Consider the following 71,353-nt stretch of genomic DNA (forward strand, 5'->3'; position numbering starts at 1 on the left):
AAACAGTAGTTTCATTCAAACTTGGTTGGGCTTCAACTTGGGTCAGCCCAACACAGCTACCCACCGGAAGTGTGCATGCACACGAAAACTTATCTTTTGACTCGAACCTGGTCGGCCTTAAATCCCGCCCGCGCTCAGCCCCACCCCCAAAGTCTCCAGGGATTTCCCAACCCAGAGCTGGCAACCCCGGCTTCAGGAGCTGAAATGAGTGTATGCACTGCAGACGTCTAGTTAGAACCGGAAGCTTAAGTTGTTACGCGACGTTCTGACACTCTTTGCTCGCTCTGTCGCTCCCTCGGCCCGCCCTCCGAGTTTTCACGCCCTGCCTTTGACGTTGCCAGGCTCCTCCCCTGGCAACGGGCACGTCACGGCACTCGGAATAACGGCCACGGCGTGGCGAGCCGGGGCCAAGGTGCGTTTAGGCTCGCTCCGCTCGTCCCGCCTCTCCAAGCCCCGCCCGCCGTCTTTGGGAGGCGCCCATTGGCTGGACGCCCGCTCTCCGCCCTTGCCATTGGTTGCCCCTTCGTCGGCCCAGCTGTGGACGTGGTGGCGATGGGGAGGTCGAGGCGGCCGGAGCGGCTGCTGTGGGTCGCCTGCCTGGTCCTGTGGGGCAGCGCCTGGATCCGCGGGGCCCAAGCCAAGACCATCCAAGGGGGCTTCTCCAGCGCCGCCGCAAGGACCGGGCAGGTGGTGGCCCAGTTCCAGTTCCATGGTAAGCCCCCCCCCGGCATGTCTACTCGTGTGCAAGAGCCCTCGCGGCCCCGATCCGCCTTCTTGCACCCCCTGCCACGGCTTTCGGTTGTTTTTGCATTATAATTATTGTTGTGCGTTATATTTATTATTATATTTCTTATTGTCGTTATTATTTTATTATATTTATTATATTTATTCACCGCCCTATCTCATAAGACTCAGGGTGGTTTGCATAAAAGGCAAAGCATATAAAATTAGTACAGAATATAGATATAAAATAAATGCATTAAATTATAATATTTAAAAAAAACAGGTGGGATTTTTATATATTGCTTTATTATTTATTGAAAGTCGATTTTGTATGATGGTAGGAATTACACGCTCAGAGGGCAGGAGAATATCACAGCCGTGGCAGCTAAGTTTTTATAGACAGCTTTTTAGTGTGCAACTGTTTTATCTGTTTGGCAGTTGTCTGTTTAGATTTTCCTCTTGCCCTGACCTTCAGCCATCTATATACTTTGTGATATTCTGGTATGTCAATCATCAAGGTTAATAAATGCATGAATATGATTACATGTTGTTGTATACTGCCCTGAGTCCACTCGCTGAGAGAGAGCGGTCAAGTAATCAAGTTGTAAATAAGTAAGTCAGCTGGCTGAGAGGGTGCGGTTAATAAATCTAAATACAACAATAAATAAAATAAAATAATTGTATTCTATCATGTGAGAGAAAGAGGGGCCTCGTAAAGATCTTCAATTGAGTTGGTCAGTGGGTTCAGACAGGGGGCCAAATATAAACACACACATGCATATACAAATAGTAAAGGTAAAGGTATCCCCTGTGCAAGCACCGAGTCATGTCTGACCCTTGGGGTGACGCCCTCCAGCGTTTTCATGGCAGACTCAATACGGGGTGGTTTGCCAGTGCCTTCCCCAGTCATTACCGTTTACCCCCCAGCAAGCTGGGTACTCATTACAAATAGTAACTATACCTAATTATATGTGGCTTTATGTATTAACTTGCATATCATACGCGAGCAGCATTGTTGGTATACAAGGTGTAGATGTCTGCTTGTGTGTTATATGTGCACAGACCTCTCAATAGACCTATTGTTGCTGATCAAAAAGTCACAGTTTCCCTTTAAAAAGAATTCCAAAGGAAGAATCCAGCGGGGAAATTGCCAGATTAGCATTCATCAGGAAAATCAGTGCTGTTTCCTTTCCAGGCTCAATAAGAGCCTCTCTCAATCATTACAAATGCTGACAACTTAATCTATCCCACCTCTTGCACATATGGATTAGTTATGCTGTGACTCTGTGTTTTTTTCTTTTGATCTGTTTGTCCACTTTCCTAGATCTGACTTTACATTGGCCCTGCTTTGCCTAGGTGCTAAACAGCTGAGAGTTGACTAGGCTCTCTTTTGACTGGCTCTAGTTTTGAACTGGCTGTCAGATCTCAAAAGCTAAGCAGAATTGGCCCTCCCTGGGCAGAATTTGAATGGCAGCCAGGGGCCGCAATGCAGTTGCAAACCATCTCTCAGCATCTCTTACCTTGAAAACTCTACAGAGTCACCTTGAATTGGCCACAACTTGAAGACACTTTCCACCACAACATTGCAATGACTCTTCCCGCTCTCCAGCAATATGTAGCTTTCAATATCTGCTTAATTGATGATTGGCTAAAACAGGGATTCCCAACCAGGGGTTCCTGGGAACTCTGAAGAGGCATGATACGGGGGAGGGGTCTGGGCTGTCTTCTCTATTCCTACTCTTCTTTCCGGCCTACAGGAGACAGAACTGCCATAGTAGTAGTAAAGCTGGGGGGAGGGAGGAAAAGGAGGGCTAAGGGTGTGGGTAGTGATGTCACTTCTGGGGGCATGGCAGGGGGCATGGCCAGCTGACATCACTCCCGGGGCTCCTTGAAGTCTGAATAATTATTTCAGGGGCTCCTCAATGGTCCAAAGGTTGAAAAAGGCTTGCCTAATGCATCTGATGAAATGAAATGTGATGTAGGAAAGCTTATGCTGGAATTTGCATGCATGGGGTTGCGATGGGTCGGTCATGACTTTGCGACAAGCAACAACTCCGGTTTTGACTCCGGATGTTCTGCTAGTCTCACTGGACTCCTGTTTTATTTTCCTGCAAACTTGACAGCTGCCCCATGTAAAATTGAAGGTTTATCACTGGACCTCACCCCACATAATAACTTCATGCAGCGAGACTAACAGTTCTAAGGATTGTTCTTCGACGTACATTAGCATTTGTAATGTTAGAGAACATTTTTTAAAGATATTATTCCAGCATAGAGCTGTTGCCTGTTTCTTCAGATCCAAGGCTGGTGGGTCCTCATTAGGCAGAGAAGCTTGTTTTTCTTGTTGTTATTTTTGTAGAAGATATAAAAAATATGAATATGGCAACATGAAGGGGAAATGAAATGCAGGAAGCATAGGATGAAATGCAATTGTGGAAAATCCAGGTCTTATCAGGAAAAAAAATATAGTTTACTAGTTCTAGAGATCCAGTTTTGTGTAGTGGTTAGGAGTGCGGACTTCTAATCTGGCATGACGGGTTCGATTCTGCTCTCCCCCACACGCAGCCAGCTGGGTGACCTTGGGCTCGCCACAGCACTGATAAAGCTGTTCTGACCGAGCAGTGATATCAGGGCTCTCTCAGCCTCACCCACCCCACAGGATGTCTGTTGTGGGGAGAGGAAAGGGAAGGTGACTGTAAGCCTCTTTGAGCCTCCTTCGAGTAGAGAAAAGTGGCATATAAGAATCAATTCTTCTTCTGTTAAGGTAGTTGACGCTGGGCATGGAATGGGTTAGGTTTGATCTGGGATGTGCTGTGGCAGCTCTGTCCAGAGCAACTGCCATCAAACCCCATTAAAATCAAATGTGCCAACGGACTGACGTCAATGTGCATAAGTTGGCATGCTTAGATACAGCCATGGAGGTGCCAGAAAGTGCCGTCAAGCCACAGCTAACTTTATGGCGACCCCGTAGCATTTTCGAGACAAGAGAAGGACAGAGGTAGTTTGCTATTGGCTGCCTCTGTGTAGCAACCCTGGACTTTTCAGTAGTCTCCCATCCAAGTACTGGCCTTGCTTAGTTTCCGGGTTTGGAGGAGGTCAAGACAGTCCAAGCTATAGTGAGATTTTAAAAAACCCTTGTCTTAATCACAGCTGTGATTCTCTGCTTATCACAAGGGTGAGCTAGCTTAGCACAACGAGGGAACAGCCTCTGTGTTTCTTTCTGATAAGCTATACATTTTGCATAATTGTATTTTGCAGTCCCCATCACCCTGCTGTCCCCCCCCTCCTACACACACATCACCATCCAAGTCCTTTGTCTGCATGGAGAGGATCCACTCAAAACATCCAAAGAAATGGGCTGCAGTCCAAAAAAAGAGGAAAAAAGCTAATGCTGACATAAAAACGTGTTAATCTTGAAAGCACTACAAGAGTGACTGCTCTGTTAGGACTGCAGTGGAAGTCTTATAGTATCCTGGTGAAGGAAGAAAATGTCTTTTGGTTACCTTCTCTCCCCCACCCCCCCCCCCCTTGGCTCACTGTGCACTTTTCTTCAGTAAGGCCTTGATTATTCTTCTCTGGCTCTAAGGACTCAGCTGATAAATTTAGGAGCCATGTATGCTTTCTGGACTTCTGGTTTTCATGAGGAATGACCACATTTTCCGATTCTCGGTGACCACAAAGCCTAATTGTAACATCTTCAGAGTTTTTAATGGTGGTGTGAAAACTGTGATAAAACGCGGGGTGTTCAAGCTGTGACAAAAATAGCACAGAGGTACATGCAAGAGTAATCACCAGAACTGAAAGCTAAATCTAGCCTAAAACTGCCCCAATTTCTCCTAATTCCATTACTACTTTCAAAAGCTTTGTTTAAGTGAGCCAGCTTGGTGAAATGGTTTAGAGCAGCAGCCTCTAATCTGGAGAGCCGGGTTTGATGCCCCACTCCTCCACAGGCAGCCAGCTTGGGTTCCTCATAGTTCTGTTAGATCCGTTCTCACAGAGCAGTTCTATCAGAGCTCTCTCGGCCTCACCTCCCTCACCGGGTGCATGTTGTGGGGGAGAGAAAGGGAAGACTTATTTTTGGAGTCAGATCCTTCATGCACGTTAGAGATCCCTTTGACAACTGAATACTTGAAAACCCTTTTCATAAATGTGTCTTTTCTTCACTCCAGAACGCTCTCTGTTTCTGTGAAGGTGTTTATAAAACGATATCAACCAAGCATAGGTATCGCCAGAACACTCGCAATCTGGCAGCAGTTTATATTAAGTGACTGACTTGCCAGCGTGAGTGGACGTGTAGGTAATATGTCTCCTTTATTTCTGCCTTGCCTGTGTAATAGAATTTGGCTTCTTTTTAAATGTCAAGGTGATTGTGCTCTTCTGTATGTCAGAATCCACAACGTAGCCACGGCTATTGGAAAGGAAGCCAGGCTTCACCTGTTTCCAGCTCAAGAATGGCAGAAGCTGCAAGAAAACCTCCCGAGTTACAGCTGTACAGAAAGACTGTCCAAGGCGCCATTGATAAGTGAGTTTGGGGACATGCGTCTCATTCGGGTGCACAAACGGATCAGTGCTCAAGCTTAAAACCTCAAAGTGCTGCAAGAAGAAAGTGGGCAATCCCAAAAACACAACAAGAGAAAAAAAGAATATGTCCAATGGCTTAATCAAATAATATTCACATTATAAGAGTCTTTGTTATCTCCTTATTATAATTTCCACCTGGACTCCGCCAAAACAAAGCTTACAGCCTTGGCTGTCCGTACCATGTGAGCGTCTTTCGCCCTAATTATATTTTTAACAAGAGACCGAGTACCTTGAGAGTGAATACACTGAATAGATTAATACCACTTTGTGGAGGACTCATTATTGCCACTGAGGAAAGAATTGAAAACGGAAAAATCATCTAGACACCGTTTTGGCTGAGTCCAGGTGGAAATTATAATAAAGAGATAACAGAGACTCTTATAATTTGAATATTATTTGATTAAGCCATTGGACAGATTCTTTTTTTTTCTCTTGTCAAGCTTAACACCTCCACTTCTTTCCACCTCAGGACCACCCTCATGTTGCCTTTTGATGCATATGCGGCCCCCACATCTTTTCTGAGCTGATGTTGGACTATGTTCTGTCGTTTGTGATTGTGGTCAGAAGTGATTCTCTTAGCTGCATATTATAGGCAGAAGAAGGAGGATAATTGGTGGATCTGGGATATCTCTTCCACTAGTGGGAGTGATTTCTTCTCGTGAGAGGAGCCTTCACCAATAAATTATTATTATAATAAATAATTATTAAAATTATTATAAATTTTGCACAGTCGCATTCCATGTTGTAGTTTGCATAAAACCCGATGGCTTTGTTTATGGAGAAGAGTCACATTTTCCCAGGACCAGAATGCTGCCCCCAAAGCCCTGATTTGTTTCCCTAGGTCCTTTTCTGGAAGCAAAGTATTGTGTGAGCAGGCCTTGTGCAGGATAGCATTAAGCTTTCTGTGGGGAAATACATACAGAAGCACATGAAGGACAAAGTTTGAATCCAGTGACACTTTCAAGACCGAGGGTGTTTTATTCAAGGAGGCCCCAAGAGCTTCAAAGTGTACAGAGGTTTGGGGATAGATGAATCCACCAAAAGTGGATCCCCTAAATCAGGGGTAGTCTAACTGCTTCCCTCCAGATGTCCATGGACTACAATTCCCAGGAGCCCCCTGCCAGCATTTGCTGGCAGGGGGCTCCTGGGAATTGTAGTCCATGGACATCTGGAGGGCCGCAGTTTGACTACCCCTGCCCTAAATGGAACCCCTAACATGTAGTTATTGCAGCTTTTCGAAGTTTTTTTGTGGGAGGGAAGGTAGTCCAATCTCATCACATCTCTGAAGCTTGGCAGGGTGGAGACTTTGAAGGGAGACCTCCAAGGAAGAAAGAAATGGCAAACCTCCTCTACTTGGCTGTAACTTGGCAGCTCTTTACACACACACATACACACACACAAACAAGATTTGTGTCTCAGCTCTTCTCCAAGATTATATCTCTAAAAGTCATGAATGTGTAATTATGGCAAGGGTAATTATGGCAGGGGTAGTCAACCTGTGGTCCTCCAGATGTTCATGGACTACAATTCCCATGAGCCCCTGCCAGTGTTTTCTGGCAGGGGCTCATGGGAATTGTAGTCCATGAACGTCTGGAGGACCACAGGTTGACTACCATTGCCTTATGGCACACAGATGTTTGCCGCAGATAACGATAAAGATCTACTTACAGTCAGTTCCTGAAACAGTAGAAAATGTGAGCCCAGTAGTACCTTCAGGACCAAGCAAAATTTTGCAAGGTATAAACTTCCCATGAGTCAAAGCTGACTTGGTCAGATATGCCACAATAGGGATCGGATGACTCACAATAGGTTTTGTGTGTGCTTGAAGGGATGTCAAGTCACAGTCACCCTGGCGACCCTGCAGAGGTTTCATTGCAAGAGACAGGCACTTTCAGTTGTGTGCTTTTGTGTAGTGACCCTGGTATTCCTTGGCGGTCTCCCACCCAAATACTAGCCAGGGCTGACCCTGCTTAGCTTCTCATACCTGGTGAGATTGGACTAGCCTGAGCTATCCAGGTAAGGTTGTGAAAGGGCTATCCAGGTAAGGTCATGAATTTTCTCTGGAAAATTTGTTGGTCTCTAAAGAGTTACTGGACTTGAATTAAATATATCATGAAGAGCCCTAATGAATTACATAATGTAATGAAACAGATTCTAGAAATAATCTTTCTAGAAGTCTGTGTTTGATGAAAAGTACAGTTTTATTTCTTAATTCCTTTAAAAAGCAGGGGGCCATAATTTGGTCCATTTAGACAATATCGTGCCCAATTCAAAGACTATAACCAATCCAAAGGACAAGCAATAGTTTGCTTCTTGGCTGTAACAGCAAACTGTGGTTTGATTCAGGTGGGTAGCCATGTTGGTTTGAAGGAATAGGACAAAGTTTGCGTCCAGTGGCACCTTTAAAACCATGCACACAAAAGCTTACTTATACCCAGAGTTCAACTTGGTTGGTCATAAAGGCATCACTGAATGCAAACTGTGGTTTGTCAGAGACCTGGAAACAGTGTTCATATTACCCACAAGAAAAGGCGGGAGCATATTCTTACCCAGCCACCAATTTGCCACCATTTTCAAAACAGAGCCACTTGGTACTTCAATTTAAATGGTGCACTATGGTTCTTCTGTGCACACAATCTTTAAAAATTGTCATAGGTATTGGAGAATGTATGTATGAAGAATGCATGTGTGATATATTTCCTAGGACTGGTTGCAGCTCTCTGCTCTATGTCCTCATGGGAGGAAATACACATACCCCAGCTCAAAAGTTTCCTGCTTACTAGGATCTTTTTCTAACCAATCACTGAACATGTTTATTTAAGCAGCTGTTTCAAATGGCTGATTGTTGCCTCTTTCTCTTGAAGTGAACATGAACAGCACAGAACAAAATCTGACCGTGTCCCAGGTTCCCTATCCAGACACCTGGTACGTGTTTTATGTCGACAAGTTTACCTGCGCGGAGAATTACGACCACTCTCAGTGGGAGGATGTTCAGTTTGAAATGGTCATACTGAATCCAGACACAGAAGGGAATCCGCTCGATCACTTTAGTGCAGGGGAATCCGGTAAGCTGTTTTCCTTGACATTTGTGGGTGCATGAGGGAAGTGTAGAGAACCAATGAAATGTTTGTAAACAGTTTTTCTGGGGGAAAGAAAAATTTGAACGGTATGTGCATGTACTGTTGTTCTTCCTTATAAGTGGAAATAAACCCTGTGGTTCCACCTGCTTGGGAAGTGGTTAGTGATGATTGAGTCACCCACATCAGTCAGGGAAGCTTTTCATCCTTGGCAGCCATGTCCCCCTTAATGTGAAATACCTGTCAAGTTTCATTTCCACAACTGTTTTATTAAAGAGAAAATTCCATTTATATACAATTACTTTCGGTTGTAATATCTCGAAAGATTCATAAACTTGTCTACAATCATTGTTGCTCAGTTTTAACATTACTTTTAACATCCTCGGGCTGAAAGAGGTGCGACTGGCCTTGACCAGGGCCAGGGTTTTTTCAGTTTTGGCCCCAGCCTAGTGAAATGCTCTTCATGAGGACATCAGGGCCCTCAGGAACCATCAATAGTTTCAGAGGGCTTGCAAAGACAGAGTTGTTCTGTCAGACCTATGGTTGAGTCCAGGAATTTAGCATCGAAGGTGGTTGACCTCCCTGCAAAAGAATCCCCTACTTAGAAGAAATACTGATTTGCCACGACAACTTAATCATCTCCAATGACATTTGAAGAGGCGGTTTTTAAATAGTTTATACATATATTTTATATATGCGTGAAGAGATAGATATGTTTGTGTAATATAATAGTGTAATATAATATAATATAATATAATATAATATAATATAATATAATATAATATAATTAAGATTTACTCCGCATCTCTTCAAGTATTGTTGCAGCGACACCTGGTGGTCAGATATCACAGCACACATACCAGAACAAAATTTGAGCCCGGTGGCACCTTTATGACCAACATAATTTGATTGCTATGTAGTATCTTACCCAGAATTTGGGTGCAGAGGACCTTGTGCAAGCTGAAACACAAGTGGAGGGTGCTGTAAATTTCTTAGTACAGCTGGACACTGCGGTCTTTTGCTTGCATTTCTACTTGCACAAGAGATTCGGCACAAGGACTTATTTGGCACTGGATCTGACCCTGTGTTTATCGACTTGCAGCAAACAGATGAAGGCACTTTTGATGCAGGAACATGGTGATCTTTGATTGTAGGTCAACCTGTATTCATATAAATAAAGGTAAAGGTAAAGGTATCCCCTGTGCAAGCACCGAGTCATGTCTGACCCTTGGGGTGACGCCCTCTAGCGTTTTCATGGCAGACTCAATACGGGGTGGTTTGCCAGTGCCTTCCCCAGTCATGACCGTTTACCCCCCAGCAAGCTGGGTACTCATTTTACCGACCTCGGAAGGATGGAAGGCTGAGTCAACCTTGAGCCGGCTGCTGGGATTGAACTCCCAGCCTTATGGGCAAAGCTTTCAGGCATATAAATACAATGGGATAAATGTACTGTTCTCTGTGCAGGTAAAAACAAGCGCTTAGGATGGATGGAACATCAGCATCTCCTCACAGCCATGATTCTGCCATAAGCCAACACACTGGCAGAAGTTGCATTTTTAATTTTTTCTCCAGCAGTGCCAGCAAAATCCAGCTCCCATTTTGCTGACCCAGCCCTTTGTCTCATGTACTCTCTGCGTGATGGGATTTACTGTACGCCTTCTTCCCCCTGCAGGCTTACATGAGTTCTTCTTCCTGCTGGTCCTGGCATACTTTGTCGCCGCTTGCATCTACGCTCAGTCCCTGTGGCAAACCATTAACAAAGGAGGACCAATGCACACGGTGCTGAAGGTCCTCTCCACAGTGTTGCTCTTGCAGGCCGCCTCGGCTTTTGCCAACTACTTGCATTTCTCAAGGTAAGTTTTAAATTCTATGAGTCAGAAAACACTGGCAAATAGATTGATTTATATCATTCATTTATACCCCCACCTTTCTCCCCAATGGGTACCCAAGCCAGTTTAGGTCATTCTCACCTCCGTTTTATCTTCACAACAACCTTGCGAAGTAGGTTAGGCTGAAAATGTGTGACTGGCCAAAGGTCACCCAGCGAGCTTAATGTGGATCAAGTGGGGATTCGAACCTGGGTCTCCCAGATACTAGTCTTGAATGTTATATCATAGTGACTGTGTGGCTTTAAAGTTCAATGCAATCAAGGTTCCAAATGTCTTTAGAGATGTTTTTGTTTTCAGTGCTCATTCTGAATTTGTTTGCAATCTGTATAGTGCTTCAGTTCCTCTCAGCTTCTTATTGTTTGCATATAGGGCCAGAATTCCTGCCTGTGCTGCTCTCCCTTAAATGTGCTGGTGAGAAATAGCACAGAAATAAGTGATGAGTTCTGATAAGGGATTAGCTTAAAAACTGCAGTGTGTTCTCCTATTTTTTCTGTATATTGCTATGGCAGTTGTATATCATGTTGTTATAGCTGTATACTGCCATGGCTATTGTATATCACTGTGTTATAGCTGCATATCGCTGGACCCCTGTATCTATATATTGCTACATAATGGTGGAGGGGAACAGCCTTCATGCAAACTGGGGATGGGAAAGTTGTGGCAGTGTTAGTATGAGTGGGATTGTGAAAATCCAGATATTACTGCTCACACATAAGTCACACTAGCTTTGCTGCTATCTGTCCCAAAATATTGCAGCAAAGCAGGTTGCAGAGATATCGTAGATAAGATGAAGAAAACAAAAGTAACATGATACTGCAAGAAAACAGGGGTGGAGGGGAGTAGGGGGTGGGAATGCTGTGTCATTCCCAGGCCATCCCAAATAATGCACATGTAAGTGACCAGAACGTAAAGGTTGTGTTACCTTTGCCTATTAGACCCTTAACATGGTCCATATAATATCAGCTTCCTTTGACCTGTTTTAGCCTTAAATCTGTTGCAAGCATAATTTACACTGAGTTGTATAGTGTATTAATATTAAGAAATGTCCTTGGTATGTAACTGAATTCTATATTTAACAAAAAGGCTTTACATGATTTTTTTAACTTAACAGTTTAGAGTACAGTCTGCATAAAAGTTTTTTTTGTTTGTTTGTTTTTAGATATGCAAAAAATGGAGTTGGAGCACCTTTTATGGGAAGCCTAGCAGAGTGTAAGTATATTTTATCATTACTGTTACTTTATTTGAAGTTATTGATGTGAAAACATCTACTGGCGTGGTCTCTCAAACGGGCGTCTACATGACATCCGTAGTCCCGCCCCTAGGAACTGCGGCAGTAGATGGAGAGCGTGGGCGGCCTTGAAGAACAAGCGGCAGCGGTGGCTGGCAAGGCTCAGACCCAAGCCCCGTTCACCGCGCTGCTGCCATTTATCCTCCGAGGCCATCCCCACCCTCAGGAGAGTGCAGGCAGCCTCAGAAAGAAGTGGCAGGGGTGGCGGAAGCTGTCCAGGCTCAGAGCTGAGCCCTGTCCACTGCACTGCTACCACCTGTTTCCCGAGGCTGTCCGTGACCTCAGGAGGGTGTGGGCGACCTTGGAGGATAAGTGGTAGTGACGAACGGGTCTCGGCTCCGGGCCTTGCCACCTGCCACTGCCACTTGTCCTCCGAGGCTGCCCCTGCCCTCAGAGCGGGTGGCAGTGGCTTGCAAGCCCCAGAGCCCAGCCCCACTTGCTGCACTGCCGCTGCCTGCCATCCAAGCCCACCCCTGCCCTCATGGGTGGAGGAGGCAGCACAGCGGACGGTGCCAGGCACCCGAGAATCTGGTTGCCGGCATTTTTTATAAATATTCTTAGAGGTGGAGTTTGTGAGTTGCTAATACATATTATCACTGTCCTGACATGGATAGCTTGATCTCATTGGACCTTGGAAGCTAAGGGTCAGCTCTGGTCAGTATTTGGACCACCAAAGAAACCGAGGGATGCTATGCAGAGGCAGGCAATGGCAAACCATCTCAGAACGTCTCTCGCCTTGAAAACCCCATGGGTCACCCTAAGTTGGCTGCGACTTGACAGCAAAAAGAAAAAGGGGGAAATAGTGTTTTGGAAGTTGGCTTCTGGAAGCATCTGGGGCACAGGCATTCTAAAGGGAAGGTAAAGGGGTCTACAAAATAGCTCAGCAGTACTGACTTCTCAGAATTGAAGCCCTCCATTAGCTATTTTGCTTGCAAAAATGATTTAATTGCATTCACTCTCTTCTCTCCCCCCTTAGTGTGTGACATAATCTCTCAGATGCAGATGCTGTACTTACTCCTGAGCTTGTGCATGGGGTGGACCATCAGCAGGATGAAGAAAGCTCAGAGCAAACCCCTCCAGTGGGATTCCACACCGACGTCCACGGCCATTGCAGCAGTGGTGGTCGCTATGCAGGTCAGTCACTTGTTGCGTCCCGCGTCTTCCAATGTGAAAAGGGTGTAAGCGGGAACCAACCCTGCTTAGCTTCTGGGGTCTGACAAGCTCATGCTATGCAGGTCAGGCCTCTGCCTATATTACCCTTAGCAAAAACAAAACCTGTGTGGTAGGGGAGGTTGGGAGGGAGGGAGTGGCTCAAGGTCACCCAGCAAGTTTTGTGGCAGAAGGAGGATTTGAACGCGGGTCTCCCAGGTTGTGGTCCAAAATTAACCATTTCACCTCCCCGTTGTGACAGAACAAAGTTTTTAGTCCAGTGGCACCTTTAAGACCAACAAAGGTTTTATTCTAGGTATAAGATTTTGTGTGGGTTTGCGTGTCTTCAGATCCATTCAGACAGAAGTCACCAGCCATTTCAGTGTCTCAGAAGAAATATGCAAGCACACAAAAGCTCATTCCCAGAATAACACTTTGTTGGTCTTAAAGGGGCCCTTGGATTCAAAACTTTGCTCTGCCGCTTCAGACCAACACGGCAACCCACCTTGAATCTATTGTGACAGGAGCTTGCCAGGAGAGAGAATAAGCACCCAACATCTCTCAGCCAGATATCTTGGGGAGCTTTTTAGATGGGAATATTAATACATCCGGCACAATGCAGCCCAACTGATCAGTTAGTGAAGGCCCCTGAGGAATCCCCAAGGAACAAAATATCTATCTCAAGATGGCTTCCTTATATTTAAGAGAGACAGAGTGGGGGGGGGTTGTGTTTTTTTTTCCACCCCTCCTTTCAAGCCAACAGTAAGGGACCACCATATTTGTCATTCCATATATATGTTGCATACGTGTATATAGGTATATATATAAATATATTGTGTAGAAACACATGTACCCGATGAAGTTCTCTCTGGGTTTCATCATTGAGAGCCAGCTTGGTGCAGCAGTGAAGGGCAGTGGCCTCTGATCTGGAGAACCAGGTTTAATTTCCCACTGCTCCACATGCAGCCAGCTGAGTGACCTTGGGCCATTCACAGTTCTCTCTGAGCTCTCTCAGCCTACCAACCTCACAGTGTGTCTGTTGTGGGCAGAGGAAGAGTAGACGATTGTAAGGCGCTTTAAGACGCCTGGTAGTAGAAAGCGGGGCCCCCCCCCAAAAAACAGCTCATCTTTTTAAACTTTTTTCTTCTCCTTGTGAATGTACGTGTGTCATTCCACAGTGTTTCTTGTTAATCTGGGAGCAGTTTGAAGACACTAATCACCACAGCTACCACTCGCACCGGAGCATAGCAGGTGGACTCCTCATTGGCTTGAGAATCTGCCTAGCTCTGTCACTAGGTGGTGGACTTTACCAGATCATCCGGACAGAGAGAAGCACACTCAAAAGGGAGTTCTACATTACCTTCACAAAGGTATGTGTCTCTCTGTGGGGGATCTTGAGATCCGCTGAGTTTTAGTATGAACTCAGGGGATGAATTCAGCGGGGGGGGGGGGAGCATACACTAATCTCTGTGATTATTGGGTCAAAACTATGCATGTGACAGGCTTCCATGGAGTTCTCTTCATCGGCATTTTGTATCAAGGTAGTTCAGGATGCCTCCCACACATATGCCAGCTCTTGGTCTGTAGAATACCTCTGCTGGCTCACTGTAGGAGGCTTTGTCTAGAGCAGGGGAGGCCAAACTGGGGCTCTCCAGATGTCCATGGGCTACAATTCCCATGAGCCCCTGCCAGCACCTGGAGCTCTGGTTTAGCTACTCCTGCTCTAGATCATTCTCTAGGTTAGAAGTCCTTGAGCTTTTTGAGCCTGTGGGCCGAGCGTCAAAGAATTGAGGCTTTTGAACTCTGGTGCTGGAGAAGACTCTTGCGAGTCCCTTGGACTGCAAGGCGAACAAACCGGTCAGTTCTAGAGGAGATCAGCCCTGACTGCTCCTTAGAAGGCCAGATCCTGAAGGTGAAACTCAAATACTTTGGCCACCTCATGAGAAGGAAGGACTCCCTGGAGAAGAGCCTAATGCTGGGAGCGATTGAGGGCAAAAGAAGAAGGGGACGACAGAGAATGAGGTGGCTGGATGGAGTCACTGAAGCAGTCGGTGCAAACTTAAATGGACTTTGAGGAATGGTGGAGGACAGGAAGGCCTGGGGGATCATTGTCCATGGGGTCGCGATGGGTCGGACACGACTTCACACCTAACAACAACAAGGATGTTGAGGACAGGTAGTGGGTACCAGCACAAATCAGCTGCCATGAGAAGGAGATGTAAGCACAAAATGGCTGCCGTGAGGGAAATTATGAACACTGATAAGTTTCAAGGCAAACTTGCCTCCTGTTTTCCCGGCAGACCTGAAGGTGAGGTCTCCTGGGTTCTCCTGAAGTATCTCCTGATCTAAGGAGGCTGCAGAAAGCCAGAGTTGGGGTTTGCTTTCAGAAACTGCTGTTTTCAGGAAAAAGGAAGCAGGTAACCCGTGGCTGTTTTTTATCAGTGGCCACCACATTGCTCGTCACTGTTTTAGGTTATGAAATGTCAGCTGCTAAAATGCAATTTAAGAGGAGGAAAGGAAAAATCTTTGTTCCATGAGAGCCTTCTTGTTACGCAAAGGCTTCATTTCACTGCAGGCTGGAAAATCATTTCCTAATAGTTTGTGTCTAGATTTGCACTAAGGGAAACTTCGACACTGTTAAGGTTTTCAGATTATGTCCTTCATTATGTGAAGCAGGTGGTATCAGAGCACCCCAAGTAGTGTATTCAATTTGTGGCAAAGGAAAAATGGAAAATGCCTCGTGCTGTTAAATTTTGCTGTTCTTTTTTCTTTGTTTAATGTGCTAATAGAGTGACTAAAGGACTGTCTCAGCTAGGCATATGTGGTGGTCTTGTCCATTTAGATAAAAGGTTTTGGCAGACCAACCAGCCTAATTAGAAGGCATTACAAGATTCCATATATTCTAGGGCAGGGGTGGTCAACCTGTGGTCCTCCAGATGTTCATGGACTACAATTCCCAGGAGCCCCTGCCAGCAAATGCTGGCAGGGGCTCTTGGGAATTGTAGTCCATGAACATCTGGAGGACCACAGCTTGGCTACCCCTGTTCTAGGGCATGCATTTGTGCAAATATTCAAAGTTTTCCGAATTGACAGAATGTGTCTGTCTAAGAGACCGGAGGCAATTAAAGCCCACCCTTCATAAAAGCTGGCAACTGTTCACCAAAAAATAGAGATGATTAAATCATATAACTATTCTGCATCTGACAGTGTAGAAAAGAACATTACTGTGTGTGTGTGTGTGTGTGTGTGTTTTCAAATAAAAGCACTAGAAGTTTTGTAGTGTGACCAGTGGCCAGTGTTTTGCACGGAACCGCCAAGTCCCAGTGTGAGAGGAAGACGCCCCCTAGTGGAAGGCTGCCTCTACAGCACTCCATATAGAAGTGCTCACAAAGCAAAAGTCTAGAATCCAAGGTTGAATCTTCAAAGTTGGTATTTTTAATTTGTAGTTTAAGAAAGCGTGGTAAAAATCTGGATGCTTGGATAGCGGTTTATTATTATTTATCCTCCAGCGTGGGTCATGTAGCCAGGAGATCAGAGGGTCATCTGGCAGCCAGGCAAGGGACGTTTGAAGGCGGTTAGCCATCTCCTGCCTCCGCATCATGACCCCTCATTTTCCTTGGAGGAACCACCCCTCAAATCCTTGGAGGTCTCCCATCCAAGTACTAGCCAGAGTCAGCCCTGCTTAGCTACCAAGATCTGAAGGGACCAGGCTTGTCTGGGCTATCCAGTTCAGGGCTGATTGTATAGCTAATTTGTTGTGAGATGGGAATTAAGTATTTAATGCTATGCTGGACTATGGAATTTTTAACTTTTACTTGGGCCATTTTGCTGTGACAGTTTGCATCATAGAGCCAGCTGAAGCAAATGCATTCTGAACTGAGCTCTGTGGCAACTTAGCCCATTACGTTGGATCTGTTCTCACATGGCCCCTGCTAAACGAGTCAACCCAACTCTGCGAGGTCCGTAAAAGACGGAAAGCCATCGCTCGACTGAAGCCTGTTCTACCCCCTAGGCCTTTGTAGCTTTGTGTGACTGTTGCCAAGTTACAAGGTGGATTTTTAACGCGTGGAACGAAAGCATAAGCCAAGTCCCAGTTAATAGATCACTTTTGGAGCGGTGCCGGATGAAAGTAGCTAATGGATACCAATTCTTCTTTTTCAGGGCTGTGTCCTGTGGTTTTTGTGTCACCCCGGTCTTGTGTCGATATCTCTAATGTTTAGAGACTATCAGAGAGAGAAGGTGGGTATGGACAGCATAGCAAAGGCGCTTTGAAAGCCTGGATCACGATTAATGAAATATTTTCTTGCATGTTCAGTGTTTATGAATGTGCTTCGGTTATCCTTTTTTGAGCCAACGCCTCTCTCTGTGTGGCTAAAGTGCTGCGCCTTGTATCGTTCCGAACAAGGGAGAGAGGTTCACTAAGGCAGAATCCCCCCAAACAGTTCTGTTAAGGCGCTTTAAGGGAATCTTTGTAAATGGTCACGCGAAGCCAGGAAGCTGCACCTTAAACTGTCGGATGCCAAGATCTTCCCAGTATTGTCCTTTGTAACTGACGGATCACGGGGGAGGGTTTATGTAGCTTTCTTGCTCCTTTACCCAGTTGGGGGCTAGCAGGCTCGTGTGTGGAGCCTGCCGCACTCAGATAAAGCCCATTGCTATTCTCAGGTGAGCAGCCACATCGCTCCACGGTGCTTTTGCGCTCCACGTTCTAGGCGGACTGTGCTCAAGTACTGTTATGCCGAAAATTAGGAAGGACAGTACGCCCCTGCAAACACAAAGAAACCTGTTCTCACTACTTTGCTTCCCAGGGCATCTGGAGAAACTACTTTTATTCCTTATAGCCTTATTAATTAGCAAATTATCGTTCCATTGATGGCTGCATACTCCCCCCCTCCCTGTTCTTTTGGGAAGGAGACTTGGCATGGTGGATAATTCTTCCTCTGTATGCAGTCTGTTAGGAGACAGCAGGGCGGTTTCTCCAGCCAGTTAAGTGCTGTGCCTGAATAATTGCAGGTCCCCAGCTGTGCTGCTCTGAAACAGGGCAATTAAAGCCCCCCTACCCAAGGGGCTGCTGCAGCACAACCAGTAGTGGTGAACTGCAGAAAGTTAAGCATGATCCGAAGAGGGAGCATGATGGTTTTCCCTTGGAGAAGGGCAGGGAGAGATTCCTGTTGGCAGCAGAGGACAGGACCCGCAGTAATGGGTTTAAAAACTATGTGTAGAACAATGGTGGCTAGATTTCAGGGGGGAAATTTTCACGGTCAGTGTAGCTCACCGGTGGAATCGGTTGCCTAAGGAAGTGTTAAGCTCCCCCTCACTGATTGTCTTTGAGCAACAGTTGGACAGATACTTGTCAAGGATACTTTAGGCTGAACCTGCATTGAGCAGGGGGTTGGACTAGTTGGCCTGGATGGGCCCTTCCCACTCTGTGATTCTAAGCCTGCAGTAAGTGGAACAGAGCCATCGAAACACCCCCCCCCCCAGCTCCCTCTACAACTTTTTATTTGCACAGCCAAACCCATAACACCACTGACCAGACTTTGAAGAACAAGGGCTGTTTGTTTGAGCCCCACTTTCTACAACCCGAAGGAGTCTCAAAGCAGCTGTCAGACACGTTTCCCTTCCTCTCCCCACAACACGCACCCTGTGAGGCAGGTGGCACAGAAATTTTTCTGTAACTGTGTTAATTATATTATTGGGGGCTGCGGGTTGGGCCCTGTGGATTTGTTCCACTAACAGGAGCATCCTCCTCCTGGGCAAGGTGCCCGGGCAAGGTGTCGGGGAAGGCACTCGGAACCAGAAGAAGGTGCCACCGTCAGCTGAACAAGGGATGCAAAGTGATGCACTTTGAGTCCACTTTGCAACTGGATCAAGTTTTCTCATCCAGGGTTTCTTGAAACTCTGGGGTTTCTTGACAGCCCTGGAAGGGTTTCCTGAATGGGTAGCAGTTAATTATTATTTTTAAAAAACATCAGGTGATATGACCATATGTAAGAGCCTCTTGTGGCGCAGAGTGGCAAGTGGCAGAAATGCTGTCTGAAGTGCCATCCTTCCGAGGTCGGTAAAATGAGTACCCAGCTTGCTGGGGGGTAAATGGTAATGACTGGGGAAGGCACTGGCAAACCACCCCGTATTGAGTCTGCCATGAAAACGCTAGAGGGCGTCACCCCAAGGGTCAGACATGACCCGGTGCTTGCACAGGGAATACATTTACCTTTTGACCATATATGGTCATGTTGAACTACCCACCACCTCCCAAAATGGCGAATGATGGGCCTGGAGGGGGTGGGAAGGGGAGTAACCCGGGTTGATCGTGTACGCAGCTGTGTTTCCCAACCATATTTTGCACGATTGCACCACTTCTGGGGTTTCTCAAAGCCTGAAGAATATTTCAGGGATTTCTCAACAGTAAAAAAAACTTGAGAATGGTTGAACTGGATTTCACTATGCGAAATGCCACATGAAAACTGTCACTGGACTGAAACACCATGTTCAAAAGCACCCATACTCATAGGACCTAACCTTGTTCTTGTTGAAGCCTTGAGTCATGTCCCTCGTTAATAGTGCATTAATAAGCATGAGACCTAGGCCTAGTCTGCGCACGTAGGATAATGCACTTTCAATGTGCTTTGGCAGCTGGATTTTCCTGTGCAGAACAGGAAAATCTACGAAAGTGCATTGAAAGTGCATTATCTATTGTGTGCAGACTAGACCCTGGTCTGAATACCACAGCCTGACGACTTGCTGCTTGAAAACTTGCAACTGCCCTTGTGCACTTTTCCCATTGTAAAGCATGTTTTGTTCCTAGCTGTGAGTGACTTACTTGTGGGCGAAATGCGGTGGGGAAAAGGTGCGTGCGCATCCGCATGATAATGTAGAACCCACCGTGCCAAAGAAGCCGTGAAAGAAAAGGTATCTCAAAATTTGAAGCGGCCAACAGAAGCTTTTGTGTGCTGTAACACAAAAGGCTTTAGGCATCTGGGGGCATTTCTTTGTCGTGTTGTACATTGGCACCTGAGTGCGACAGCTTGGTTGGGACTTTGAGTCTCCTGCAATGTACATGTGTAACAATCCTTCTGCCTTGCATGTTGTCACACGACAAATGATTGGGAGAGCCTTATGCCATACTGATAAATAAACTACAAATCTTTACTTTTCCCCCTATAGATACACAAAGACTGGCTGTAATAGACTCTTATCTATGCAGGTTTTCCACAGTGATTATTGTAGGGGGGGGGGAGGGAGAAGGTGATGCTGATCTTGAAAACCCCATAGATCAACGTTTCCAGAAAGGCAACTTTTCTGAGACCCCCCCCCCCTTTGACAGTGTTTGACTTGTGGCACCATTCTAAGGGCCTGTTTTCATGGGAAAGCCATTACCGAGGGCTATTTATTGTAGGGCATGTTTGTAATATAGCTAGGAGACCCTAAAATGGTCTAGCAGCCAGGCAGGAGACATTTCTAGGTGCTTTGCCAGTGCCTGCCCCTGCATCATAGAATCATAGAATAATAGAGTTGGAAGAGACCACATGGGTCATCTAGTCCAACCCCCTGCGCTATGCAGGACACTCACAACCCTATCGCTCATCCACTGTCACCTGCCACCCCCTTGAGCCTTCACAGAATCAGCTTCTCCGTCAGATGGCTATCTAGCCTCTGTTTAAAAATTTCCAAAGATGGAGAACCCACCACCTCCCGAGGAAGCCTGTTCCACTGGGAAACCGCTCCAACTGTCAGGAACTTCATCCAGATGTCAGGAACTGTCAGGAACTTCTTACGGATCATGACCTTGAATGTTCCTTGAAGGTCACCCTTCCATGTACTGGCCAGGGCGGAGTCTGTTTAGCTCCAGAGATCTGATGGGATTGGGCTTGCCTGGGCTATCCATTGCAGAAATCGTACATAATTGCCAAGAGGGGGTGTGGATAGACACAGGGCATGAGTGAACTCTGGTGTGAGGGTAAATGCATAGGCGTGTCATAGAGCAGGGAGGGCCAAACTGTGGCTCTCCAGATGTCTGTGGACTATAGTTACCATAAGCCCCTGCCAGCATGTGCTGGCAGTTTGATTAGCCCTGGTATAGAGCAGGGGTAGTCAACCTGTGGTCCTCCAGATGTCCATGGACTCCAATTTCCATGAGCCCCTGCCAGCGTTTGATGGCAGGGGCTCATGGGAATTGTAGTCCATGAACATCTGGAGGACCACACGTTGACTACCCCTGGTATAGAGGCTCCCTTTCATTAGTGGTGGGCCAGGTGAGTAGGCGTGGACAACACCAGCAGCTCCTCAGAGGAGTGATGCCCTAAATAATGGATATAAATCAGTCCTCGAATGATGATCTGGTTAGCTTCTGGATCAGGTTCAAGGTTTTGGTTCTTACCTTTAAGAGCCAGTTTGGTGTAGTGGTTAGGAGTGCGGACTTGTAATCTGGCATGCCAGGTTCGATTCCCCACTCCCCCACATGCAACCAGCTGGGTGACCTTGGGCTCGCCACGGCACTGATAAAACTGTTCTGACCGGGCAGTGATATCAGTGCTCTCTCAGCCTCACCCACCCCACAGGGTGTCTGTTGTGGGGAGAGGAATGGGAAGGCGACTGTAAGCCGCTTTGAGCCTCCTTCGGGTAGGGAAAAGCGGCATATAAGAACCAACTCTTCTTCTTCTTCTTCTTTAAGGCCATCCGTGGCCTGGGCTCTGCTTATCTGATGGACTTCTTATCTCCTTATGCCCCTTGCAGGGCTCTTCGCTGTGCGGGTTTGAATCGGTTGGTGGCCCTTGGTAGGCATGCCTGGTCTCGGCCGGGGCCTTTTTGGTCCTGAGCCCCAACCTGGTGGAATGAGCTCCCAGAAAAGCTGAGAGCCCTGGTGGAGCTGTCAGAGTTCTGCAGGGCCTGTAAAATGGAGCTCTTCCGCCGGACATTTGGTTAAGACCAGGCTAGGAAGATCAGAACCCTCCTGGTACAGGCCCCCATAGGCCAGACACCACCAGAAGATCCTCCCTCCCCCGGGTGTGGATGTAGTGGTGGCTGTTACTATAGGGTGTAGGTGGGAGGGGGAGGTCCGCAAATTGTTTTTTTGCTACCAGTATGGTTTTGTAATATTGCTATGTATTTTATGTGAGTTTTAAATTTTATTGTAAACTGCCACAAGCCGGCAGGGTCCAGGAGTGGTGGTTAATAAATATAAATAAATAACCCCATTCATCAAGCACAGTAGCCAAGAAACACCAATCAGTCCTGGGTTGAAGTTCTATTCTCAGAGTGTTCTTATACGCAAGGCAAAGATCAGAAGAGGAGGAGGGACACAGTCCACTGTTTTTGTTGTTTCTGAGTGAAGATCCGGGAGTGTCTGAGTCCAAAGGAATGTTCAAAACTTAAAAGGTAAGGGAGAAAGGCGGAGCCATGGCACTTGGATAGCTCGAATACTTCGAGCTCCTGTTCCACTGAGGGTCAATCGCTGCTGTGATTGACAGAATCGGGTTTTGGGTACGATAACCCACCCTTAAATCTTCTCAGGAATTCCTTGTGAATCTCTGGGGCCTCTCTGTTCCGCAGGGAAATTAATCTCCCACTGGAACGTAAGCTCAGTGTGCACAGGGTCCAGCAAGCGCCGTCCGCCATCTTAAAATCTTTTTTCCTTTTCTTCCTTTTTCAACTCTGCAATCTACAAAGCTTATTTTAATCTACAAAGCTAATTGGATACCTCCCAGCAAGACCTTCGACTCACCACAACTCCGGAGTGAAAACATCTGGCAGACATCAGATCGAGCCTGCAAACAGTGAGTGGGGTTTCCCTCGGCACCTTCTTCCCTGGAATGAACTCTCGGCGTGGAGAGTTGCTCTCGCTAATCCAAACAAGCCAGACTGACAGGACTGTCTGATAATACTGAGGGGGTGAAGCTGCCAGATTCCAAGATACTGAACCATTAATCAACGCAGAGATGCAAGTGCTTTTCCGCTTCTCCGTCTTTACTTTTCCCCCGTTTCTGGCTCTGCTTGATGCCACCTCATTTTGAGGCAGGCTAATTTTCTTTTCTAATCAGAAGAAGGACTCAAATCAACTCAATCTAATAAGTAACAGCTCTTAATATATCTGTTTTATTATATCTGTTTTTCGTCTTCGAAGATAAGAGAGATTAGAGCCATGGAATCTCGCGAGAACTAAGCCTTAGAGACATTCCTTTAATTAAAAACAGACTGTTGCTTTCGTTAGGACTCTGTAGGACCTCTACTGGCTATTTGCAAAATTGCAAATATTAAGTCTAACAAAATTCCAAACCTGGAACATGTTTTCGTTTAAAAAATTTGCATATCTTCTAGACAAACAAACACAAGACTTGAAAGAATCTTTAAATGGTTCACTTAAAAATATGCTCATGGAGTTTAAAGGCATTAAGGAAGAAGTCTTTAACAGGAATGATGAACCAATAGTAGTGGCTGACGATAGCTCTAAACAAGATGGAAAATTACCAGCAGAAGAGGAATCTGAAATTATGGAGATAGAAAAGGGGATGTCAGAGTCTTGCAGCTCAGATAAGGACACCCTGCCTGAGAAGATATACAGCCACTCCAAAGCAACAATACTCAAGAAAGACATATGGATCTGCGGTGAAAGCAATCGATTGAAAGGAGCATCATGGAAAAACATCTGTACTGATATTGGAGTCCAGGAGGTACAACTGCTTCAAGATTTATCGATGTATACTCCGAGGGAAAGACTACAACTATACTTTCCCAGCCAAAGACCAATGGGACAGAACATCAGTCAACGGGAGTCACAAGACGTAATAAGCCTCGAAATGAGACCTCCCTAAGAAGCTTGGGGAATGGAAATGCAACACAGTGGTCGAAATTCCTTTCCTCCTTTACCTCCTTTATGTAGCCATATAGGCAATATAACTAGTTAAGAAGTTAATCTGGGGTCTAAGATCTTTTAAGTAAGCTGAATTTGTATTATTAAACCTAATTTCGCAGCGGCTACCAGCCCAAAATCAAAGCATAACTAAAAGGAGACACCTAATGGAATGGGCTTACATTATAGTGTGGGGTTTTAGATTTCCTATGATAGCTGAATTTGAATTATCTAGCATATCTATGTAGTGACTTTCAGCCTAAATTTAAAGCATAACTAAAAGAAGGTTTCTAGCTGAGGAGGTGTATATATAACTAACGAAAAATATTTTCTATTAATTAATGAAGACTCCATTTTATTATTTCTGGTATCAACAATGTATACTTATATATATTTGTTTTCCTTCTTTCCGTACAACTAAGTATTTTTTTTCTCTTTTTTCCCTTTTTCTAGTGAAAATGTGGAGGGCTCTAGGACTATGTTAAGTATAAACTGTTTATGATTGTTAAAACTATCAGAAACTATGCAAACAAATGTTGAAATGATGGTAACAAAGTAGACTTCTCTTTTTAAATGTGGTGCAAACGTGAAAAAGTCTATAAAAAGTCTATAAGCTTTGGGTAAAAGTCCATAATATTGTAGCCAGTCTATAATCTTAAATGGAGAGAAGAGGGTTTGTAAGATTGAAACAGGGAACCAAAATGTTTTTCCACAGCGCTTCCTAACCCACACACAGAGCTTCTTCTACTATGCGACGACGGCAACAAAACTAGAATTGGCCAAGAAATGGAAAACGTAAGAACTACCCTCGACAGAAGACTGGGTGAATAAACTAGCTGATCTTACCAAGATAGCCAAACTGACACTAAGAGGCCTTTCAAGAATAATGGGGCCCTTACCTGAACTATTTACAAAAGGGATTAAAAATGGGGAACCAAGTGTATCAAACGAAGAGTATAGCTCTCCTTTTTTGTATTAACAATGTAGATTGCATGTATCTCATTGTTTTCAACTCTGGAAAATAAAATAAAAAACTTTCTAAAAAAAAAAAAACTTAAAAGGTAACAGTTCTGAAGTGGTTTCGTGCGGTAATATAAAATGACATGTTAGAAGAGCTTTGAATGGACATCCTATCACATCCTGTGATAATTCTTCTGGTAACACATGCTGACCTCCTGGGCCTACACTTGGCTGTACCGGAAACCCTCCTGGCTGCATCCAGTTAACTTCATATGTGTTGTATAGTAAATGTTCTGTCCCTTCTGCAAATAGTCCTTTTCGTAACCCCCTGTTCCCCTCTTGTGTCTTTTAGATTATTACCATCGGTGTTATCCTCTGTCAGTTGTTCTCCATGATCCTCCTCTACCGGCTTTTTGTTTCCCACAGTCTGTACTGGGAAGTCTCTTCGCTCTCCTCAGTGACGTTGCCGCTCACTGTGGCATCCGGACATAAAAGTCGACACCACTTCTGAGATGCTTTAGAGAAGGCTCATTGGCAAAGGTGCAATATAAGACTTGGAAACGGTGCCGCTCTTTTCAGCAGTAAATCCTGGAGAAACCAGATGTTCAGACTAAATCGTTTTTTGTTGTCGGATCGGAGCGAGTAGCGATAAGAGATGAGTTTTATGACAACGAGTGACAAGTGAATAGGTTGTCTCTTGGTATCTTGGACAAGGACAATGGCGAATCGAAACGAGTCCTTCGCCGCCATTATTTTTCACTCCAAAACAGCCTCCTTTGTTTAAAGATTTGAGCGAGACCCAAATCTCAGTCCTCCCAAAGCTTAAATGTAGAACAAGTTTTTGTAACGAATGTTGGCACAAAGGTGCCCTAAACTTAGGTTTGCAGCAAAGTGCAGTTTATGTGTCGGTCTGGGAGGTCTTGAAGATGCTCAGCACCCAGGAAACCAATGGGAAATGTTTACAGCAAACAGAAGCTCTCGTTATTTGTGTGCGCGCGCATTGGTATTCGGATGGCCATCAAATATCATCTTGCTGTCCTGCAGCTTCTTTAGCATTCCACATGTTTGGGAAGTGTTAAAAGGGCAACTGGGTGATGGGCTAACGAGGCAGGGGTTTTTTAATTTTAATTTTTTTTAAAAATGGTGGCATTAGGCTTACGAAAACAGCAGGCTCGCCTCTCCCTAAAGTGTGGAAAGCAAATGGAATGTGCAGCGCGGCACTAGAATTTTAATCCCGAGCTAATTCATTACTCTGACGTTGAGGATTCAGTCGTAATTAAGCCATATACACAGATTAAATTAACAGAAGCATTTCAAATAAACGTTGGTTTCAGTCATCAGCTACCCATGAATTCCTGCCCGAGGATACTTAATCAGGATTAAATTTTCTATGAATAATTGAGAAACAAAATACTCACTGGATTTGTTATAATCCATGTTGGCATAGGGTTCTAAGTAGTTGCCACCTACCCCCCGTTGTAACAGAACCACGCTTTCAAAAGATGCCTGGTATTCCGGAGGCTTCCGTTAAATGTATAGCTTGTTGAAGTGCCTATTTATTGACCAAGATGAAAATGCATGGACCCTTTTTTTCCCCCCATATAAAATGAGCATTCCTGTTGACTGTCTTGTATCTCGGTGTTGTTGTTTTCCATTTTTGAAAGCAAAAAAATGTGGTGTTCTGGGGGACACTGACGCTAGTATATTTAAAATATACTCTGTTCACAGTTGATCACCCAGTTGCAGACTCCGGCTTATGCCTACGCTGGTTTTGTGTACCCTCACGGGAAAGAGGCGTGAAAGCTGATTGATTCATGCTTGTGTGCTCTTCCTGGTTGCTCCAAGGCAGTGCTAGCTCATACCGTGTTGATCCAATTGCCAGAAGAAAGGGAGGGAAGGAGGACGTGCAAGAGCCAGTGCTACCTCCTTAGCCTGGGTTCCCACTTTCTGTCTTCACACAGGACCAGTGCCACTTATAAGAAATGTAAACGCAAAGAGCTTGCTGTTAAATAGGCTTTCTCAACCAGGTTTTGTGAAACTATGGGGTTCATTGACAGCCCTGGAAGGTTTTCCTGAATACATGGGCATTCATTATATATATATATTTTTAATGTATTAAATATTTATCAGGTGATATGACGAAATAATATCATGTCGACCTGCCCCCCCCTCCCAAAATGGCCAGTGATGGGCCCGAAGGGGAGGGCACATGCATAGCTATGTTTCCCAACTATATTCTGCATGATTGCGCCACTTCCGGGATTTCTCTAAGTCTGAAGAATGTTTCAGGGGCTTCTCAATGATTAAAAAAAAAAATTGAGAAAGGCTGCTCTAGAACAAACCTGGCAAAAGAGCCAGAGGCAGTAATCCTGAAACTGTACAAGCTTGAACATAATTTTAGGAATGCAGTTTTGACAGTCTGGTCTTCAGAGCATCGCCCTGTTAGAATTTACTGAGCTTCTGGTTACTTACGGAGCACCTTTGAGAATCACCTCCTTGGATTTAATGTCATTGTAGAGATCCCCACAGAAACCTGCTCTAGGCCAGAGCAAATGGCACAACATGACAGATGCGTTCATTGTGTAATCTCGCTGGTTACTCTTTGTAACTGTACTGTGTGCAGTTTTGGAGGCCTCACTTCAAGAAGGACGTGGATAAAATTGAAAGGGTACAGAGGAGAGCGACGAAGATGGTCCCTGGGGCCAAGGGACCAAGCCCTATGAAGATAGGTTCAGCCTGGAGAAAAGGAGGTTGAGAAGGGACATGATAGCCCTCTTTAAGTATTTGAAAGGTTGCCACTTGGAGGAGGGCAGGATGCTGTTTCTGTTGGCTGCAGAGGAGAGGACACGCAGTAATGGGTTTAAACTAAAAGTACAACGATATAGGCTAGATATCAGGGGAAAAATTTCACAGTCAGAGTAGTTCAGCAGTGGAATAGGCTGCCTAAGGAGGTGGTGAGCTCCCCCTCACTGGCAGTCTTCAAGCAAAGGTTGGATACACACTTTTCTTGGATGCTTTAGGATGCTCTGGGCTGATCCTGAGCAGGGGGTTGGACTAGATGGCCTGTATGGCCCCTTCCAATTCTATGATTCTAATTCGGGAGTCTCAAAGAGTGGCACGTTGGAGCTCGAAAGGAGATTGCATTGTTTCACGTAATCAGCAAAAACAATTCGAAATTCATTTCTGCAAGTCTCTATTGGGCTTTGGTAGTGATCTTTGCTCGATTCAGAGCAAAAGCCTCCTTTTGGTACAAATGTTTAAATGTGGGTTTTCTGTGGATTTTTATGAAAAAATACCAACTAGGCCAGGAGTAGTCAAACTGCGGCCCTCCAGATTTCCATTGACTACAATTCCCATGAGCCCCTGCCAGTACACTGAACTAGGCCATTTGGGAGAAGCTCATATTGAATGAGTTGCATGAGTATGCAGCTGATCTGTAATGTTAACTGTGCTTTGAATTTTCTGCAATGAGGATTTTTTCCCTTTCACTTTCTGAGCACTGTTTCCCCAAGTTTTCTGAAAGTGCTTTCATACTTAATTTTCTCCTTGTTTTGCTTCCAAGCTGAAGGGAATTCAAAAGTGTAGATTCCCATAGATTTTCCCCCCCACAGTCACATTTTTGGTGCACCAAGATCTCTCCCTGCCATTTCAATGCCATCTCACCTTGTGCCATTCTCCCCCTTTTATCAGCGTACAAGCTTCATTTTCCCCTCACTTTAAAATTTAAATTCTTTAAAAAGAAAAGAGGCATGAGTCTAGTAATGTGAGACTATTGCTAGTTTCAGATTGGTAACTTAAAAAGTCAAAATGACAAGGGAAGTTTAAATGGAGGTGCGGGAGGTTTAGTTCCCACCTGGTATTGATGTGAAAGAAGAATTGGAGAGGCGGAAAATGGCAGCATCCCCAGGACAAAAATTTCTGTACTGCATGCAAACAACATAAAGGGGGAATCACCAGCGTGAAATGAAGTTAACATGAGATGTAAAGAAACAGGGAAACTGGGAGGGGAAGCCTAAGGCTTTTGTCCAGGAGACCGAAGCTCAGGCCCAGACTTCCCCACCCGGCAGCCAACCCTGCTGTGCCAGAGCACAGCCACTCACCAAGCTCCCGACCCACCTCACAAAGGGGATTGTGACTCAGTGGCAGCCACAGTGGCCAAGCCCCAGCCAGAGGATAAAGACCCTTGCCAGTATGCCTGGCCATTCAGCTGAGTGGGGCAAACACCAGCTAATGAAGAGAGGGCCACGGACTCCATTCGGACCAAACCAAAGGCATCAGTGAGGCTGAAGTGGCAGGAAATGGAGCAACCCCCATTCAGTTGCAGCCTGGTTCCAAAGAAGATGACTGGAGGAGAAGGGCCAGAGAAAGTGCAAACTGCTCATCCAGCCCTCCCTTAGTACGAGGGAAGGGGGCAGCTGTGGTAGGGAGATGCCGGACTGTGGGTGTGGCAGGCACCATGGGGATGTACTTGTGCCCTCGGGTGGAGGTAGGTCATCAATGAATGGGGAGGATGAAAGGGAGGTTTGTTATGCCATGATTCTTGAGTGTAGTGAAAAAAGGCATCAAGACCCATTCACAGTGGTCCTAGGGCAGCCTTTTTCAACATTTTTACCATTGAGAAACCCCTGTGACATTCTTCGGGCTTGGTAAAACTACCAGAAGTGGCACAATCATGAAGAATATGGTTGGGAAGCATAGCTACATACATGCCCACCCAACTCCTCCAGGCCCATCATTGGCCATTTCCATGGGGGGTTGGGGGCAGGTCAACCTGACCGTGTATGGTCATGTCACCCAATAAATGTTTAACAAATTTAAAAAATATATATATTAAAAATTAATCACCTATTCAGGAAATCCTCCCAGGGCCCTCAAGAAACCATAGGGTTCCATGGAACCCTGGTTGAGAAAGCCTGTTCTAGGGTAGAGCCTCATCGAAGGACCTGGCTGTGGGGCAGCCGCAGAATTCAGCCCCGTTGTATGGGTCAGTTTTGCTTTTTGGTGGGGGGTAGGGTGTTTGGAAACAGTAGATGCTTTGCCAGGTTCAGTGACACACGCTTGCCATATGATGCCAAATAATTCTTTGCTAAAATAGCTAAGTCCTTTTGAGTTCTGTTGTAGTTCACAAAAACATTGGAGAAATAAAACTGTGTTAGTGATTAATGGCAGACACTTTCCCAGTGATGAAAAGAAATAGTTAAAAGAGACTAGTTGCTGGCCCCATCCGTCTCCACCCAAGCCAGAAGAGAATGGCTTGATTTGGATATTATGACACAGTTTACTAATTTGCCACAGTTTATTTTGCCTTATGTCTCTACACTTATGATGGTTGTTCACTTAGTCTGAGGAAGAGTGCTTGCACTTGAAAGCTCAAGCCTTGAATAAATCTTTGTTGGTCTTAAAGGTGCTCTTGGACTCTATTTTTGTTGTGCCACTTTGGACCAACATGGCAACAAGGGAAGTTGTAGCACCACTCTCTTCCACATCAGTTAGACCTCATTCGGAATAGTCTCCAGTTCTGGGTGCCACAGTTCAAGAGGGATATGGACACGTTGGAACATGCACAGAGAAGGGCGACTAGGATGGCTGAAGGATTGGAACCCAGACCTTACGAGGTGAGGCTGAAAGAATTGGGCATGTGTTGCTTGGAGAAGAGGAGCGCAAGGGGTGTGCAGAAGGTTGTTGAACTACGTAAAAGGTAGGCGTGCTGAAGAGAGGGCCAGCTTGTTTACTGAGGGAGCAGTTGCATTACTTGCATCCCTACACTGCAGAGCCAGGCCGGGGTCTACTTTAAACCATTTCATTTCATAGAGGTAGAATCAGAATCAGAATACCTTTATTGGCATAAAATCGCAACGTGTAAAATGATTTCGGTTGGGCCGGCCGGTTGGGGTGAATGGAGTTTTTGGGGCCGGTGGGGGGCATGGAGTTTTCGCCACGACTCCCCCCCCCCTCACCCTGAAAAGGGCCACCGAGGCTTGGAGAGGCTGCAGCAGGCCTTCTCAGGGCAGGGGGGACTGCTGGTGGGGGGGGCTGCGAGTTAGGAGGGAGCAATGGGGTTCCCACCAGCACTCCCCCATGCAGACTGTCCAATCCTTGTAGGGCCTTTTCAGGGCAGGGAACTCCCTTCTCCCCCCCTCCTGCCAGCCCAACTGACCTCCTCTCCTGGCGACAGTCAGGAGCAAACTGGTGGCAATTGCACCAAACTGCCCCGCGCCAGGTTCATTGGTGGGAGAGCTGCCCGGGTGGAGGGGAGGAAAGGGGATGCTAGCTCCCGTTGTATTTACAGATGCAACAGGCTTTAAAGCCAGTCGACTTATATTGCCTCATCAAACGCAATATTCAGGGTTGGAACTGCCTGCTCTTGAGTAGGACTCCTGCTCAGAAAAACAGTCTCCATGGGAAAGATGAACGATAAGGAAATAAGCCCTGGAACCAGCCTGCTCCACAAGTTCTTCTCCCCGCCAAGCATCAGAGGGGAGGCTGCACCACCCGCCCAAAGGTGAATGTGCAGAATCCTGTTCCCCAATTGAACACTCTCCAAATGGGCCTTTCGGGCGGAGAAGAGCAGCCGTGGAGGCCTGCGAAAACACACAGCCAATGAACTTAATCAGGGGTAGCCAAACTGCGGCCCTCCAGATGTCTATGGACTACAATTCCCATGAGCCCCTGCCAGCGAATGCCGCAGTTTGACTACCCCTGAACTTAATGATGAGAACGGGGTCGACAGAAAGGCCATAGCCGGACAACCTGCGCACAACCAATCAATCCATACATTCATTGAATTCTTGTCCGTTGTCACATATTCAGATCGAGACGTAGTAAGTCATCTTAGGTGACTAAAGAAGGGCAGGCTTTTTAAAAATCCTTATAGAAGAGTTGCCAGCTCCCCTATGGTCTGTGGTAGGGGATGGGGGGGGGATAGGGTTGCCACATCCAGTTAAGGAAACTCCTGGAGATTTGAGGGATGTAGCCCTGGGAAGTACAAGGACACCTGAGGGCTGTAACAACACAGAGCCTGTCTTTATTTAGAAGAAGAAGAAGAAGAGTTGCTTCTTATATGCCGCTTTTCCCTACCCGAAGGAGACTCAAAGCGGCTTACAGTCGCCTTCCCATTCCTTTCCCCACAACAGACACCCTGTGGGGTGGGTGAGGCTGAGAGAGCCCTGATATCACTGCTTGGTCAGAACAGTTTTATCAGTGCCATGGCGAGCCCAAGGTCACCCAGCTGGCTGCATGTGGGGGAGTGGGGAATCAAACCCAGCTCGCCAGATTAGAAGTCCGCACTCCTAACCACTACACCAAGCTGGCTCTCAATTTATTATATATTGACTGATTACTGTGATTTATTTCCCGCCACTCCCCGAAGGCTCATGGCAAGTTACATTGTCAGATAAAAATCCAGAGAAATCCCCATTAAAACCCCAGACGTAAAACCATAAAATATCAAAACTATACAATAAAGTTTCCATTTTCCCCAAGGGAAATGACTCTGGCTTGGAGATGAGCTGTAATTCCAGGGATCTCCAGGCCCTACCTGGAGGCTGGCATCCGTACTTTATACACAAAACATGATGCTCCCATAAATTTCTTGGGGATGGTGATAAAGGAGAAAGCTTGATCTTTCGACCCCTTCTAGCCATAGCAGCGATAAAAACCTAGCCTTCTTCTAGAAGTAATCCCGGGGTTGCATTTGTCTCCTTTTATTTTTTCCTCTTCTTTTGCATGTCTCTATTTCTGGGCCATGCTTCTCTCGGGGGCAAAAGCAGTCTTTTCCTGAGCCCTCCTTCGTCCTCTTTGCAGTTCTCCCAAAAAACTGTTTTGAAAGCTGAGCCAACAGTGCCCCCTTCTGTGCCTGTAAGTCTCCTCCCCGCTCCGATGCACTCTCAGCCATGCATGCCTCCAATTTTGAGACTCCACTTGCATGCCTTCAGTATTTGCAGAACTGCAGGGCTGGGAAAAGCCAGGGGATCAAAGCCACATATGCGCCAGGTGCAGAATTGTCATATCCCCCCCCCCCTTTTGGAACGTCTTCTATCTCTTGAGACTGCAAAGACAGCTTTGAACCCGTCTGGATGGCTTTTGGGTGCAACCTCCAAATCCAAAGGAAGATGGAGCAGGATTACTAGTGGGGGGGCTTCAGGACTTTGACCCGCTCCAGTGCACCTGACGCCTGCTTGATTAATCACCCGTGGTGCTGAATTCATGACCACCTTAATTTTGTGTATAGGATTCTTGGGTCGATTTGCTGTTGAAATACAGAAGCACGCTCATTCTGGTGACGCGTCCTGGAATTCGTCTTTCACAGAGCAACTGCCTGGGGCAGCGGTAGTCAAACTGCGGCCCTCCAGATGTCCATGGACTACAATTCCCATGAGCCCCTGCCAGCATTCGCTGGCAGGGGCTCATGGGAATTGTAGTCCATGGACATCTGGAGGGCCGCAGTTTGACTACTCCTGCTGGGGCCTTCCCAAATGCCTCCTGGGTAACTGTCTACCCATTTGGTGGCATTGCGTCATTTGTAGTGGCTACTGCTTGCCATTAAAACTTTTTGTATGTTGTTTTCAAAGAGGAGGCATCCAGGTATGCAAAGGCAGATACCCTTAAAAAACATTATTCCTCTCTAGTCCAGTGGTTTTATGACAAAGGAAACAGTGCCATCTGCTGCAGGCTTAGAAAGGGTTGAATAAATTCCTGTCCACTTGACCTCACCACATGCACGCACATGCGCACGTGTTGCCTGGCACATTTGAGGAACAAAAGATACCCTGGATGTGCCCTTGTATGCAAAGCCTGGGGGAGTCAAAGAAGAAGAGTTGGTTTTTATACCCCGCTTTTCACTGCCTGAAGGAGTCTCAAAGCGGCTCACAATCGCCTTCCCTTCCTCTCCCCACCACAGGCACCCTTTGAGGTAGGTGTGGCTGAGAGAGCTCTGTGAGAACTGCTCTGTGAGAAGACAACTGTGACTGCCCAAGGTCACCCAGTTGGCTGCATGTGGAGGAGCAGAGAATCAGACCCAGCTCTCCAGATTAGAAGCCACCGCTCTTAACCAGTACACTATGCTTGGCTCTCTACCACCAACCTCCTATTCCTCCCCACAATAATTTCACATGGAGTTCCCCGAGCCAGAGCATTAGTGTACCAAAGGCAAGATGATCTGATCTGACTAGCTGCAATTCTCCAGGGTCTTTTGTGCCACTTATTCTCCAATCCTTTCAACTGGAGATGCTGGAGCTAGAACCAGGGTACTCCTGATTGCTAAGCAGACAATTCTCCAGTCAACCGAACACCACTGTGCAGAGTAGATACCAGTGGGTGCTTTTGTAAGTCACGCAGCTTCGTCCCTCTTCAGCAGCCACCTGGAAGTGGATTTTGCCGTTTCATACAGCGAAATCAGTTTCAAAGTGTGTTATTTGGGGGGGGGGGTGTAACACACCCAGCGTTCCTTCTTTCTCTCCCCCCCCCACCCTAATTGACCTGCTCATGCCTGGTGGTACGTGTGTGGACAATGTGAGGTTGGGAACTTGGATCAAGAGCCTGGGATCCTGGACTCATTAATGGGATTCATCTTGTCCCCATTCCTAATCGTCCATTGGACTAAATATTGGGCCTATCACGGGCCTCCATTAAGGATCAATTGCATACATAAGTTCCACAATTCTGGTTGCCTTTGTTCCATGTTCTTGCGCTTCGTAAAGAGTTGGTTGCTTGGAGCTGAAGCATCCGTGTCTTTGCTGAACCCATGGACTTAACAGCCGGGGCCAGCTGCACAATATTCAGCAAAAGAACGGCAGGCCCAGGGCCAGGTCATCTGGGCTGAGCTTTTGTTTCCTCCTTTGTTACAGGCATTTAAGCCAGACGAGGCTTTTGGCCCAAATGATCCCTTCCCTTGAACACATGAAGCTGTCTTATACTGAATCTGACCCTTGGTCTATCACAAACAGTATTGCCTGCTCAGTCTGGCAGCTGCACCTTCTACCTGATCCTTTTAACTGGAGATGCCGGGGGATTGAACCTGAGATCTTCTGCACGGCATGTAGATGCTCTGCCAGTGAGCTCTAGCCCCTTACAACCTGGAGTATGTTGAGCCAATGGATCCAGAATCAGCCCAGGGCTGATTCTGCACTTACTTTGTTTATCCTGCTGAATTCAGATCAATTTGAACCCAAATCTTCGTCTATCCCCCTTCCATTGAAAGAGAATAGTGTTCTGCACATGATTAGGGAAGCTCAGAAGGGGGGGAGCCAAGCACAGCAGGAACCTCTTTCTTTATTTTCTTGAAGGGGAGGGAGGATTGGAGACAGCAGAGGAGGGGAAATAAATCCAAGAGGAAAATCTCTGCTGAGAGAAGTTAGGGCTTCTGGAGCTTCTGCTGAGCGAAGTTAGGGCTTCCCCTTTAATGGAAGCCTTGCAACCTGGGAACTGATGCCCTGGCCAATCAGGACTTTTCTACAGCATTGGAGATTTGGCAGCAAGTTAGTTCAGGGAAAGCAGACAACTGCACGCTTACTCATGCCAATTTTTCAAATATCGAGGGTTATATCCACTCCAGGATAGAGCGGGGGGGGGGGGAGGTAGGATTCACTCCGGATCAATCCTGCTTGTTGCAGAGGGAAATTTTAAATCATCCAAAATCAAAATGGAAATCGCATTCAGTGTAAACGGCAGGGACTGAATCGTTCTGGCATTGGAATAAAAGCTCCATGCAGATTCAGCCCAGGATGCTGTACGTTGGTCTGAATTATATTTTTGGCCTTCTCCGTCAGGCACTTTGAGTTCCTGGTGTGTCTATGCGAGGGACAGAGAGAGCCAGGAAGAAACGCTCCAACAAATAAATAAACGGGGGTTCTGAATGAATCTCAATACATACGCCTTGTACAAACGGAGACAGGACAATTATCTTTAAACGCACAGGCGGGACTGATTCGTTTTGAAGTGGTAAGCTAGCCGATCTGACACACAGACAAGTGCTACCAATCAAATAAAAAAAAACCGGTGGGAAGATTAATCTTAACGGGCTCCTTAAGCAGTGTTTTCTCACTTCAGGATAAAGCGTTGAAGAGTGTGCTTAAGGTTGTCTAATGAGTATTTCACGGTACAGTAAGAAAGCTCGCTAGGGGAAACTATGCAAACAGACAGTCTCAGGGGCCCTGTCCAACGGTTTGTTTGATGTGGCGAGTACAGCCGAGAGGGCAATCGGGGGAGTCAGTCATTAGAGAAACACCTCCCGGGCATGTGATCCTCTCGGAGACAATTGAGTTATGAATTTCAATCCATAAACTCTAAACACACCTCAGCGTCGAGGGCGAATCAATATTTACAGAAAAGGGGAAAGGGAAAGATCTCTCTATTCAGTCCCTTTCACGTGAACCTTTGCTTCAGGCCGAAACTTGCAAAACAACATTTCAAGCATACAAGAGGGAATGTTTTTTATTTTTGAGGGGGGGGGATGTTTCCCTCAGATGATGAACACCTTAAACTGTGTTGTAAAAGGTGGTGCGGTGCGAAGGGGAGGGGGTAGGAGGGGGGGCCTGCTTTTGGAAACAGACCAATTTCATTTGCATTTGGCACTGTTCTAAATTAAAATAGATTAGATTCTTTTTTTTTTTCAGAAAGGGAAATTGGCAAGTGATTAGTCAATTATGCCATTTGACGGCTTTGGGTATTTTGAAACGGAGACGAAAATGGAACAGATATCTTTTGCTTTGAAAGGTGCCTGCGGTGTGCACGCTGTAGCCGCTTTTCCACAACGGAGGAGGCCTCAGGCTTAGTCTGGACTCGAAGGTTTCCTTTATGGGCCTGCTCCAGCCGCCTGCAGCAACTGTTTTGCACCCCCCCCCCTATGGCTGAACTCCATAGGTGCCCCCACAGGTTCAGGAAGGTGGGGGGGTCCCTTCTCTAACCACTACGCCTCACTGGGTCAACCAACTTCTCCTCACTAAGTGGGACGCACTTTGTAAATTTGGGGGACATGAAAATATGATCTCTGGTTTGCAATATAAGAAGAGCTGGGCGTTTGCCCCCTGCTTTTCACTACCCAAAGTCTCAAGGCGGCTTACAATTACCTACCCCTCCTTCCTCCCTACCACAACAGGCACCCTGTGAGGAAGGTGGGGCTGAGAGAGCTCTGAGGGAACTGTGATCTGACCAAGGTCACCCAGCTGGCTGCATGGGGAGGAGTGGGGAATCGAAATTGGCTCTCTAGATTAGAAGCCTCTGCTCTTAACCACGACACCCAGCTGGCTCTCAAGGCTGTGGAGTATAGTATTCTATGACCTGCATCTATTACTGGGCAAAGTGCTCAAGAAAGAAAGAAAGAAAGAAAGAAAGAAAGAAAGAAAGAAAGAAAGAAAGAAAGAAAGAAAGAAAGAAAGAAAGAAAGAAAGAAAGAAAGAAAGAAAGAAGAGGTACTTCTTAGATGTGATGCATTTTACCAAGGATCCAAGAAATATCTTTCAGTCTGAAATGTGCTCTCTGTGTCAGTTTCAATGCACAATAGAGAACATGGGAGAACACCACATCCTACTCAGTCCTATAAAGTTTTCATAACAGATTTACAGATAAGGAATTTTTGAATGCCACTCAAGAAAATGCCTTCGGTTTGAGGCTACCTGGTTTTTGGTTTCTGCTCGGTCATAGGCTCACTGCAGCTCTCGCACATATCTTTGTCTGCCTCAGTCCTCCACCTGTGAAGCGAGTAGAGGATCGGTCTACCTTGCAAGGTCGCTGTGAGAATGAACCCACACATTCTGTTCGCCTTTAATCTTATCCTAGAGGGTGCTGATTAGCATTTTGTATACCTGTCCAGGCTCAGGGCTTTCAGGAACCCTCACGAAGTGACAGGATCGCCACAAAGGACAAATGATCTAATGACACCACCCCAAGGAGATCTGTGTTCGTCGTCTAACCCACGACGATGCCCCCCCCCGAACCCCATCCCCAGGCAGTCGATCCGAGAAGCAAGCCGCAGAGCGGTGAATAGGAAGCCCCGCCGCGTCCCCTCTGCCCACACCAACCCCAACACGGAGCGTGCAACGCAAGCCAACAATAATTCACTCCCTCTGTGGCAGCGAGCCGTACTCGTCTAAGATCTGTTCACCCCCTTCTTCCAGGGTCCTCCTGTCAATGCAGCCGGAAACGCGCCTCCTTCTCACAAGGGCGCCAGCAACATCACACCGCTAGGGGCGTCGTTGAGCCGTTTTACCGGAGAGGGAAACGAAACGGGATTTGTGACGAGCGTCTGCAAAGCCCCCGGCCGCCCCTTTCCGTCGAGCATTAGCCAATTCCAAGTTAAGTCAGCGCAACAGCAGGGCCCTCAACCCCAGCCGGTGGAAGCAAAGCTCTCTCGGTCTCTGTCTGTCTGTCTGTCTGTCTGATCCCGGCTTAAGCCCTTTCGCCTTCTCCTGGCCTTTTACTTTCACTTTCACCCCGGTTCTCCCCAGCCCGGAGCAGAACAAGCGTCGCCCTGCCGTGCATCGGCGCAGCTCCACGTCCGACTTTAGGCTCGGGTTTAGCAAAGACCGGACGGGACGGTTGTGCGTGGGGGCGGGCGGCTGTTGGGATTCATGCGGGAGGAAGGCAAACACAGACACACAAATTCACACACACAACCGGCGCAGGGGTGCCTGATCTAGAACCTATGGGGTGGCCGCCCTGTGGCTCTCCCGAGGTCCATGGACTACAATCCCCATGAGCCCCTGCCAGCATCCTGCTGGCAGGGGCTCATGGGGATTGTAGTCCATGGACCTCGGGAGAGCTACAGACTCGGCCACCCCCTAAACGGACCACTCAGGGGCATCCCCGTTTCTAAAGAGAAGAGGACCATACGGGGGAAGGTGGGACCCAATCGGCGAGGCTGTTGGGAAATGAAGCTACCCCGAGCAATCCGCATCGAGAGATGCTTTTTAAATCCGAGGTAAGCCCGGAGTTCTTTCCAGAGTCCGAGGAAATGAGGCGAACGGATAGAGAGGATCTAAGTCGATTTAGGAAGAATTGGGGTGGGGGGGGGAGATTTTTTCTTTTTTTAAAGAACAAGTGAATCTTGTAGATATTCGGGAAAACGTGAGTGTCGCAAAGAAGGATGTCAAATTCTTTTTTCTTTCTTTTTCTTTTTAAGGCAGGGTGAAAGGGAAATTCTTCACAGAATCTTAAAAGAACTTTTTTTTTTTTGACACAACAGCCGCAAAAAAAAAAAATCTATTTTCTAAACAAAGATTTATACATATTTATATGAGCTTAATCCCGATATTTTTTTTTTATATATTAGAGAAAAAAAATAAATCATTCTCAGAACTGCAGAGGTAAACTATATGTAAATACCTCAAGTAATAGGCTTGTAGTGCAAATCACATCATTTTATCTTCAATTTTGCATTCGTTTTTCTGGCTTAAAGGTGCATCAGAGATATGCATTTTAGCATATTCAGAACACGGGGCGTGAAATTAAATGTTTGACAGAGTGAGAAAAATATACAGACTTTGGAGATGCCTTAAAAATAGTAATTTATGCAGATCTAGAGAAGTGAAAATCATTTGCAATGAAGTGACCCTCTCTCCAGGAATTTTTTGCTCACTGTTCTTCTCTAATCTCCTGCTGTATCTTCATTTTTCATTGAACTAGCCAGTTTGCTGCGGAGCAGTCTTGTAGATAAGGGGAGTGCTAAAAGAAGAAGAAAGAAGACGCTCGCTGGGTCCGTTTCCATTGCACTTTTACCCAAGGCAATGGGCAGAATTTAACGGATTCCTTCCAACATATGTTTTTGCCAGATAAGTAAACAGTGTGTGTCGGAAATGAAAAAGCATTTGCAATTTAATGACATTACAGCTCTCGGCTTGGGCTGGCGTGCTGCGAGGCGAAAAGCAGAAAAAGAGAGGAGAGTAGAAAGAGGGAAAGAACAAAGTTCATCTTCCCTTTTGTGCATTTTTTATCAAGGAAAAATATTACTTCTTTTTCTCCCCCCCCCCCCTTGTTCCCTTTTCTTTTCCCTCTTTGCTTTGCTTTTTGTCTCACTCATTTCCATGGGTTTCTTTCCTCTCCCCCCCCCTTCTTTTTTATGCTCACTTTTGCCTCCCCCCCCCCCCCGGAGGCGGCCCCGCACGCCTTGCTTTTCACCCCCACCCCCACTAGGTTCGTCTTTTTTCGGGGGGGGGGAATGTTCATGTTATCCCACCAGGTCTCCTCTGCGCCAAGCCACCCTGCACAACAGGGTGGGAAGGGAAAGTGTGCCGGGTTGCCCAGCCGTCTCCCCTGCCCCCTCTGCAAGGACGACCCCGGAGCCCCCCCACGGCATCTCCTGGCCTGGTCTTCTGCTGCTGTGGGAGGGCATTAATTTGGGGCCACTGTGGATGAGCAGGTAGGTGTGTGTTCCTGCATTGCGCAGAGGGTTGGACTAGATGACCCTGGAGATCCCTTCCAACTCTCTGTTCTATGAGAGGAAGGAGATTGCACCCTGGGACAGCCTTGGGATGCCATGATGGCAGCGCTTTGCTTCCCTCAGCTCTAGTGGATCTCTGTCTCTCTCTCTGCCTGGTGTGGAGGGTCTAAGATCCCTGGTGACTCCTGTGGGGCTCTTTATTGGTGTTGGAACATGATACAAGTTGTAACAAGACCGCACTGAAACCCACACACACCACCAGGGAAAAAACCCAACTTATATACGCCCAAGGAACAAAAGGATCGCTCACGTCAGCTCCTGATTGCTTAGATCCCAACTGATTGATTTAAAACCATTGGATCCCATGGCAGGGATTCTTGCAGCCCATTGGCTCAGTCCTCCATTGGATCCTTAGTGTGGCTGCGTACACAACAGACTGGTTTGTGGAGTGGGTTGTGTATAGATGGCATGCAGGCCTAAGCCTGCTGATAAGGGGTGCCAACCTCCAGGTGGGACCTGGGTAGGCTTCCCAGCTCTGGCTTTGGGAATACCTGGAGACTTTGTTGGCTGAAGTTTTAGCCAAACGAGTTTGATCACTTGGTATCCCCAACACTCCAGCTGAAGAAAACATTTTTGGGGTTGGGATTTGGTTCAAAGAGGGACCACAGTGGAGTATAATGCTAGGAAGCCCATCCTCCAAAGTAGCTGTTTTGTCCAGGGGTCCTGATCTGTTTAGCCTGGAGAGGAGCTATAATTCCAGGGGGTCCCCAGGTCCCACCATCCTTAACACCTGGGGATCTCCTGAAATTACAACTCCTCTCCAGACTAAAGAGATCTGAGTTCCCCTGGAGAAAAGGGATGCTTTGAAGGGTGGACGCTATACCTTTGGACCCACTGAGATCCCTGTCCTCCCTAGGCTCCATCCCCAAATCTCCAACCTGCATCTGACAACCCTACCTCCCCCAACCCCTACTAGTGGCCAGGGGTGTCATGGCTTGACCACAAAAATACAACATGAGGGAACCCCGCAACTGAATGCTGGCTTGTGAGCCCTGGTGTGTGAAGGGAAGAGAGGAGAGTAGGTTAACTGGATGCCCTCTTTTTGGAGAACATCTTGGGCCATTCTGCATGAATTCAAAATAGCAGAAGGCTTACAAATGGTAAACACTACTAATTTGCCATTCCGCATGACGTCGCACACAATCTGCAACAGTCCTGCAACACTAGCGCTGAAATCGCTTCGTTGTAGCAATTTCCGGTGAATCCAGAAAAGTGGATTCACCCTCAGAAAATTGCTACACTCCTGCCAACAACCTGCAACACTTGCGAAAAAGACCTGTGCGTTCTCAATGTAGCGGTTGCAACAAAGTCCCTCCCCCTGGCTCTCTCCTCCGAACTTCCGGCGAAGCGATCACCATTTTTTTCCTCGGAGCGAGTGGGAAAAGTAACGAACCAGCGAGGCTTCATTCACCCAGCGGGGCTTCTCCGGCTACAGACCCTCCACAGAAGGGCTTTAAAGCTCCCCTAAGTCCCCAAGCACAACACAGCCCTCTGTTTGCCAGTTCCCTTTATTTTCGGCTGAAAATCATGTCTGTGCGGGGGGGGGGATTTTTTTTTCACTTGGGAGAGCGTGATAACCATGACTCACCAGCTCACACACCAGCTAGATGGGTCTCTACTAGGAAGAATCAAGGCATATTCGTTGCAACATGTGTGTGTGTGTTTTTAAACCTGTGCTTAAAGAGAATGGGGCTTTTCCGGAGCATGATAACAACCGCCCATTGGCTGTTCGTTTGATTGACGGCCAGGGGCGGGAACAAGCACAGAAAAAATTGCTTCCTTCCTAGCGATTTTTGCGAGACCGGAAACCTGTGGGGAACAAATGAAACGCTACTGGATTCCACTACAAAGGCAGGTATGCAGAACGCCGAGATTCCACTATTTAAAATAGCGTTTCCGCTTTGTGAAACCAATTGGAAACATTGGTCCTTGTGCGGAAAAGCCCCCTTTTTTAGTGGCTGTTATTTTAAAAAACTAGAAGGTTAGGAATATTCCTAGTGAGTAGCAGTTATCAGGGGTCTTTATTTATTTATTTATTTATTTATTTATTTATTTATTTATTTATTTATTTGGATTTATATACCGCCCTCCCCGAAGGCTCAGGGCGGTTTACATTAAAACTAGTCAACGATACATGAAATGAGATTTGCCCTACAGATCACTTGTTTAAAGTAGCCAGTTGGGAAATATGTCCTCTTTCTTGCTTCTCAAAATATGCGAATTCAAGAGGAGAATATTTGTGTGGGAGTGCATCAGATATGTTGTGGGTATGGGTGAGGCGTAGTTGCAACGTAAGGGATTGCTGGCTGAGATTGTTTTGGGACCATCGTAAGCAGGTCAACTCAAAATCCTACTCAAAATCCTACTCACTAGGTCTGTTCAGTATTTGTAAGCCGCCTTGAACCACAAGGAAAAGTGGGGTCTAAATGTTTCAATAAAGGAATATTAAATTCATCTTAGGAGTGCACCACTGGAATGTCGTAGAGATCATGGAGGTATATTTCAGCTGGAGAGTAGATTTGGAGTGCTGCGTTGCCTGGAAGTTAGATTCAGGTGGCTCCACAAACCTATCTGTTGCGTATGCAGCACCACTAACGATCCTATGGAGGACTGAGCCAATGGGTTGCAAGGATCCCTGCCGTGGGAGCCAATGGTTTTAAATCAATCAGTTGGGATCTAACCAATCGGACGATCCTTTTGTTCCTTGTGCTTATATAAGTTGGGTTTCTTTGGGGAGGGGGGCTCAATGAAGTCTTGGTCTGAAGCAACAGGGCTAAATCTGAGGCCAGTGGGCATGCACACTAACAAAGGTTTATGCCCAGAATGAAACTTTGTCGCTCTTAAAGGTGCCACTGGAGTGCAACTTGGTGCTTGGAAGTCATTAACTCAGAGGGTCACCAGAAATCAGAAAAGACTCCAACATTTCTCCGTTGGGTGATATGTTCAGCTTGTGCATGTGTAATTGGCCTTGTGCTCAGAGAAATGCTGGGGGGGGGCTAGATTACCTAACACAGGTAAGGAGTGGACTCCAGTCTGAACATTAGGAATTTTATTATTATTTATTTGATTTATTTATTCATATTTTATACCGCCTTCCCCGAAGGCTCAGAGTGGTTTCCATATAACTGAAACTATACATGAAACCATACATATAATAACATTAATATTATTAATTGATAAACCGGGTGACAGTATAACGTATTATAACATAAACATTGGTAACTCGAATGTGCAGATCTGAAAGGAACAGCAGAAATGGGAGTACTTGAGCAGTAGAAATACATGTGAATGTGAGGTGTTGTGTCTGTGAAAATAGGAAGATGCAGGCGAGCTGGCACACACACCGAGACAATGGTGCTCTGGCAGTCTAGGGTGACATCCTCATCCAGGTGCTCTATCAGTCACAAAGGTGTTGGGCCCAGCAGCAACCAAAAGAGCAGTGGACAAATCAGGGGGAGCCTTCATCGGCAGGGTTCCTCAAAGTACACTGGCTGGAAGAGTGGTATAAAAATCTAAATAAATAAATAATTGAGGGAAGGGGTAATGGGCCCCACCTGGAGGGGGAGCTGGTATCTTTGGGGCTCTCTGGGGACACCCAGGCCATGGGCAGCTAGAAGCGGGCAGCTGAGCAGTGTGGGAGCCTGAATCGGCAGGATCCCCCAGTGTATTTGGGTCTCCGGGAAGGGACTGTGGGCCACGTGGGGGGGGGGAGCAATATCACCTGGGCTCTCAGGGGTACCTGCACCAATGCTATGCTATGGCCCCCTTAATTAAAAAAAATGCCCCCAAGCAAAAAAATAATGCCTAAGGGGCTGCATATTGGGCAGGAAAGGGAAGGCAATTGTAAGCCGCTTTGAGACTCCTTTGGGTAGGGAAAAGTGGCATATAAGAACTGATTCTTATTCTTCATCATCATGCATCCAATATCTGTATATCAGAAATCTAGAGAACAGACTGGGCTACATATAACAACTAAGGAAGCCACTGTGAACTAATTTATTTTTAACAGAATATGGTTCCTGTTGAAGAACTTGCTCTTTTCTGGATATCATGTGGCTTAAAATATCACATTAATCTTTTTTGTTCCTATTTTGTGAGGTGCCCGCCACACCCGGCAATAGAGCATATGTTGCAAGGAGGCATAATAATGTCATGTGTAGACCATACATGCTACAAACCGTGCATAATGGAATCAGTTGAGCCAAAATTAGTAGGCAGGGAAGTATCCTTGCAGGGCCAAGTTTCATAATTTTTTTAAAAAGAGAAACTTTATGGTAATTTGGTGTCAGAGAGTTTTAACCCTAATTATGTTTCAGTACCTGTATACAAAAGTCTCTTCTTTCAGCCTAGGGTCGGCCTGGAGGTTGAGTATAATTGGAAGTCCCCCTAGTCACTTAGAAGTCCTATCTTGTAGGCACAGAGTCAGAAAGATGCTTAAGGAAAATGTACTTGTCTACAGTCTTGTGCATGTTTTTACCATTAAATTACATCTTCCACATCTTCTAGATCCAGTACTTGGGAAGTAGAAAAGGAAATCAGTTTGGACATAAGGAGGTAAAGTAGCTGGAGGTGGTAATTTAATCAACCCAGGATAAATTTCAGTGTTATTTTTTTCCCCTGGCCTCCTAAGCATTAGCACTTTAAATTCATTATGTCTGTTTGACAGATAGATGCAGCCTTAAGGATCTAAAAATGAAATCCAAGACGTATAGCCTGCTAGAGGACATATATCGAAGTGAAGAGATTAAAACCATTGCAAACAGAATGAGAAACATCTCATTCCTTATGAGCATGAGCATTTTGCAAATGTTAAATACAGTCTGCTCTAATTATTTATTTTTTAAAGCAGCTCCTGCTTAGGAGCCAAAGTTTCATAACTGAATGTCAAAGAAGTGGCTATTAGAAAGACTATATCAGCTGTTATGCAGTCTCAGAAAGAGGTAGCATTATATTTGGGGGGGGGGATTTTTTTTTCTATCAATAATTTAATAAGGAGTGTGCAGCTGTAGTAGCTTCTCATGACATGCTTTAAAGATTTGAGAATCGTGCCTGAATTCTCTAAAAGACCAATTTGGGGAGAGGAGGGGAAGCGAGAAAATGAAAAAGTGCGTCTCTGTCTAACTGGGACAATTAAAGACTTCTGTGTCACCACAGCCATTAAGGAATGTTAATGATCTATAATATTAATATATCATCCTTGAAAACGAGGAAGCGTCGTCCTAATTAAAATGTATTAATGCTGCCATTAGAAAGCCATCTAAAGCAGTTGTTAGAGATGCGAGGCCGGATAAGGGCTGTCATTACAGCCTAAATCTGTCTTTCCCTTTAGAATTCCAACAGAAGAAGTTTTTTGGTTGCAGGCAAACTGCTCCTGACACGTAAAAATGCAGCTCTACAGCAAAGGTATGGCATCCCTAGCAAGGACCTTATCAGCTCTTTTCTATCAGTAGCTCTAGTTTAACACTTCCTGTACGGCAAGGCTGTATTAGGCAAGAGTTTAGCATATCTCTTTAAATTCCTTAGTGGGGGGAGAAGAAGAAGGAGAGAAAAGGTTCAATCTTGTGAAACACACATGTGTCCAGATAGACTCTCGTAAGATTAGGGTCATCTTTTCAAATCACATTTCAAACCACATTGAAATGTACCTTTTGATAGTTCCCTTAAACCCGCGATACAGTAATGTTTAAACATAAATCCGAGTTGTCTATCATCTGATGGCTGATAATCTCTTAATTCTTCACAGTGCCAGTGTGAATTCCCTGCTAAAGATGCATAGCCCCAGTAAAATAATGTCAAGCTCAAAGAAGATAACGACAGAGGGGGAATATGTAGTATCAGGCACAGAAAGCAGCTGTAGACACAGTGCCTTTAAAATAATGTTCGGTTACGTTTTGAGCTTAAATGCTTCATCAGGAGGGTCAGACAGACCTTGCAATTAAAAACTCTCAGCTTCTTTGATGTTTCTCTAATTGGTGCTCCACAAAGAACATTTCTTTTCAAGCTGAAGGTAACATTAGAAGGTAGTGGGTAGGTAGCTGTACGACCCTTCGTATGATCAGATATTTTTTTCAAACTACAACCTGTAAATGATCCAAATTCTAAAACAATACATGAACCTCACTCCAATAGCTCACTAATTATTTACAAGACAGATTGATCGCGTAAACCATATTTTCTGAATCCTTGCGATGTAAAATTGGTTTTTGGAATTCACCACGTATCCATCAAATTGATCCATATCATGTTACTCATATTAATAGTGCTCCCAATTAATTAAACCTCTTAGTATTGTTTTGCTTCAGTGTCCCTTATTTAGATAATTTGGGTTCTTCTGGGTTTTACAAAAACTAACTACAAAGATGTGCTTCGGTGTTATGAAACTATGCCCATTCAGCATAGACATTTTCCGAATCTTTGGAAAGGAACACTAAGGGTCAATTAATGTTAATTTTAAGGCTACGATCTGATTAAATGATCATTTGGTGCTTATACTGGTGTGGTGCTTTTATCATCTGAGCTAGGCATTAATGATTTACTGAAATCATAGAGGAATGTCTTGTGTTTCTCCAAGACACATACTTTGTATTCATTTCTGGTATTTATTCAGTATATTTTGGTAGAATAATGGGAGGGGGGGAATCCCTTTTGGACATTTCAATTTTTCCATTAATTTTATTACAACCAAATGAATAAGCAGGTTAGTGATGAATGCAATGTAGGTATAATAGTACCTGTTGTATTCCATTGTTTAAGCTGAATGTTCAAAGGCTGAAAAGGATTTGGGAGACAGCCTGGTGTAGTGGTTAAGAGCTATGGACTCGGATCTGGAGAATTGGGTTTGATTCCCTGCTCCTCCACATGCAGCCGGCTAGGTGACTTTGGGCCAGTCACAGCTCTCTCAGGGCTCTCTCAGCCCCACCTACCTCACAGGGGACAGGACAGGAAAGGTGTTTGTAAACCACATTGGGACACCTTCATGTAGTGAAAAGCAGGGTATAAAAACAGTTCCTATTAATAATAATAATAATAATTATTATTATTATTATTATTATTATTATTATTATTATTATTATTATTATTATTATGCTCCTTCTACCTTCCAGCATGGAAGACAAGGTGACTTACAGAGGGTTCCCAGCAGTCCCCCATCGGTGCATGGACCAGACCAAGTTGTGCTTAACTTCAGCTATCACTAACATCGTATGATGTCCCACCATATTCTGAGACAAACTGCTGGGTTGGAGCCTGCAATTCCCTTCTGCTAACAGCAGTATGTTCCTCCAGCAGAAGGAGCCTTCTGCTGACACAAGAAGAGATGGCTCCAGGGTGTATGCGGTTCTCATTAACAAAAACGCTTTTAAAAGAAAAAATATTTGCCTAACTTTGGGTGGAGATGGCTTGGGCATGGCAGTGAAAAGGGTTGTTCAACCGCGGCTGACTTAGGGTGATCCCGTGGCTGCAGTCTTTGCAATCTTGGGCTTCCTTGGTTGATCTCCCACTCACGTATTAACCAGGGTGGACCCTGTGTTGCCTCTGCTATCTAATGAGATCAGGCTAACATGAGCCATCTAGGTCAGGTTCAGTACAGACTTGTCTTTAAAAAGGTAGCTGGATGATTTGGCCCATAGAGATCCGAGCAAGATCAGAGCCCTGCAAGAGGCACTATTGTATAGAATCCGGTTGGGAAGTACAGCTGTGTACAAACCCCCCCAGGGCCCCTCCCCTTCCCACCCCCTCCAGGCCCATCACTGGCCATTGGGGGGGGGGCATGGGCCGGTATGACCATATATGGTCATATCACTCAATAAATGTTGAACAAATTTTAAACAAATTCCCTCCCACCCATTCAGGAAACCCTTGTTTAAATGTTGAATGTTAATTTATGGTTTTATTGATATGTTGTGAGCCACCCTGAGCCCACGGGGAAAGTTGGCATATAAATAGATAGAAAAATGAATGAATGAATGAATGAATGAATGAATGAATGAATGAATGAATGAATGAATGAATGGAAATAGGGTGCATCCCTTATTTCTCACCATCACCATTTTCTAGTAAGAAGGATCTCTAGAATTTGTGCTTAACCGATCGGTTGTATGACCTTCCGTTCTGCAGGCGGGCTGTGCCTGAAATAATCAGTGATGTGTTTTTAATGAGCTGTTTTATTCAAACACACGCAAAGTTATTTACGTATCTCGTTGACAGGCTGAATAGTTTCTTGCTTTGTTTTGACAGTATTTTTTCTCTGGCCCTATTCCATGTATTTAAACAGTAGCCTGATGTATAGAAATTAAGCCGATAATTTTCTTCCACCACTTTTGTTTCCATGCCAAGAAAAAGCACATCAGATGGATTTCTGCAGGCTCTACCCCTAGCGCTGAGAAGAAATTTACGCGTTTGCAGTCAGTAATGTTTCTGCTTTGTCTTGGGGTGGGGGGACCCAAAGTTGTTAGTTTTTAACTATAGCCCTTATTTATTGAGGAACAAATCACAGGCTCTATTTGATCCTATTTAAGTTAAGAACATCCACACAGTGTTTATTCCTATAACAAGCTTTTGTCTCAGTGATTACAAAGCCAGAAAGTATTCCCCGATTCCTCCTCCCATCCCTTCTGAATTCTAAAATTACACATTCACAATTTTAGAAAAGCCACGGCAAAAAAGAAAGCAGAGCGGGTGAACAAGAGTCAAGCAGCTTGGTCAACAACTGACCAAGAGCCATCTGTTCACATGAGGCAAATACTACTCATGTGTCAAAGAAACCAATTAAGGGACTGTTATGAACCCTCTGACCTGAACTCAGTAGCTTCAGCCTGTAGAGCAGCCATTCTCAATGGGGGGCATCTGGCCCCCTGGGGGCGGGCCTGACACATTTGAAGGGGGCCACAGACTGAAAAACGTGAGAGGGGAAGCCAAAAGGCTTTGAGCGGCCCTAATAACTGAACCAATAAAATATCGTTTATGTCATGCAGGACATCATTAATTGCTATAATGTTCGACCTCCATCAAGGCAAAGTCAAAGAAGAATGTAATCTGTACCTTTGTGTGTGCTTGAATTAGTACATTGGAGAAAAATAAACGAAGGCACATTAGTTTAGAAATCTGTCTCATGTATCTCAAGAATGGTTAGAGGAAGGTACCTTAAGAATGGTTAGATCACTCTTAAATTCAGTTTTTTTAGCCTAGTACAAGCACCAAATTCAAGGATTGCAGCAGGCCTGGTAGATGTTTAAACTTCAATTTCATTATTGTTGTTGTTAGGTGCCAAATCGTGTCCAACCCATCGTGACCCCATGGACAATGATCCTCCAGGCCTTCCTGTCCTCTACCATTCCCCAGAGTCCATTTAAGATCGCACTGACTGCTTCAGTGACTCCATCCAGCCACCTCATTCTCTGCCGTCCCCTTCTTCTTTGGCCCTCAATCGCTCCCACCTTTAGGCTCTTCTCCAGGGAGTCCTTCCTTCTCATGAGGTGGCCAAAGTATTTAACTTAAATAAGGTGGCCAAAGTACTTAAGTATTAACTTAAATACTTTCAATTTCATACAGTCTTTTAAAAAGTTTTTTTTCCAGTATGTCAGAATGTTCACGTTTTCTTAGTGTTCAATAATAAATAATTTTCTGTCTATCTGTTTTGTGTTGTATCCTTGTTTGACTGGGGTGGGGTTGGGCTGGAACCTAAGAAGAGCTCCTTCAAGGGCCCTGGCCAAAAAAAAAAGGGCTGAGAACGGCTGCTCTAGACTTTGAGGAGGAGTTTTCAGTTACATTTTGTAACTCTCGTTTGATGGTTAACTGACAGCTCTGACAGTCTTTCAAGCTTCAGCGGAAACCCTATCTTCTTTGCTAAGATCTACATTGAAATCTGATTGCACTCAGCAAATCAGTTTATTTTGGAGATCACTTGGACAATATCAGATGGTACAGACTTGCTTGTTAAAGGTGTGTTTACAATTGCAGGCGTATTCCTTCTATGCATGCATTTCTTGTTGTTTGTTTCCTCGAATAATCAGTCAGACAGAATTTAGGTTGGGTGTATTTCCCTGAACTACACATAGAATCATAGAATAATAGCGTCGGAAGGGACCTCATGGGTCATCTAGTCCAACCCCCTGCACTATGCAGGACACTCACAACCCTATTGCTCATCCACTGTAACCTCTCCATCAGATGGCTATCCCACCTCTGTTTTAAAATGTCCAAAAATGGAGAACCTACTACCTCCCGAGGAAGCCCACTGAGAAACCGCTCTAACGGTCAGGAACTTCTTTCTGATGTTTAGATGGAATTTCGTTTTAATTAATTTCATTCCATTTCATTCCATTGGTTTTGGTCCGTCCCAAGAGAGAACCACTCTGCTCCATCCTCTATATGGCAGCCTTTTAAATACTTGAAGCCTTTTAAATACTTGAAGCCTTTTAAATACATCATTCAAAGTTTTATTGGGGTGAAGAAGTGTGTGTGTGTGTGTGTGTGTGTGTGTGTGTGTGTTTATGTAAGTATGTACATGACCATTCTGTGTGGCGAAACTACTCCAAGTTGACCTGTTTTTTGTATGGGATCCAGTCACCCACATGCACTATTTATCCAATCAGAGTCTTCTCAGTGTTTCCAATGTTATTGTTTCCAAGTGGTTTCCAAAGCATAATTATCCTCTGCAGCAACCTTCATCAACTTTTGAGAAACATCCTTCAGGGTCCGAGAGACCCCATGAGTGTTGTGATCATGCAGAATATGGTTGGGAAGCATAGCTGTGGACATGCCCACTCAGGGCTCTGCCCCTCCCCATCCTCTCCAGCTCATCATTGGTTATTGGTCACATCACCTGATAAGTGTGTAATACATTTTAAAAATATTTTAAAAATTAATTCACTCCCACCCATTCGGGAAACCCTTCCAGGGCCATCAAGAAACCCCAGGGTTTCATGAACCCCTGGTTGAGAAAGCCTGCTCTACAATCTTCAGTTTTTCAGAAACCTTGGAGCATCCTCAACCTCAGACACCAAACAAAACATGACTATACCCCACTGGAACAAACAGGCTCTTTATTATGAAATTATTTATTTACTGCCTTTGTAGTCCTCCTTTCTCGCAGAGACCTGAGACAGATTACAAAAATTAAAACGCTAACAATGCAAAACAAAATCCCCACCATGAATTCAAGAAAGCACCAATGCGTACAATGAAGACTAAGTAGGAAAGTATTTGAATCAGCCCTGAGTCACACTGGTTGAAGGCACTAAAACATCCAGAAACATGTCTACGTGAACACTGCATTTGCAATTGGAGATTCTTTAATTTTAAGAATGTTTCTCTGCAACCTTTTGTGGCCTTAAAGGGGGGGGGGACAACTTGCAAAGCTTCTGATCATTCTAGAGCCTTGCAATGGACTTGGAATACAATTGCCAACAACGGACATCATCTGATTTGTCTCTCCTCTCTCCTCCCTCTAGTGGATGAATGGTGGCGGCGGGGGGGGGGGGGGTTTGAAGGTTCCACCATCATCACTTGCTGTTGATTGTTGCTGTTATAGTCCTTTTTAATGGGGTTTTAATTGGTTTTAATGGGTTTTTTAGTGGGACATATGTAAATCGCCACAAGCCTTTGGGAGTGGCGGTCAATAAATCTAAATGAATGAATGAATGAATGAATGAATGAATGAATGAATGAATGAATGAATGAATGAATGAATGAATGAATGAATGAATGAATGAATGAATGATGTGGAAGGATGGTGTTTCAAAACAGTTACATGTCTTGACTGCCATGGAAGAAGCACTCACCAGATCGTGTGCATCTCATTCCTATGCATGCCTGCTTAGGCGTAATCCCAATTGTCAACAGTGAGGGTTTCTTTCAGGTTCCTGCATGTAGAATTATACCCTTTGTACGGACTAGCTAGTTACCACTTGTTGATCACTTTGTGTGTGTGCGTGCTAGTATTATACAAGAGAATTAAAAGTGATAACGGAGTCCCATTCCCCCCCCCGTCCCCCCTCCCCGCAATCTTCCAAGGATATTTCAAAATGTAGATAGCATTTTCTAATCTGTATTGGTGGCTGGGAGAACAGTCCTGAGGTATGTCTGGAATAAATGAGATTAACCGAAGACTGCCAGAACAGCATCAGAAGTAGGCCCTGGCAATGCTGAAGGGTGGAAATGTTGCCCTACTGGCTAGCTGACCAAGAGAGAGATCGGAGGCCTTTTAAGCTGTGACGAATCGACACTGACGGATTTTCAGAAAGCCGTCAAAATGACGGAGTCGTATTTAAAATGTATCATTTGTTATTACAAGCAGTTGTGGCAGAAGCAGATGAGAGACAGCCTTAAGTGTTCTTTGCAAATTAATTCACCTAGAACCGAAAGCCTGATCTTGTGCATACATGATTCTGCATGGATGTTAACCACTGTTTTATAGCTAGCTCCATTTGCTAAGTTTCAAAACATACAGCAATAATTACATAACTGGGCATTTCTTTGACTCTGCCCCCTCCCTCCCCACCCACTGCAACCCCTTTTGCCTCTCCCTAGCCTGGTAATTAAGAGCCTCTTGTGGTGCAGGGTGGTAAGGCAGCCAACATTCTGTCTGAAGCTCTGACCATGAGGCTGGGAGTTCGATCCCAGCAGCCAGCTCAAGGTTGACTCAGCCTTCCATCCTTCCGAGGTCGGTAAAATGAGTACCCAGCTTGCTTGCTTGGGAGGTAAAACGGTAGTGACTGGGGAAGGGAATGTCAAACCACCCCATATTGAGTCTGCCAAGAAAACGCTAGAGGGCATCACCCCAAGGGTCAGACGTGACTCGGTGCTTGCACAGGGGATACCTTTACCTAGCCTGGTAATTGAGAGCAATTGCTCAAATTTCATTTCTGGCAGCCAAAGGAAAGCTCAAAAAGAGAGAGCAAGTAAAAAACATTTCCAAAGGAACGGACTGCTGTTTTAAAAGCAAAGTCTCCGATGGCGGAGTTGCAAAAAAAGAAAAAACAAAATTAAATGATTGCATTCTGACCCATGACCAGGTCCTCATCCTGCAAGTCTTTATCCATTTTTGATTTTTTTTTTTTTTTTTGCTGCCATTATACATGAAATTCATGGGAGGGAAGCTGCTTCTGTTGTTTCACTTCTCCAAAGCTGTTTGGTGGCCGCCATGTCACCAATCGCTGGACAATCCCTAGCTCCATCCTTTCCACATGGCTGTTCCTGGAACCCAAAGCTTTCCCCAGCAGATGGGAGAGAGAAGCAAGGAAATCAATACACTGTAGGCGTTGGTTTACCCCTTCTATGTCAGCTAAAGGAGAGAAGCCCATCTGTTGAGTAAAACCATTCCAGGTCTAGAATAAGAGTTGAGGAATGCAACCAACAGAGGTGTAGTCACTTTTCATAAACCTAAGTCTGCTTTATTGGTCACATGTGTCATCAAGTCGCTTCTGAGTTATGGTGACCCCGTGAATTAATAACCTCCAAAAGCATCCTTTCATTAACAGCCTTCCTCAGACCTTGCAAGCCGAGGGCCATAGCTTTCTTGATGGAATTAATCCATCTCATGTTTGGTCTTCTTTTCCTTCTGCCCTCAGTTTTTCCTAACAGTGGTGATTCCGCACCAGCGGCGCCATTCCAGGCTGCCGCAAGTACATTGTGTGGAGCTGCATGCTCCGCCACATACTGTGTCTGCCTCCGGCACAGAAATGTGTTCCACAGGAGACACATTTCAGTGGGACACCCAGTGTCCCGCTGAAATAAGTCTCCCCAGGAAACGTGGAGGCAGCAGGTAGGTTCCACCGCACAGGGGTGGCAGTGGCCATTGTAGTATGCTGGAGAGTGGGATTGGATTCTATGCAATCCCACCTTCCTGCATATTAAAGGGACAAGGCCCTGGTCCACCCTGTGGTGCCAGGAAACACTACAAAGCCACCCAGGGCATTGTTTGTCCCCTTCAGGCCTCTGTAGGGTGGGGAGGAGGCCCTGTTGGCCCCCACAGTGCCAAAAAGGAACATGGAAGAATCTCTGTTGCCTTATAGCAGGGGTTCTGGGGCCCGATCCAGGCCCGGCAGGGTGGTAGCCTGGCAGTGGTGTCTTATGGAGCTGGGGATTAACCTTGGGTTCATATAGACAGGGGTCTTCAACCCCCGGGCTGCGGCCCGGTACCGGGCCGCTAAGGCCATGGTATCGGGCCGCCAGCGGCCGCGCCTGCCTTCCCCCCCCCGCAGCGAGAGGGGGGAAGAGGCAGGCACGGCCGCTGGCACGCCAGCGACGCAAATGCGCACGCGTTTCCGCCCCCTGCTGGCGAAAATGTGCATGTGTGGCAACTGCCCGTGCGTGTTTATGTGCAGCTGCTGTGGCCTGGCCGCCGGCTCTCCCCCACCCTCGGAGGCGGTCCCTGACTAGAAGAAGGTTGGGGACTGCTACATATAGTCACTACCCCGGCCTTTACTGCTCATGCGGAATTTGCCATTATCTTTTCTGGTGACTCTTGTCTTCTCATGATGTAAACAAAGTACAATAGCCTCAGTCGGGTCATTTTAGCAGGTTTCTCAATCAGGGGGTTATGAAACCCTGGAGTTTTTTGATGACCCTAGAAGGATTTCCTGAATTAATTTCCTTCATTACTGTTTATTTTTAAAATACACCTGCCCCCCCTCCCAAAAGGACCAATGATGGGCCTGGATGGGGTGGGAAGGGGAGGGGAGGGGCCCCAGGTGGGCATGTATACAACTATTCTTCCCAACCATATTTGCACAATCGTGCCATTTCAAAGGTTTCTGGAAGCCTGAAGAATGTTTCAGGGGTTTCTCAAAGGTAAAAATAGTTGAGTAAGGCTGTTCTAGAGAGAGTTCAGGCTTGACTGGATCTAGAGCCCACTTATTTGTCTTTTTGTCTGTTCACGGTATCCATAAAACTTTCCTCCAACATCATATTTCCACTGGATATGCCACACTACACTCAATCGTAGCCCAAAGGCCAATGTATCTTAATAGATACAAAGCCTGATGCCTACAGACTGAATGATACCAGGCAGGCATCCCATGCTTGTTTGCTGAACATGTCATGTGTTCACTGAACATCGTCTCATGTGATGCACACCATCATCTGACAGCAACGCTCTCCCGCTCTTTACGAAGACCAAACAGGGGTGCCTCCATCCGAAAAAGAATAACTGGAACAAATTGGGAATTCGGAATGGCAACCCAAGCCAGGGGTGGGGGCGAGTCATTTTGTGGTGCCGTTTTCTTGGTTCATCCCCATACAAAATCTCCTGGAGAAATGGCAAGATGAAGGCACCCAAAATGGAATTCATTAGCAAACTTGGCACGGAGAATTTGGTCTCTGTAGATCCAAGGAACTGGCAGATCACCGCGGAAAGGAATTGACTCTCTTCAGCTGTTTATCTACATTATTGATCTGTTTGTACTATAAGTAGGATAATATTTATTGCAGGTTGTGTGTCTGCTGGGGATAACATCTGCATTGACTGGATCATGATTTTATGTTTGTGGAGAGCATTTTTATCCTTCCTTTATTCTAAGGCAGGGGTAGTCAAACTGCGGCCCTCCAGATGTCCATGGACTACAATTCCCAGGAGCCCCTGCAAGCAAAAGCTGGCAGGGGCTCCTGGAAATTGTAGTCCATGGACATCTGGAAGGCCGCAGTTTGACTACCCCTGTTCTAAGGAGCTCAGGGTAGCTTGTGAGGCTCCCTCCTCTCCTCTGCAGTAGGTGATACTTTGAGTAAATGATTGATCCGAGGACTCTTAGTAAATCCCATAGTGAACCAGGCTCTAATCCAACGATCACCAGGATACCACACATTCATTGGGTTGGATTCCATATTGATGTTCTGTGTAGGGTTGGGATACATTTTCTGCTATCTTATTGCTTGATCTTTAGTCTCACTTTGTAAAAAAAAATGCAAAACTCTCTGTGGTTGGGGGAATACATGCCTAATTAAGGAACTTCATGTATTTGAACAGGGATATAAAGCACATGAAATCTTATGCAATATATTGATTTTTTTAGGGTGCTTCAAGACATTCTAATTTTCACTGCAGAAGACTAACTCAGAAAGCTTCTGGAATTCATTATCAATTATTGTGCCATTTCATTATAGCCCCCTAGCCAGTAGAGAAGGGTGAATATTCCATCGGTGAATATCATTAAATACTGCCAGGAACGGAATACTGACAAAACACTTCAGCAATATTCTTTACACAGAGTCTTGTGGGGGAGCCACAAAGATTTGCAGGAGGCATCTCATTACCCCTTTTCTCCCTTTCCCTATTATTTCCTCTTCCCCTTCTCTGGCAGGCCCTATAGCCTCTCCTTTTCTTCTGCTTTCTTCCCACCCATCCACCAGTCAACCAACTTTTATGTGTTCCCATTTTTTGCTTTCTCACCTTCCTCCCCTCAGGAAAAGTCTGTCAGTTGTGCTGGCACGGTGCTGGGCCCAGTTGCATAGTAAATACTGCCATCAGGCTGGGCCATGTAGTGTAGGTAAGTCTCTGGTAACTCAGGGCCTTTTGGCCTCCAAGTCCACCCCTGCTTCCCCTCCCCATGGTTTTGATTAAAGGAAGCCAAGGCTTGGAAGACTCAGTAATATTGTTGTGGTTGCCTAGCAACTTCCACAATGGCTTTTGAAAGTTCAGTGGGCATTCTTTTCTTAAAGCTATGGGCACTGTTTATATGATTTTGGCAAGTTTTAATCTCCTCATTTTTAAATTATCAGATTTGTCTGCATACCTTTAGACTTGTTGAGCCTCCCTCCATCTCTGTCTAGCTCTATTTTGCTGATCTCTTAATCTGTGACTTGGACAATCCAAGCTAGCCCAATCATGCCTGATCTTAACTAAACAGGGCAGGCTCTGGATAAAATTTGAATGGAAAACCATCAAGGAATACCAGGGTCACTACAGAGGCAGACAATAGTAAACCACTTTTGAAACTCCCCCCCCCCGGCGTGACCTTGAGCTAGTCACAGTTCTCTCAGAACTCTCTCAGTCCTCCCTACTTCACAAGGTGCCTGTTCTGGGGAGAGACAAGGAAGGAGATTGTGAGCCACTTTGAGACGCCTTAAAAGATAGAAAAAAGCAGAGTACAGAAGAAGAACTGGGATTTTTTAACCTCAATTTTACTAGCTGAAGGAGTCTCAAAGTGGCATATAAATGCCTACCCTTCCTCTCATGTATCAGAAACCTTTTTTAAGGTAGGTGAGGCTGAGAGAGCTCTGAGAGAACTGTGAGTAGCCCAAGGTCACCCAGATGGCTGCAATTGGAGGAGGAATGGGGAATCAAACCCAGCTTTCCAGATTAGAGGTTACCACTCTTAGCCACTACATAATACTGGCTCTCACACCACAACCTGGTTAACGTCTGTATAAAGCCAGTGGGAAAGACCATCTGAAGATCTGGGTTGAATCAAGACCAATATTCAGATAACATTGAGCTCTGTCTCAGACTTCCAGGGAGGCTGCGGAAACCATGAACAGGCCTGAAGGCCGTGCTGGGATGGATAAGGCTCATAACCTTAAACTTAATCTGGACAAAATGAAGGTCCTAATGGGGAAAGCAGGAAGGTTTGATCCAGGAAATGGGCTATCTCACGTTCTGCTTGGAGCAGTACTTCTAAAGGAAAGGGTTCCTCATTTAGAGGTGCTGTTGGATCCAGGCTTCCTCCACTCTACATGGGCCTGCCCTTGAAGACTGTCTAGAACCTACAGTTGGTACAGAATGCTGCAGCCAGAACGTTGACTGGAATGGTTGGTAGGGACCATAGTTTTGTTCCATCTGCACTGCGCCCCCGTTTGCTTCCCAGCCCGCTTACAGCTCTATATGGCTTGGGGCCAGCAAACTAAGGACTGGTTACTCCCATATGCAATCCACAGGTCATCTTCGGAGGCCTTGCTTTGCATGCCACCACCCTCTGAGGCTAGATCAGTGGCCAACCAAGAGAGAGCCTTCTTAGCCATGGTGCTGAAATGTTGGAAGTCCTTCCCCAGAGAGGTGAATCTCTTTCCTTCTGTCATTGTCTTCCACCACTGGGTGAAGAATTTTATATTTTGTTTGGCATTCCCCACTCAGTATTATCAGCCCTTCTCCCAAGCACCTAGGGGACTCTATTTGGGTGGAAAGGCAGCATAAATTTTATTTTTAACAATAAACAAATAAACCACTTCTCTTTACAGATACTGAGGTCATCATGGTGTGGATCTGAGAGTAGCTCCCACCAGCATGGTATCCCCAAAGTACCATAATTCTTTCCCCTGCTTCACTGAATAGTTGGCACCTGAAACTGCCTTCGACTAGTCATAGAATCATAGAATTGGAAGGGACCTCCAGGGTCATCTAGTCCAACCCCCTGCACAATGCAGTCAGACCCTGAGCCAATCAAAGCCAAATCTTATCTATTCCGAGGGGCAACAGTTCTCCAGGTCTCAGGTGGAGGTGTTTTTCCTGTCACCTTCTAGCTGATTCTTTTTAACTGGAGAGGCCAAGGATTGAATTTGGGATCTTCTGCCTCCCACGGGTACTCTTCCACTGAGCCACAGGCCCTGGAGGGCATGAACAGCCTTGTAGAAGGAGGCCATTGCTACTGGATGATCTGGCCCATAGTCATCATATCCCATCAGATGTCCAAAGCACCTTTTAGGGAGAATTCCTATTTCTTAGATTACAAATTGAGGTGAGTGGCGATTGCAGTAAGCAAATAAAATGCTGAATTGCTCTGGGTCGCTCAGCACTGACGAGCTTGAACCGAACATGGAAAAGCAAGGACATAAGCCTGACTACCAAATGTGGATTAGTTAGATCTATCATATTTCCAGTAGCCAATTATGGCTGTGAAAAGTGGATGGTGAAAACATTGGAAAAGGGAAGAATCAATTCATTTGAGTTCTGGTGTTGGTGAAGATTTTGGTAGGTTCCATGGACGGCAAAGGTTCCAAGCATGGAAATACTGCAGTGCATGAAATCTGATATACCACTGGTAGGCAAAATCACGAAACTCCATCTCACTTACTTTGGCCATGACATGTGATCCAACTCAATGGAGAAAGCAATTATGCTAGGATTGACCAGAAGGAAAAGGAAACCAGGCCGATCAAGAACACAATGGTCATTGGCCAGAACATTGCATGGCTGAGGGAGGGGGTGCGGGATAGAGGATCTTGGCGACAACTGTGCCATGGGATCACCAAGAGTCAGACACGACTGAATGGCTAAGAACAATAATAACAACTATGCCCTACAGGAGTCCTTACTATTCAACTTGTACTCTCAAGATACTATCATCATGAGAGGCTATTTGGTTCTCAGGACATCTCAAAGCTAGTTCTTGTGGTTCCTCTTGCATCATCATGTCATACTCTTACAGTAGCAGCTTACAGAGAAACAGAACTCAAGGTAAGTCCCTGCAGATGAAGCAGTGGATCCGTGAACTTCTTCCTCGTAGATCCTGTGAAGTTCTCATAGAGTGAATTAGCTACAGGGTGAGACAAAGCAACATCTGACCTTCACCGGAAACCCTTCTGGCGGCCTCATGAGGAGGCAGCTCCTTCCTGCAATCCGTATAGGATTCCCCAGTGCATTCCTTCTCATAGTGAAGGACTGCCCTTCAGTCCAACAAGGGAAAAAAGCAAAGAGCTTTCACGCACACTAAGTAATGCAGTTTCACTCCTCTTCTGCAACTGCTTGCAAATGGATTTTGGTATTTAAAAGTAGACTGAAAAGGGGGTTATTTTAGTGTGTGCAAAAGCAGCCGAAAGTCATTGCAATAGGGGGAAATCCATTCGGAGCTCCCAAAAAACTCAGCGAGCCGAGACTCCAAAAGGGAGTGTGTCTCTGTCACTGTGTGTGCGTGTGAAATGCCATGAAGTCACAGCTGACATAGCCACCCAATGGGGTTTTCGAGGCAGGAGAGGAGCCAAAGTGGTTCGCCAGTTGCCTTCCTCTGCATAGCGACCTTGGTCTCCCATCCAGATGCTAACCAAGGTCAACCCTGCTTGGCTTCTGGTCAAAGGACCCCAGAATCCAATGCACATATGCACACTCCGTCCTTGTAGGGCTCCCGTCACTGCAGGGCCCCACAAAGTGACCTTGTGGGCATCCCCTCCAAATCATCTATCATCCCAACCATTTAATGAAAGGAAGTTGCATCTCACTAAGAAGGCATTAAGGAAATGAGACTTCATGCTGGGTTTGTTCCTAGATATTGGGACCAAGGACTCTAACAAATGTTGGAAGGTTTGTTCATTCATCTAATAGAAAGTAGACCAAACAATCTCTTCTCCGCCCCCTTCCCCGATAACAGAGGTGATTTGGTCAAAGTTACCAGATTCCTTTGTATGTTGAGGAGTTGCGCTCACTTGGAAACTAGGGTTTTCACCTTGTTCCTCAAGCCAATGTTTTGTTTCTCTCTCTTCTCTTCAAAGCTCAATAGCTCTTTGGCTGGCACATAGTTTCTACATGCATAGGATAATTATCACGCATTGATGCATCTCCTGGCCATTTGCTGAACTGTCTAAACACAAAATAATTCTTCAGGAGGGATGTTGTTTCTCAGCCTTTTCCTCTTTAGGGCTGCAAAATTCCATGTGGCAGTTAAAAGGGGAAGCAAGGCAAAGGCTATGGGCAGGATGTCTCCTTGCCAGAGCCTGGATTAATCCTAGGAAAGATCTATGACATGTCAATACCACGTAAGTCACTCAGCAAGAAATAGAGGGTTTAAAAGGCCATTTCAGAGGATCACCATGTCAGTCAGCTGACTGGAGTCCAGTAGCTCCTTGGAGATAACAAGATTTTCAGGGTATGATTCGCCCCTTCATCAGATACAATTTATAAGGCACCTGGCCCAATCTGTATTTAGACACTGCTTTATTTTCATTCTGTGTTTCTTTGCTTGGCTTTCAACTGAATGATGACTATACTATTTGCTATAATAATGTTTCTGCATTTTATATGAACCAGAATGATTGCCTAAAATCATATTGAGGGGGACTTTTTTTTCCTTTTCTTCTTCTTTCATTTTTTAGCTGACTCTTATGTGATATTTGAGAAGTCTCAAGGAAAAGAAACATGTCTTCATGTATTGTCTGAGTAATGCAGCCATTCTCAATTTTTTCTATCATTGAGAAACCCCTGAAACATTCTTCAGGCTTCAGGAAACCCCAGAAGGAGTATAATCATGCAGAATAGGGTTGGGAAGCATAGCTGTATACAAGCCCACTTGGGGCTCCTTCCCTTCCCACCCCCTTCAGGCCTGTCATTGGCCATTTTTAAAAGGGAGGTATTGACATAAACATATATGGTCATAGCTTGGCGTAGTATATGGTAAGAACCACAATGTGGATTCCACATGTTAGCAGAGTCCTCTGTCAGAGTCATCCTCCTATTATTATTTATTGCATGGCATGTGTGTTGTATGGCCAGGACATCCGAGGACTGCTGGCAGCCAGGCAAGGGCAGTTAGGAGGTGGTTTGCCATTTCCTGCATCTATGTCATGATCCCTGGTGTTCCTTGGAGGACCCACCACCCAAATCCTTGGAGGTCTCCCATCCAAATACTAGCTAGGGCTGGCCCTGCATAGCTTCCAAGATCTGAGGGGGTCAAGCTTGCCTGGGCTACCCAGCGCCGGGCAGTCATCCTCCTAACTACAGCTTACACTGTCCAGATTATCTTTTCCTGGTGCTGCATGGGGACAATGAGGTGACAGGCATTTCCTGTGGCAGGGGCAGTGCTCTTGAATGATGGACACAGAGGGCAGATTCAAGGGCTGCATCTGGAATGGTGTGCGAGACTCTTTTATACCCCAAGGCAATGGCTGAAACTTGGTCGTTTTTTGGTGACTTGTGCATTTTTAAAAACTTTGAGGATGGACTGTTACTGTGTGTATGTTGCCTTGTAACTTTTGTTGCTTTGTTGCCCAGCGAAGGAGGCCATGAATCTTTGGAATGAACAGATAGGAATTGTATATGTACATGTGGCAATGCTGTGTCCAGTTCTGGAACCCAGATGTTGTGTCCCTACTGTAGGAAACCACAGACCGTGGAAGCCACTAACACACTTTGCGGTCTTTGTGGCTCTTTCACACCGTCCCCATGCCACCTTGCGGCTCTCGTAAATGTCTCTCCCAACCAGAAAGAGACCGTCTTGGAGGTGGGATCCCCTCAAAACCATCCATGACCCCAAACATGTTATGAAATAAAGTTGTATCTCGCTAATGTTGCACTTTGTGCTGTGTTTGTTCATAGATATTCATCCAAAGGAATCCAACCAATGTTGGATGGTCTATTCATTTATTTTTCGGCAGATCAGCATCATAGAGTTGGAAGAGGCTTGCAGGCCATCTAGTCCAACCCCCTGCTCAATGCAGGATCAGCCTAAAGCACCCAGGATAAGTATCTATCCAGCCACGGCTTGAAGACTGCCAGTGAGAGGTGCTCCCCACCTCCTTTGGCAGCCTATAGTTCGCAGATGTGTGATCATCAGCTGGTGATCTCAATGTCCAGCCAGATCTGGCTTGCACATGTGATAAAAGCTGTCACAGATAAAAGCAACAGAGAATCTATCCCCAAAGCCCTTTTTTAAAAAAAAGTAAAATAAAATCAATTCTAATAGCATCAATCTGGACATTCAGCCTGCAGTCTCCAAGGGATGGTTTAGGTACCACTTTATATATCTCAAATACCTGGTAAGAAGCAAAGGCCCTGTAATGTGGTGGACCTCTCATCCACAGGCTAGATGTCATTGTAAATCACTGCAGGGGAGAGACATTAAGTGCACCGGGCAGGTGTGAAACAGTCACCATCACTCTGCATCCAATAACCCAGCCATGTGCGCATCTGCATAAACCTGACTGCAGTCTGTGATCTACACCAGGGGTAGTCAACCTGTGGTCCTCCAGATGTCCATGAACTACAATTCCCATGAGCCCCTGCCAGCAAACGCTGGCAGGGGCTCATGGGAACTGTAGTCCATGAACATCTGGAGGACCACAGGTTGACTACCCCTGGTCTACACGTTTCAATCACACCCAGAGATATCTGGTTTCTGTTAGGAATGAAGCAGCATTTCGAAGAGGGGAAACCCTTCTGGGGAGGGAGGTCCCCATTATTAATTTTTTAACGGTCTGACAGCCAGTTTTGGGCAACGCACACTCCTAAGCTACTTTTTGGAAGAAAGTGACTTGGAAACCTGTTCCCGAATGGCTTTGCAGGTGGCGTGAACAGGAGCCCTCCTCTGGGAATGAACCTTCTGGCTTCCTCTTCCTGCCTGGAGCCGTTCAAAGCGATCCCTTTGGTTTTCCCGGCCGTATTCCAGGTCTGGAAACGGCGACTGACTTTTCTTGCCCTTGCTCATAGCCGGTGGGGGAGGACAGGGGATCGGCGCACCGGGCCCGTCTTCCCAGGAGAAGCGCTTCAAAAGCTGCCCCGCCGACATCTCCCCTAAGAAATCTGGTTCGACGGGTTCATTTCAAGAGCAGGATTCTTCCCCTAGAGAGCCACGGGATGAGTCATGCGCCGCCGTGTGTCTCCTACGCCTCTGCGGAGATGCTAATAAGCACATGCAAAGGTGTGCGGGGAGAGGAGGGGGCTGAAGAGAGAAGGTGTTTCCAGTGACTACTTCATTCCTTTCGCTCACCGAAAAAGTCCCAGGATGCGGAGAACCGTCCAGTCTCCTTCTTAAAGGTCGACTTCCACCCTCCAGGCATGGAGGGGGACGGGGGGGGGGCTCTGTGGATTTTTGTACACCACCCCCGAGGTGACGCTGGAGATTCTTCCGAGGGCTCCCGGACAACCAGCGGGAAGAGTCAAAGGGCCACACGAGGGGACGGCCGCGGGAGCCCGGGGTTTCCTACGGGAGGGATTCTCCGTGGTGTGCAGTTCCCCGCTCCCTCCGGCAGAGCGAAGTTTGCAATTGCCAAAGAGCCGAGAAGCCCAGCCGGGAATGGCCAGATAGAAGCGAGGCTCAGTCCCACCCGCGGCGGGGAGGCGAGGAAAGGGGGAAGCGGGGGACGGGATCTTCCTGCGGACCTCAAGGGGTTGGAGAGCGCGTCGGACCTCGCTGGGAAAGGCGGGCTGGGTGGGAGGGCAGGTCCAGGGAAGCAGGCGGCAGCGGCCGACGGTCGCCTGGGCAGGAACTCGCGCCTGAGCACCCCGGGGCGTACTTCGACGGGATTCGAACCCACTCCAGGGCGGCGAACCTTGGCTCCCGATGCGTTTTGGGGCAGCGTCCGGCCCGAGCCTCTCCTCCCGACGGGCCGCAGAGTCAGCGGCCTAAAACGGAAGCGGCGAAGCCCCCCTGAAATGCCTCTCTCGAAGGAGAGCCGATTCCTGCGGGAAACCTCGCCGGGTCCCCAAGGCCAGAGGCAAGTCATGAAGCCCCGTCCTCACCTGGCCGCGTGGCAGGGCAGGGGGGGGGGGAGCATAAGACACACTCCCCCTTACACCTCCAGGTACACACGCACCCAGATTTATATGTGCACCTGTGCGTCTCTCGACCTGTATAAAGCACGTGTACACACGCTCATATAATAATGCGCACGCGCACACAGATGTATGCCTGCCTACATTATAGCGTATATGTATATGCATAATGTAGAGGTATATGCGTGTGTACAGAAATAATAAGTGTGTGTGTGTGTGTGTATATATATAATGCACACACCCACAAACATGTACGCCTGTGTGTGTGTGTTCAGATACACAAGCATACATATATGCTTATATATGAGATACACAGGCATACATATATACATATATGCATACATATATGTATGCATGTGTGTGTATATCTAACCCAAGCCCATTCATACACACATATGTATGGATGTATGTGTTGTGTAAATATATAATGCACACATATATACATACAGGGCACAAATGTTCAACGTGTTGTGTATGTGTGTATTCTCGAAATTCTCCAGCGATTTGTATAGCTTCATTTTTACCTTCTTCTTTTTTTTTTTTTTTTTGCTCATTCCGCCATGCAAGAAGCATGTCTCTTGAATGCCCTTGCCAAAAAGAAAAAAAGGGGGAAAAAAGAAGTAGTGGTGGGGTTGGGGGGGGGAAGCCCCCTCTATTCAAAGGGCATTTAGTTTCTTTCTTTCTTGGCCGGTAACCCTATTCATCAATTGTTCGGCCTTGTCCGTGGCATTCTAATGCTAATCCGGCGTGTTAAATATCTTTTTGTTCCCCCTTTCACCGTTTTGTCATTCAGTTTATCCCGTTTTGGTCACCCATTTTATTTATTTATGCGCCTGTTCCCATTCAGGGGCTCATGTATTTTTTATTATGTTGTTTCTCTGTCATGCAGTGTCAACTTAGTCTATTCAAAGGGGGCTACTTGAAGGGCCGGAGGGACAAAGCGCGCGCACAATCGCGCCGCTATTCAGTCTGGCCAGCTGGATCGTCTGAAAAAAAAGAAGAAGAGGGGGGGGGGGGAGAGAAGGAGAAGAAGGGGGGGGGGGAGAGAAAAGAAAAAGCAGCCGAGGAAGAAGAAGAAGAAGGAGAAAGAAAGGCAAGCAGCCAGGCGAGGCGGGAGAGGCCGCGCGGTGAAAGAAGGGCGGCACAATGCCCGTCGAGGAAGCGCACAATGCTAACCGTTTCCCAAATACCGCTGATTGCCTTCCGCACAAAGAGGAGAAAGGCGCCGCATTCTCGCCGCTCCACTTCAACAAACAACACCCGCACAAAAACCTCCCAACCCCTGGTTTTGTTCCGGCACACACATACACACACACACACTCGACGGTCTAAACGCTCCCACTGCAGGACAAAAAGGAAAAAGGGGGGGATTTTTCACGAGAGCCCCCCCCCTTCGCCCTTCATTTCCTTTGCCAGAGAAAAGGCGAGGGAGGGGAAAGGAGGGGGGGGAAGGGTTTGTCAGCGAATTAATGATATCAGTCTTTGAAAGGGAAAGGGGTGACCTTTGAGGGACGCCGGCCTGGAGGAGAAAGGGTGACGGGAAGGGGGGGGGAGCGGGAGAGATTAGGGAAGTTTCGAAAGCCCTTGATGGAGCTCGAAGAGATGGGAAGTTGCGGGGGGGGGGGTCAGCGGACCCAGGGCGCGCTCAGGGTCCCTGGGACCCCCCTTCCCGTGCGTTTTCCTCCGCGCCGCCCTGTCGAGCGCCCCTCTTGGAATTCTGAGGCTCGGGAAGTTTCACGGTGGAATCTTCGGCGCCTGGAAGTTCGACGTTGGAACGCTCGCCTCCTCTCGGCGGTCTTCCTGCCCGGGAGTTTTCGGGCCCCTTTCCTCTGCCTGGTCGTGAGCGGGAAAGAAATCGGAGCCGAGGAAACATCCGCCCACCCGTCCAGCAGGACAGACGCGGCCGCGGGAGCAGCGCTGCAACACACCTGTTGACGCCAACCCTCGGTTAAGTGCCTGGAAAGCCCCCGATGAGAAAAGGGCCAAGATTTGCTCTTTGACCTGAGTCCCTTCCTGGTTGGAAGCCTCGAGCGGTGGGAAATTCGGAGCTTGCAAAAGCTGAAGGAGGGCAGGCCGGTCCCTGCCCCCGAGGGCCGTGCAAAGCCACAACCGGACTAAGCGGGCCGGCGCTGGAACCCCGCTGCCATGGCCTTAGACGGCCGCCTCCAGGAATGTCCGCAGGACCTCAGCCGGGGAAGGAACCGTTCGCCACGAAACCTTTGCGGAGATCCAAGAGTGAAGGCCCTCGCCGGCTACCTCCCTTGGTCAGGGCGAGCCGGATTCTTCCCTCTCGGTAGAAAGGGTCCCGGAGCGCCCGGAGGGGGAGAACCCGGAGCCTAGAGACCCTCGACAGATTTGTAGGCCCGCCTTGAGCAATGCGGGCACAAGCCGGGGAACATTGCGGGGGGGTTGGGGGAGAGCAACGGGACGCTCTGCGCTGGGAAATGATGGCCTGCCATTGAGGGGGGGGGGGGTTGATGGCCAGACCTGAAAGGGTTTAATTAACCGTGTCCGGCCTAATTACTCCTGGACGGTTCAAATTAGCGCGGCATAATCGCTTCTCACCATAAGGCGTTCCTGGAGAAGCTCGCAGACACCCCGGGGAAAGGGGTCGCCTAAAGCAGCGGCTGTTCGCCAATCGATGTCTCACCCCCCCCCCCCACTAGCGCCTGCCTCTGGATGGCCGCAGGGGCAAGGCCGACCCGGCCCCTTCTCCCGGGCAGGCCGAGGCGTCCGTTCGACGGACTTCCAGGGAAACCGGCGTAGCCTCCAAATGCCAGGGTTTCTGCGACGGCGAGGCGAGGCGAGCTCGCTTCGAAGTCAGACCCCTTGGCTTGAGCCGGGGGCTTCCTTCCTGCCCGGGAGGGAGGCGCTGAAAACCCCAAAGGGGAGGAAGGGGTTGGCAACAGACGCTGGGGGAGGGGGAGTCCAGGCAGTAGACAGCCAGCTCCCCCAGAAGAACCCACTCTAGTCCCTTGAAAGAGCCTTAAGGACTAGTCAACCCATCCTTCCGTCTTGGTACCTTCTCACATGCTGAATTATGCACCATCTCCGCCCTCTTCCAATGCACTTTAATGATCATTTCCAAGTGTCTTTAGGTTTTTCACACAGTAAAATTAATTTGCCCGGCACTTTTGAGAGCGGATCGAAAGTGCATTATTTAGTGCCTGTGGAAGCGCTATGTCCTTCCTTCCTTCCTTCCTTCCTTTTCCTTCCTTCCTTCCTTCCTTCCTTCCTTCCTTCCTTCCCGGTGCTTCCACACATGCCCTTTCCGTCCACTTCCAATACACGTTAGTGATCATTTGCTGTAGGGTTTTCACACAGTAAAATTTAGTGGCAAAGTGTTGTAGAAGCTTATTGAAAGTACATGCGGAAGCACCTTTCTTTCCTTCCTTCCTTCCTCAAACAAACAAGCAAACATATTTTCAGTTCACCATCTAGTAAAAAAACAAAACAAGCACATCTGAAAGCTGGACCTCAGGTTATCCCCCACCTAGGGCTAATTTCACACATGCACTTTAGCAAGTCGATTTTCTGTTCAGCACAGGGAGATCCAGCTGCAAAGGATTGCTAGAGCATGTGGAAAGCGCATTATCCGAGGTGTGCGAAATTAACCTTAGTCAAAGGGATCTAGTTCCGTCCTCTGCACCGCTTACTCGGAGCAATCCCGGAGATTTTAAGTCTCTCTTCACTACCCCAACGCGACGGTGACTGAAGCGCTACCATCCTACCGAACGAGAGGGGAAAGTGCCACTCTCTGCCCGCGGGGACTTCAGAAGGTCTTGATTTTATCTGGTGAGCGCCGATCGATTTCTCTCTACCTCCCCCCCGCCGGTGCCGCCCCCTTCCATTGAAACGGTGCAAAACACAACTTCCAGGAGCAAAGGCAGAGCCCTCGCGAACACCCCCCGCCCCGCGTGTGTCAATGTAAGTCATAGGCCGAGAGAAATATCCAGATTTGAAGCAAAGAGACAAGCCCTTGGGATCGGGCGCAGCGCAGACCGGCCACTTTCTCTTCTTCTAACATGCCTGGAAACCGGCTCAGAATTCCCTGGGCCTGCAGAGAGTCCAGGAATAATGGTTCTCTCTCTCTGTGTGTCTCCCTTCCTTCTTCTCTCTCTCTCTCTCTCTCTCTCTCTCTCTCTCTCTCTCCCTTCCTTCCTCTCTTTCTCCCCCCCTCCGAAGAATGGTAGTGAGTGTTTTTTTATGTCCCTTTCAAAATTGTTCTTTCCTATTCAGGATCCCCAACGCGATAAACCCGGTTGGAGCGCCGCCCCACCAAGGCCTGCCTTAGACTCCCCGGCCGGCGTCTTGAGGAGGGGAACAAAGGCGGCCTTTGGCGGATCCCTTACACTTCACCTGGACCCGCGCAGGTAAGGGCCAGGTCGAGATTAGCATCTGGTAAGTAACTCAACAAGCAATCGAGGGATTTTCTCTCCTTTTCTCTCTCTCTCTCTCTCTCTCTCTCTCCCCCCACTGCTTCAGGCTTTTTATTTGAACTCTTTGTTCCAAAAACGAACAGAGTAGGAAGTCTTCGGCTTCTAAATGTACAGATATAGCTTAGACGTCTAATGTTTTTTTCTTTTTAAATTAGAGCACACCAGCGAACTCGCTTTATACACGTCAAAGGTTAAAACCAATACTTAAAAACTTTTTCTCTCTCTCTCTCTCTCTTCTCCAAAATCTTCTATTACAGCAAGAAAAAAAGTGGTTTTTTTAAAACTAAATACAGGTTAGGTAACTTGTTTCACAAACATTCATCCAAATATACACCTGTGTCAAATATACATCAGTGTCAACGCAGAAAGATTTGCTCTCCCCAAAAAGGAGGTTCTCCCATGAATCTGTGACTGAACCCTTGATGCTTTTAAAAAAGTCATCCCTGCCCCCGCCTCCCCAAAATCGGGAAAACTTGCAAATCACAGCTGACCTGTGCAGGTGAATGAATACCTGTCTTCTCTTGCAAGACAGCCGTTTGGGGGCACCCCCTCCATGAGAATAAATACAGAATTATGCCTCAGACAAGTGGTCTGATATTTAAAAAAACATTCTAAATCAAATCGCGATCCCTAAAAAGATCAACTCTTTTTTTTTAATTTGCGGGAAATGATTCTTTAAAAAAAAAAGAACAAAACAAAGGGGGGGGGAACCCAAAACAAACAAAACACACGTGATTCATCCATCAGGCATCCCCAGGATGCTCAACACAACACAGGGTCGTTTGGAAGCAAGCCCCCTTGAGTAGAGCGAGACCCAGTTCCAAGGCGCCTGCAGGTTTAGGATCCCAGACCCAAAGGGGAAAGGGTGCAGATATACAGCGCTCTTAACACCTAAAGTTTCCCGGGGTCTGTACATACACATTTACAGTCTTTAGGTGAGACGGGGCGGGCGGGCAAAACACTGCAGGCCGATGAGCGATCGGGGCTTCTCTTCCGACGGAAGACCCTCCTCAGAATCTCCCTGGCTCCGGAAGCAGCCGGCCGAGAGACCCCCATCGGTTTTTGCACCTCTCAGGAGGCCGCCAGTCTAGGCACTGCCTCGTCGTCGAGGCGCTTGGACAACTTCTTGGAAGACCCCAACCTGGAAACTGCGGCTCTCCTCCTTGGTGCTACCCCTGGGCCAGGAACAGAGCTGTGGGGCTGCCGTGGATAGGGCCGCGAGAGATGCCACACAATCCCAAGGAACTGGGCCGGCGCATCACCCGGGCGGGCGCAGGGGGAGACCGCCACGTCTGCTCGGAGCTGGCCATGGACGGGGCGCAACATCTCTCGTCTCTCTGCTGCCGGACGGAGGGGAGAGCCTGGCCGGACGCCGTGGCCGAGGCAACAGGTGGCAGGAGGCGCCGGGACGGCGCATGGCTCCAGTCCGACGGCGAGGCGCGCAGCAGCCCCGTGGACCCCCGCTACAGTCAGAGCGGCGGCGGGAAGCGGCCGCTGCCCCCGGAACCCCGCCGGAGGGGTCCCAGGGGCGGCGCGGGGGGTCATAGGGCCGCCGCGTAGGCCGCCGCGGGGTACGGGTCCAGCTGGGGCTTGCCCATGCCCGGCAGGAGGATGTAGGCCAGCGGCGGCTGGAGGCCCGGGCTTGGCCAGGCGCTGCAGTTGCAGGGGATCATGTAGCCGGGGTTGCCGGGCGAGGGGTGCGAGTGCGTGTGGCCCCCGCCGGCGGCCGCCGCCGCTGCAGCAGCAGCCGCCGCCGCGTGGAAAGCGCCGCCGGCCGTCGGGTAAGCCAGAGAGGAGGCGGCGTAGGGCAGGCCGGCGGGCGATCCCCCTCCGGTTCCGCCGCCGCCACCCCCGCCGCCGCCGGCCGAGTTGATCTCCGCTGCCATCTTGGAGCCCAGATCCAGCAGCGAGTAGGGGCTGCCGGCTGCGGCGGCGGCGGCTGCGGCGGCTGCAGCGGCGGCGGACGGCGGGAAGAAGACGCGGGCGGCGGCGGCGGCGGCCGCAGCAGCAGCCTTCTCCGGGTTGGCCAGCAGGGCCTCGGGGGAGGCGTGGAGGGCACCGGCCTTGAGGGCAGCGTGGTGGGCGCTCAGCGGGTGGCCGTGGGGGTCGGCCGGGTCCGGGAGGCCGTAGGGCCCGACGGGGAAGGCGAACTTGTCCTTCTTGAGGAGCGTCTTGGGCTTGCGGCGCGGGCGGTACTTGTAGTCCGGGTGCTCCTTCATGTGCATGGCGCGCAGCCGCTTGGCCTCGTCGATGAAGGGCCGCTTCTCGGCCTCGGAAAGCAGCTTCCACTCGGCTCCCAGGCGCTTGGAGATCTCCGAGTTGTGCATCTTGGGGTTCTCCTGGGCCATCTTGCGCCGCTGCGCCCGCGACCACACCATGAAGGCGTTCATCGGCCGCTTGACGTGGTCCACCGGCTTGGCCATGCCCGCGGCGGCGGCAGCGGCGCCCGGCCCGTCGCTGCGGGCCACCCGCAGGAAATCAATGGTGGCCCCGCCGCGCTCCTCCGCTCCCGACGGCTGCAGCGCCCAAGGCGGCCGGGCTCGGGCGGCCAGCGGGTCC

The 71,353-nt window shown here is 47.0% G+C and overlaps 2 protein-coding genes across 2 annotated transcripts in view; one reads left to right on the top strand and one right to left on the bottom strand.

Annotated features, from left to right (window-relative positions):
- Positions 1-378: 378 nt before the first annotated feature.
- On the top strand, positions 379-26,149 carry GPR180 (G protein-coupled receptor 180). Its single transcript, XM_077343890.1, has 9 exons — positions 379-712; positions 5,087-5,245; positions 8,169-8,369; positions 10,054-10,234; positions 11,430-11,479; positions 12,535-12,692; positions 13,886-14,077; positions 16,869-16,946; positions 24,869-26,149. Exons 1-9 carry the CDS (start codon positions 553-555, stop codon positions 25,025-25,027), a joined length of 1,338 nt encoding a protein of 445 aa, XP_077200005.1. The 5' UTR covers positions 379-552; the 3' UTR covers positions 25,028-26,149.
- A 42,778-nt stretch (positions 26,150-68,927) lies between these two features.
- The window catches only part of SOX21 (SRY-box transcription factor 21), a 3,105-nt gene continuing 679 nt past the window's right edge, over positions 68,928-71,353 (bottom strand). The window contains exon 1 of the mRNA XM_077343892.1: positions 68,928-71,353. This exon is cut by the window's right edge and continues 679 nt beyond it. Coding sequence (XP_077200007.1) covers positions 70,336-71,217 — 882 coding nt within the window. The 5' untranslated portion in view covers positions 71,218-71,353 and the 3' untranslated portion in view covers positions 68,928-70,335.

Source organism: Paroedura picta, chromosome 6, assembly GCF_049243985.1.
Source record: "Paroedura picta isolate Pp20150507F chromosome 6, Ppicta_v3.0, whole genome shotgun sequence".
NCBI classification, from domain to species: Eukaryota; Metazoa; Chordata; class Lepidosauria; order Squamata; family Gekkonidae; genus Paroedura; species Paroedura picta.

Excerpts from the sequence above, each read along its gene's own strand:
- GPR180 (XM_077343890.1), top strand. The coding sequence starts at position 553 with ATGGGGAGGTCGAGGCGGCCGGAGCGGCTGCTGTGGGTCGCCTGCCTG. Across the intron at positions 8,370-10,053 it reads CTTTAGTGCAGGGGAATCCG|GCTTACATGAGTTCTTCTTC; the intron begins GTAAGCTGTTTT and ends TTCCCCCTGCAG. Across the intron at positions 10,235-11,429 it reads AACTACTTGCATTTCTCAAG|ATATGCAAAAAATGGAGTTG; the intron begins GTAAGTTTTAAA and ends GTTTGTTTTTAG.